This window comes from Oncorhynchus kisutch, linkage group LG14 (genome assembly GCF_002021735.2).
Source record: "Oncorhynchus kisutch isolate 150728-3 linkage group LG14, Okis_V2, whole genome shotgun sequence".
Lineage (NCBI taxonomy): Eukaryota > Metazoa > Chordata > Actinopteri > Salmoniformes > Salmonidae > Oncorhynchus > Oncorhynchus kisutch.
In genome coordinates this window covers 70,475,381-70,536,328 of record NC_034187.2, presented here as the reverse complement: position 1 = coordinate 70,536,328, position 60,948 = coordinate 70,475,381, and the positions used below count along the sequence as shown (strand labels likewise).

At 41.9% G+C, this 60,948-nt stretch overlaps 1 protein-coding gene across 1 annotated transcript; it reads left to right on the top strand.

Annotated features, from left to right (window-relative positions):
- The first annotated feature begins 4,854 nt into the window (after window positions 1–4,854).
- LOC109904403 (zinc transporter ZIP4) lies at window positions 4,855–24,250 on the top strand. Its single transcript, XM_031788859.1, has 12 exons — window positions 4,855–5,716; window positions 6,825–7,172; window positions 7,592–7,796; window positions 8,353–8,594; window positions 14,584–14,755; window positions 15,869–16,041; window positions 17,617–17,784; window positions 18,154–18,249; window positions 19,342–19,396; window positions 22,508–22,660; window positions 23,060–23,247; window positions 23,526–24,250. Exons 1-12 carry the CDS (start codon window positions 5,507–5,509, stop codon window positions 23,652–23,654), a joined length of 2,139 nt encoding a protein of 712 aa, XP_031644719.1. The 5' UTR covers window positions 4,855–5,506; the 3' UTR covers window positions 23,655–24,250.
- The last annotated feature ends 36,698 nt before the right edge of the window (window positions 24,251–60,948 follow it).

The window sequence follows — 60,948 nt, the reverse complement described above, 5'->3', positions numbered from 1 at the left end:
TTCCAGAAAATTGTACTACACATTTGAGAAGAAAAAACAGATTATTGTCATAATCAGAGGCCTAATACAAGTATTTCTGAAGGGTAGTAACATTAATTCCTCGCTTGGGTCTCACAGGGTTAAGGAAATGGATGGCTGGAATGAGGAAGTTAAAATACAAACCTACAAATGTGACTCTCCCATTGTATAAACATTGATTTATATATTCAAGATGACTCTTTAGTTAATATGTATTCAAGATTACGCTTATTCGATTTTGAAGCGTCTGCGCCAGCAATTTATTTGACTAAGCCGGTCAATATTGGGGCGGCAGGGTAGCCTTGTGGTTACAGTGTTGGACTAGTAACCGAAAGGTTGCTAGTTCAAATCCCCGAGCTGACAAGGTATAAATCTGTCGTTCTGCCCCTGAACAGGCAGTTAACCCCCCCCACCCCACCTAGGCCGTCATTGAAAATAAGAATTGGTTCTTAACTGACTTGCCTAGTTAAATAACGTTTTTTTAAATTTTTATGTTGATAACCTGTTTTATTATCTTTGAACTGAAATATAAACACATTTTTAAGGTCAAATAAAACTGATGATTAACTCAGGACCTGGGTCACACAGTATTTCCAGTATTGCACCTTTGTTGCTGCAGAATGGTACAGGATAAGTGTGAAACTGTTATGAGATGGAATAATGCCACGGTGGACCTAAACCTTGTCACACTGTGAACTCTTCAACTTAGAGTTGTGAAAATGTATTTTGCGCTCTACAGTATCTTGAAGCACCCCTGATGTTGCTGCAGTTATGGAGGCTGTGTGTTGGCCTTGTCTGTCTTCTCAGGGTCAGAGTGAAAATGCTGACTGACTCCACAGAGAGCAGTGTCAGTTTACTTTAGGTAGCAGATAGTATGACTTCTCTGTCTAAGTGGTGATGGTGACCACAAAGTGAGGACATTCTGAGTAACGTCTGCTTGATGAAATGACTGCAGTGCAGTCTAACTATCAGTTCAGAACAACCTCAGCTCTACATTACTGTAATATAGCTACTGCTGACTTAGGTTTCTGCCAACATGTCTGTAACAGTCTTGAAGGAAGACTTCTGGACAGATAATGTGAACATAACACAATCAATAGACTACAGCTGTTTATCAGATGCTGTAGGTAGAGAAAAAAAATATGTTGTCTTTGTCTATTATCTGATTATTTGGGGAAATACGGTGCCTTCAGAAATTATTCACACCCCTTGGCTTCTACCACATTTTGTTGTGTTACAGCCTGAATATAAAATTGATTAAAATATATTTTTTAAATGGTCACTAGCCAACACACAATACCCCATAATGTAAAAGTGAAATTGTGTTTTTAGACATTTTTACAAATGAAAGCCGAAATGTCTTGAGTCAATAAGTATTCAACCCCTTTTTTATGGCAAGCCTAAATAAGTTAAACACATTGTTACTCCTGAACAAGTCACTTAAGTTGCATGGACTCACTCTGTGTCCAATAATAGTGTTTAACATGATTTTTGAATGACTACTTCAGCTCTGTACCCCACACATACAATTATTTGTAAGGTCCCTCAGTCGAGCAGTGAATTTCAAACACAGATTCAACCACAAAGAACAGGGAGGTTTTCCAATGCCTCGCAAAGAAGGGCACATATTGGTAGATGGGTAAAAAAAAATCAGACTGACTATCCCCTTGGTGTATCAATCACCAGTCACTACAAAGATACAGGTGTCCTTCCTAACTCAGTTGCCAGAGAGGAAGGACACCACTCAGGGATTTCACCATGAGGCCAATGGTAACTTTAAAATAGTTACATAGTTTAGTGGCTGTAATAGGAGAAAACTGATGGATCAACAACATTGTAGTTACTCCACAATACTAATCTAATTGACAGTGAAAATAAGGAAGTCTGTACAGAATACAAATATTCCAAAGCATGCATCCTGTTTGCAACAAGACACTAAAGTAAAACTGCAAAAAATTTGGCAAAGGAATTCACTTTTTGTCCTGAATACAATGTGTTATGTTTGGGGCAAATCCAATACAACACATTACTGAGTACCACTCTCCATATTTTTAAGCATAGTAGTGGCTGCATCATGTCATGGGTATGCTTGTAATCGTTAAGGACTGGTGGGTTTTACAGGATAAAAAGAAAATGAATGGAAAAGGGTTAGGGTTAGGGTTAAAACCTGGTTCAGTCTGCTTTCCAACAGATACTGGGAGATGAATTCACCTTTGAGCAGGACAATAACCTAGAATACAAGGCAAAATCTACACTGGAGTTGCTTACCAAGAAGACAGTGAATGTTCCTAAGTGGCTGAGTTACAGTTTTGACTTGAATCTATGGCAAGACCTGAAAATGGTTATCAAGCAATGATCAACAACCAATTTGACAGAGCTTGAAGAATTTTGAGAAGAATAATGGGCAAATATTGAACAATCCAGGTATGGAAAGCTCTTAAAGATTTAGCCAGAAGGACTCTCCGATGTAATCACTGCCAAAGGTGATTCTACAAAGTATAGACTCAGATGTTGGAATATTTACAGTATGTAAATTTGATATTACGGTATTTAATTTTCAATACATTTGCTAAAATGTCTAAAAGCATGTTTTCACTTTGTTATTATGGGGTATTGTGTGTAGATGAATGAGAAATGAATTATTACATTTTGAATTCAGGCTGTAACACAACAAAATGTGCAATAAGTCAAGGGGTACTATGAATACTTTCTGAAGGCACTGTAGTCTATCAGTGATGACCTTTTGAGATTAAAGTTGTGTAGCTGTAACTCAAGATAAGGTTTATTGTCTCTGTCGACAGTGAACTTTGTCAGGTAGCATGCATTCACTGAATGGGAAGCTAAACTAATTACCTATCCCTGGCAACCTTGTTGTATGGAGAGAGTGGTCTATGAAACCAAACATCAAATATATTAAATTATTATTTTGAATGTAGGCTTATGGGGATTTGTTGTGGCAAAATATGAATCAAATATGTGTTTAATATTAACAATAATGTTAATATTGCCATAATAACATCAACATTCACCATAATAATGTTAACATTGACCATAATAATGTTAATATTGACCATAATAATGTTAACATTGACCATAAAGATGTTAATATTGACCATAAAATGTTAATATTGACCATAATAATGTTGACATTGAGCATAATAATGTTAATATTGACCATAATAACATCAATATTGACTATGATAATGTTAATATTGACCGTGATAATGTTAATATTGACCATGATAATGTTAATATTGACCATAATAACATCAATATCGACCACGATCATGTTAATATTGACCATAATAACATCAATATTGACCATGACAATGTTAATATTGACCATGATAATGTTGTTTTTCTAAGATCATTACCACATGATGACTGTTCCTTTGATAATGTAATGTCACACGTTCGTTCAAGGCTATGACACGTCACAAACCCATTATACAGATCCAGAAATCCTGCTAGGCCCTTCAGAACAAAATCTCCCACGAGGCAGCAGTTTCACGCTCACTGCTCTTCTACTCTGCACATGCCTTTCTTTCATCCAAATATGTTCAAAGTAACACAGGTGGCAAACCACTGAAGGTCTACTTTGGGTACCTCATTGGATATTCATACTCACACTTACATCCAAAGACCCTTCAAACAGTTTCATGTTTGACTTGGAGACAGGGGATCTCCTCCTCATATCCTGTTGACAATAACACAAGGATGTGTTAGACCAGTCTCACCTGGCCCAGCCTCTGTTCTGATGATGCATTGTAGGGTGGTCGCCCCTAGACACTGATCTTGGGTCAGTTTTCAATTTTCCACAATAATGGTTAGGATTGGGGGAGGGAAAGCTGATCACAGATCTGTACCAAGGGGAAACTTCCCCCCCATAGCTTGAGATGCACTTGTGACAACAGGTGTGTAGCAGGTGTTACAGTAATGGCAGTCCACTAACCATTTTGAAGGCCAGGAGATTATCTTGGTCATGGTAAGGAAAAACTATTGTCCCTAAATACTGGACCCAATCATCCAGCCACACGGTCAATACAAATGATGGATGTCCATGGAAAGTATTTTACTCCAGTCTTTCATTTACATTGCGATGGAAGGATCGTGCTCAGACAACACCTTGCCAAACATACATTTTACTCCTGCTCGTTGTACTTACACAACATTGGTCTCATTCTCATTGGTCAAGTAGATGAACACTTATATGTCCTCATTGGTAATTCACATGAACACTTTGTGAATTAGTTAACATGGTTGTGTCTGCATTGGTACATCTTATCTTCTTGGTTTGCTGTGAGAAAGTTTCTCTTAGTCATTGCCAGGAAAAACTATGGGACTCAATCATCCAGGCACACGGTCAATGCAACATTTTGAATATTGTCCATGGAAAGTGCTTTTACTCCACAAAATGGGTATACGTGAAGAATAGGGCCTCTGAATTTACTCATCAATACATTTCCTCTACTATGTGTTGGCTCTTTATTTTTTTGAACTGAAAAAGTCCTGTAAAAATGACAGTATGTGAATGATTTGTTTTGACAAAAGTTCCACCAGCCACCTTCCACGCTGTCAGTAATAAATTGTCTCGTTACATCATGTTGTCAATATTCCTAATACACAACCTGTTGTCAGTAAAGGGAAGTGTTAAAGGCCCAGGGCAGTAAAACATGAGATTTCCCTGTGTTTTATATATATTTCCACACTATGGGGTTGGAATAATACTGGGGATTGTGAAAATTATGATTATGCCCTTTTAGTTTAAGAGCTGTTTGAAAAGACCACCTGTAATTTCAGCCTGTTTTGGTAGGATGGAGTTTTGGCCTTCCATGGAGACATCACCAGGCAGTAACCTCTCTGCAAATAACAGCAGTGTTTTCCCCTCCCCACGTAGACCATTCAGACAGTCCAAGCAAAATTCTTGCTTGAGAAATTGCCTTTTGCTAAGAAGCTATTTTGGTTTATTTTTGACCATTTTAAATGTAAATATTCACAGTAAGGTACTTCATTGTACAATTATTTGATATTTAGATAACAGCTAGTGATGGTCTTCATCAAGACAGTTGTGGCCATTGAGGGTGTAAGTGTGTCACGTGGCACACATATTTTGCCTGTGTTCTTAGCAACATATTGTACTGACATTTAAAAAACTAACTTGCCATTATTTCAGTTTAGGTCAGTTTATGCTGAGTTTACAATGAAGACAGGTGATTTGGACATGTACCCCTAATTCAGGTGAACTGCAATGGTCACTTATTTATGGACTGGTAGAGAAGCACACCTCGCCTCTGGACCAATCAAAGGCAAGCTTACAGGTCGATGAAATCTCTAACTTTGTAATTATAGAGACCTGTATGATGACCTTAAAAACCGCGTGTGGAATGATCTGCGCCACTCGGGAAACAACTCATCGACTAAACTCACTTTTTTAGCACTTTATTTTTGATAATTTTTTATAGAGTATTTTATCTTTAAAGATAAAACGATGAAAACTACATATAAGTATTTCCCCGTTATTCTCCTATGTCTGAGTATTAACATATTCAGCTATGCGTGGTATTCACCTGTGGATGTATATGACAAAGTGGTGGAGCTCGTGTCGCCAGGAGAGGAATACCTGGATGAAATGTCAGTTCGCTCCTTTTTCAAACTGTTAGAGAAGCGTGTGCAGTGCCCTGGTGTATCGTGTGAAAAGGTAACTTTTTTCCTACACTCGCTACAGCTTGCGCTTTAGGAAAGGTCGAGGTCCATTCTGCACCTGTTACTGTGCTGTGCCGTGCGCTACACTACTGGAGACTACGCTGTACGTACAGTCACAGTTCTTTGTTAGACCAATAGCTAAAATATATCCGTATTTTTTTTATTTATCAGTCTCTAACAGAGTTTATTTTTATTGATACATATATCTTGAGCACTGAGCAATTATAAAGTTAAAGCTTGCTCCATAATATTAAAAATATATATATTGTTATTATTACTGTATTATAGATTAAAAACAATAATGATTCGTGTTATTATTACACAGAGAGATATTACACGACGTCAGCATTACAAATTGTTTTGTACCCGATTTTTGTAACAACATTTATCCCGACCATTATGTTCTTACTATTGCAATGACATAAAACCAACACTAAAACAGGGTAGTAGATATTATAGAACAATGTCTTAGGCTTAAATGGCGTATGGCTGGGTTACAAGTATTAGCATAGCCTTCTATATGACTATTACAATGATCATAAACCCAATATAATATTTTATATTAATGCTTTTCTTTTACATCGCCAATTCATTTGAATGTCTTGGTTGTATCAACCTTCACTGTGCAGGTTGTTTAAATTGCATCTTAATGATCAGGCATTCTATTTTCCTTACATTTCTGAAATTCTATTTCATATTTCTTTCAGTCAGTCCGACCTGCATCAAGCTCAGCCTATTCTAAAATACATTTACATCTGACTAAAAATGTGTGGAGACTTTTTCCTGTTCCTCCAGTTTTGCATTTTGCCTCCAGCACATTCACTAGTCGGTTTTGGATGTGCGGTAGATTCGGACTATTATCTACATTATGATACTGTACAAAGTCACTGTATGTCCTGACTAAAAAACCCAGAGTATAGTCTGCTCTTAAATATCAGAAAATGTCACCCAAGTCAAACCAACCCAAACTCCTTTCCTTTAGCTTGTGGTCATAATGACAAAACAATAAGACCTTACGACCTTATGTTTTCTCTTATAAATTAGACCTATATTTGTCCTTAGTACATTAATAATCTACATGTAACACTGAAGCTTGTTTCTAGTGCCTCTCTGTGCAGTCAGTAGACCAGCTGGTGGGTAACTTTACCAGCACTGGTGGTCTCCTTCACAACGAGGGCTTCTTCAGAGTAGCGGCAGGATGCCACCTCTACCTCAGCTCTCCCACCGAGGCCTGCTCTGCCGTGAAGGCAGGGAGGTGGGGGGATGAGACGGACCACCTCATCCAGGAAATCACAGGCCATGACCACCTCATCCAGGAAATCACAGGCCATGACCACCACGTACACAGGCACAGGGATGGGCATGGACACGGAGACATGGAGAGCAGTGGGATAGAGACTCTGCTCCGAAACATGGAGAAGCACTACAAGCCTGATCAGCAGTACGACCAGGTTGGAGCTGATGTGTAATAATGAAGTAATAAGGCCAGAGGGGGTGTGGTATATTGCCAATATACCACGGCTACGGGCTGTTAAAATTTTAACAATGTAGAGTGCCTGGCTACAGCCCTTAGCCGTGTTATATTGGCCATATACTGCAAACCCCCAGAGGTGCCTTATTGCTGTTATAAACAGGTTACCAACGTAATTAGAACAGTAAACCAGGAGATTGCGTCATACCTGTGGTATATTGTCTCATATGCCATGCATTTTAGCCAATCGGAATCCAGGGCTGAAACTACCCGGTTTATAATGAAGAATAGCAAAATACTGTATATACTGACCTGTTTTCTAAATAGTTAATTTGTCTCAACAAAGTATTTCTATTCAACAGTGTAAGTCTGTCCTGTCTTGTTATCATGGTCATTTAGCACTGTCTCACTGGTCAAGACATCTTAGAGGAGAGCAGCGCGTCAACTAGTGATGGTGACCCTCACAACACAGATGTGGTGTTTGGATACATAGTTTACCATGCTTTACGAGGTGACTGCATGACAGCCAGAGCACTACCTGAAGAAGAGTATTTTTTGGATTTCATACTCAACCGCTTCGGCTCTGACAACATCACTATTCATGGTACCGTACGATAACCCTTTAATGTTGTTATTACTCTCATAACAAGTGACTATTCCTATTAGTATGAATCATTTTGATCTTATTCTTTAGTTTTAGTTTTATTACACTTTTATAACACATGTAATGTCATCCTCCTGCCTGTACTTCAACCTACTCATTCATCCATGATGTGTCATACATAATTCATCATTTATTTAGCATGTTGCCCTTGAGAGGCTATGTTATTAACATTACCCTATGAAAACCACTGGTAATTAGAGTGTATATTACTTTTCCCCAGGGGCGCAACTTTCACTGGGGACGGGGGGGACATGTTCCCCCCAGTTTTATCATTAGAATGTGATACAAAACGAGGCAACAGTGTGCTTTAGGACCATGCGGACGACTCCGAGGTGCCGGGTAGGCTCTTGGAGTGTTAATCTGACTGAAGAAAAAAAAGTTATACAAAAAAAATATGTCCCCCCCACTTCTAAAGCCAAAGTTTCGCCCCTGCTGTTCCCCAATGGCCTGCTATATACATTACCACCAATCATATCATTCTGATTCATCTCTGTAGAGCTGGAAGGTATTATGAAGAGCTTGCAACTGGGTGGAATCCACGAAGAGGAACACGATCATGAACATGGAGATCAAGATGGACACAACAATGACCATGGTCATAATGATCATAGTCACCACAGTGCCGCTAGCGGGGGTCGAGGTGCTCAGAGTGGTTGGGGGGGTCGAGGTGGAAGTGCAGCCTTCAGGCAGAGTCACGAGGAGGGGTACCACCAGAGGAACATCAGCAGCTGGGACCTGGTAATTATTATACTGAACCACCCCAGCGCTTGGTGTGTCATTATTTTACTGAACCACCTCAGTGCTTGGTGGGTAATTATTATACTGAACCACCTCAGTGCTTGGTGTGTCATTATTATACTGAACCACCTCAGTGCTTGGTGTGTCATTATTTTACTGAACCACCTCAGTGCTTGGTGAGTAATTATTATACTGAACCACCCCAGCGCTTGGTGTGTCATTATTTTACTGAACCACCTCAGTGCTTGGTGAGTAATTATTATACTGAACCACCTCAGTGCTTGGTGGGTAATTATTATACTGAACCACCCCAGCGCTTGGTGTGTCATTATTATACTGAACCACCTCAGTGCTTGGTGTGTCATTATTATACTGAACCACCTCAGTGCTTGGTGTGTCATTATTATACTGAACCACCTCAGTGCTTGGTGGGTAATTATTATACTGAACCACCTCAGTGCTTGGTGTGTCATTATTATACTGAACCACCTCAGTGCTTGGTGGGTAATTATTATACTGAACCACCTCAGTGCTTGATGGGTGATTATTATACTGAACCACCTCAGTGCTTGGTGTGTCATTATTTTACTGAACCACCTCAGTGCTTGGTGGGTAATTACAATACTGAACCACCTCAGTGCTTAGTGTGTAATTCTTTATACTGAACCACCTCAGTGCTTGGTGGGTAATTATTATACTGAATCACCTCAGTGCTTGGTGTGTCATTATTATACTGAACCACCTCAGTGCTTGGTGGGTCATTATTATACTGAACCACCTCAGTGCTTGATGGGTGATTATTATACTGAACCACCTCAGTGCTTGGTGTGTCATTATTATACTGAACCACCTCAGTGCTTGGTGGGTCATTATTAGACTGAACCACCTCAGTGCTTGATGGGTGATTATTATACTGAACCACCTCAGTGCTTGGTATGTAATTATTTTACTGAACCACCTCAGTGCTTGGTGGGTAATTACAATACTGAACCACCTCAGTGCTTAGTGTGTAATTTTTATACTGAACCACCTCAGTGCTTGGTGGGTAATTATTATACTGAATCACCTCAGTGCTTGGTGGGTCATTATTATACTGAATCACCTCAGTGCTTGGTGGGTTATTAGGTCAAGGCCTTAGCTTCACTCTCTCTTCGGGGGCTTAAAGGCACAGCACACACACACACACACACACACACACACACACACACACACACACACACACACACACACACACACACACACACACACACACACACACACACACACACACACACACACACACACACACATAAACCCACCCACACTCCTTCACTCTGATTCATTATCAAACTGCTAAACCCCATGGTGTCTGCTGCTCCTCCTGTGTGTTGTAATGAGCATTAGATGTGCTTTAATTGCCTGAGCTATTGGGAGCTATTGATTCCCTCCATGGTAACATCTCTATTGGAGAAATTGAATGAAAAGGAGCACAGCTGAGGCATAATGACATGTCACTTGTAAAAGTGATCCCCACTTTATAAATGCCTAATCTCAAACTAAACCCAGAACTAAAATCTTGTGTAATTTGGTCAGATGTACCATTTATGTTTACATAGTCTTTCCACAAGAGATGAATGAATGCCCAATGACATCTTTCCTTTAGTCATTTAAGGCATTGACTAGAACGAATTGCAAAAATCACTGAAGCTGGGGTCTTATATCTCCCTCCCTAACTTTAAGCATCAGCTGTCAGAGCAGCTTACCGATGGCTGTGTACAGGTACAGTGAATCTGTAAATAGCACACCCAACTATCTCATCCCCATATTATTACTTACCCTCTTGCTCTTTTGCACCCCAGTATCACTACTTGCACATCTACCACTCCAGTGTTATTTGGCCTCTGTGGCCCATTTATTACCTACCTCCCTACTCTTCTACATTTGCACACACTGTACATAGATTTTTATATTGTGTTATTAACCGTACCTTTGTTTATGTGTAACTCTGTGTTGTTGTTTCTGTCGCACTGCTTTGCTTTATATTGGCCAGGTCGCAGTTGTAAATGAGAACTTGTTCTCAACTAGCCTACCTGGTTAAATAAAGATGAAATAGCTGAATAGCTGAAATAATAGCTGAAAATGCTGTGCTGTGCAGTGCATCAATGGAAAATGGAAATGCAAATTAATTATTCAATTAATATACTTGTCTACTCATCCAAATACTGTATCTGACTGTGTCCCAAATGACACACTATTCCCTTCATAGTGCCCAAAACAGTGCACTATAGGGTGTTACAGCCCTGTTTCCTCCATATAGATGTGTTTTATCCCTGTTTCCTCCATATACAGTTCCTTGCAAAAGTATTCATCCCCCTTGGTATTTTTCCTATTCTGTTGCATTACAACCTGTAATTAAAATGTATTTTTATTTGGATTTCAGGTAATGGACATACAAAGTGAAATGAAAAAAATCACTTGTTTAAAAGAAGAAAAAATAGAAAAAAAATAGAAAAGTGGTTTGTGCATATGTATTCACCCCCTTTGCTATGAAGCCCCTAAATAAGATCTGGTGCAACCAATTACCTTCAGAAGTCACATAATTAGTTAAATAAAGTCCACTTTTGTGCAATCTAAGTGTCACATGATCTCAGTATATATACAGTATATATACAGCTGTTCTGAAAGGCTCCAGCGTCTACAGCACCACTAAGCAAGGGGAACCATGAAAAAGAAGCAGCTCAGGTCAGGGAAAAAGTTGTGGAGAAGTACAGAGCAGGGTTGGGTTATAAAAAAATATCTGAAACTTTGAACATCCCATGGAGCACCATTAAATCCATTATTAAAAATTTGAAAGAATATGGCACCACAACAAACCTGCCAAGAGACCTAAACTCACAAACCTGCCCCCACCTAAACTCACAGACCAGGCAAGGAGGGCATTAATCAGAGAGGCAACAACGAGACCAAAGATAACCCTGAAGGAGCTGCAAAGCTACGCAGTGGAGATTTGAGTATCTGTCCATAGGACCACTTTAAGCCGTACACTCCACAGAGCTGGGCTTTACGGAAGAGTGGCCAGAAAAAAGCAATTACTTAAAGAAGGAAATAAGCAAACACATTTGGTTTTTGCCAAAAGGAATGTGGGAGACTCCCCAAACATATGGAAGAAGTTACTCTGGTAAGATGAGACAAAAATGTTGCTTTTTGGCCGTCAAGGAAAGCGCTATGTCTGGCGCAAACCCAACACCTCTCATCACCCCGAAAACAACATCCCCACAGTGAAGCATGGTGGCAGCAGCATCATGCTGTGGGAATGTTTTTCATCGTCAGGGGCTGGGAAACTGGTCAGAATTGAAGGAATGATGGATGGCGCTAAATACAGGGAAATTCTTGAGGGAGACCTGTTTCAGTCTTCCAGAGATTTGAGGTTGGGATGGAGGTTCACCTTCCAGCAGGACAATGACCCTAAGCATAGTGATAAAGCAACACTCGAGTGGTTTAAGGGGAAACATTTAAATGTCTTGGAATGGCCTAGTCAAAGCCCAGACCTCAATCCAATTGAGAATCTGTGGTATGACTTAAAGATTGCTGTACACCAGAGGAACCCATCCAACTGCTGGAGCAGTTTTTCCTTGAAGAATGGGCAAAAATCCCAGTGGCTAGATGTGCCACGCTTATATAGACATACCCCAAAAGACTTGCAACTGTAATTACTGCAAAAGGTGGATCTACAATGTATTGACTTTGAGGGGGGGAATAGTTTTGCACTCTCAAGTGTTCTGTTTTTTGTCTTATTTCTTGTTTGTTTCACAATAAAACATATTTTGCATCTTCAAAGTGGTAGGCATGTTGTGTAAATCAAATGATACAATCCCCCCCAAAATCTATTTTAATTCCAGGTTGTAAGGCAGCAAAATAGGAAAAATGCCAAGGGGGTGAATACTTTCGCAAGCCACTGTAGATGTGTTTCATCCCTGTTTCCTCCATGTATACTTGTTTCATCTTTGTTTCCTCCATGTATACTTGTTTCATCTTTGTTTCCTCCATGTATACTTGTTTCATCTTTGTTTCCTCCATGTATACTTGTTTCATCATTGTTTCCTCCATGTATACTTGTTTCATCTTTGTTTCCTCCATGTATACTTGTTTCATCTTTGTTTCTTCCATGTAGACATGTTTCAGTGCTGTTTCCTCAATGTAGACATGTTTCAGCGCTGTTTCCTCCATGTATTTGGTATTTTATTAGGATCTCCATTAGCTGTTGTGAAAGCAGCAGCTACTCTTCCTGGGGTTCACACAAAACATGAAACATGACATAATACAGAACAATAATAGACTAGAACAGCTCAAGGACAGAACTACATCCATTTAAAAATGGCAGACATAGCCTACATATCAATACATGCACATAAAATATCTAGGTTGAATAGGGGAGAGGCGTTGTGCCGTGAAGTATTGTTTCATCTGTTTTTTAAACCAGGTTTGCTGTTCACTTGAGCAAAAGCAATTATGGCTCTATATAATACTGTAAGCTTTCTTGACTTTGTTCTGAATTTGAGGACTGTGAAAAGACCCCTGGTGGCATGTCCGGTATGTAAGTGTGTGTGTCAGAGCTGTAAGTTGACTATGCAAAAATGTAGAATTTTCAACACATTAATGTTTCTTATAAAAGTAAGAAGTGATGCAGTCAGTCTCACCTCTACTTTTAGCCAAGCGAGACTGGAATGCATAGTATTTATATTAGCCCTCTTATTACAGTGAAGAGCAAGATGTGCCGCTCTGTTCTGGGCCATCTGCAGCTTAACTAGACCTTTCTTTGCGACACTTGACCACATGACTGGACAATAATCAAGATAAGACAAAACTAGAGGCCTGCAGGACTTGATTTTTGGAGTGTGGTGTCAAAAAAGCAGAGCATCTCTTTCCCCATCTTTACAACCATCGAATCTATATGTTTTGACCATGACAGTTTACAATCTAAGGGAACACCAAGTAATTTAGTCTCCTCAACCTGTTCAACAGCCACACCATTCATTATCAGATTCAGCTAGAGGTCTAGAGCTTAGGGACTGATTTGTACCAAATACAATTCTCTTAGTTTACGAGATGTTCAGGACCAGTTTAATACTGGCCACCCATTCCAAAACTGACTGCAACTCAGTGACTTCATTAGTTTCAGTGACTTCATTAGTGGTGGTTGCTGACACGTATATGGTTGAATAGTCAGCATACATGGACACACAGGCTTGGTTTAATGCCAGTGGCAGGTCATTGGTAAAATGGAAAAGAATAGCAGGCCTAGAGACCTGCCTGCTGTATACCATACCATACATGTTTTACATTAGAGAGAGGCTTCTATAAAAACTAACTCTGAGTTCTATTAGAAGAAAAGCTCTGGATCCACGATATGGCAGAGGTTGAAAAGCCATAAAACATACGTTTTTCTCAACAACAGGTTATTGGCAATAATATCAAAGGCTACACTGAAATCTAACAGTACAGCTCCCACAATCTTCTTATTATCAATTTATTTCAACCAATCATCAGTCATTTATGTCAGTGCAGTACATGTTGAGTGCCCTTCTCTATAAGCATGCTGAACATCAATTTATTTACAGAGAAATAGTATTACATTTGTTTGCAACAGTTTGCTAAGAGCTGGCAGCAAGCTGATAGTTCTGATTGGGTAGCAGAATGACTTTGGCTTCTCTCCAGGCCTGAGAGCACACACTTTCCTGTATGCTTAGATTAAAGATATGACATATAGGAGTGGCTATAGTCAGCTACCGTCCTCAGTAGCTTTCCATCTAAGTTGTCAATGCCAGAAGGTTTGTCATTATTGATCGATAACATAAAGAAATCCACCCCTCCCGCGCCAACTTTACAAAACTAAAACTTACAATGCTTTTCTTTTATTATTTGTTTTTAATGCATAAATATGAGTTAGACTGTTCGTTGTTGGCATTTCCTGCTTATGTAGATGTGTTTCAGCTCTGTTTTCTCCAAATAGACATGTTTCAGCCCAGAGGAACTGGTAAAGATCCATGGGCTGAATGGATCTAGCCTGTCCAGGTATGACGTGGCCTGGCTTAGCCCAGCCCTGGTCCAGCAGATCCTCAGTGGGGCCTGCAACAGCACCTCTCCCCCCACTGGACCATCAGACCAGCTCAGCACCATAGAGAGTGAGTGGACTGCTACAGTCCTAGCTCCATGCTTCTGCCTCTGCATTGCTTACTCTTTGGGAGTTTAGGATGGATATATGTAAACTTCTGATGTTAAAAGGGATTTATAAAATATATGTGATTGATTGACTACTACAATACACACTCTATTCAACACTCACTCCTCTCCTTTTGATACAGAAAGGCCCATTCGTCACTATTTACTTTTTAATGAAAAGGGAATGATAGTGAGACTCTGCACCGATACATTTACTATGTTCATAAATATAAACGCTCCAAAATTTAAACTATACTGAACAAAAATATAAAATCAACATGTAAAGTGTTGGTCCCATGTTCCATGAGCTGAAATAAAAGATCCCAGAAATGTTCCATATACACAAAAAGCTTATTTCTCTCCAATTTTGTTGACATGCTTGTTTACATCCCTGTTAGTGAGCATTTATCCTTTGCCAAGATAATCCATCCACCTGACAGGTCAAGAAGTATCAAGAAGCTGATTAAACAGCATGACTGCAGGAATGTCCACCTGAGCTGTTGCCAGATCATTTAATTTTAATTTCTCTACCTTAAGCCGCCTCCAACGTTGTTTTAGAGAATTTGGCAGTACGTCCAACCGGCCTCACAACCGCAGACCATGTGTAACGCCAAGCCCAGGACCTCCACATCTGCGTTCTTCACCTGTGTGTTCATCTGAGCCACCCAGACAGCTGATGAAACTGAGGAGTATTTTTGTCTGTAATAAAGCCCTTTTGTGGGGAAAAACTCATTCTGATTGGCTGGGCCTGGCTCCCCATTGGGTTAGTGGGTGGGCCTATACCTTCCCAGACCCACCCATGGCTGCGCCTCTGCCCAGTCATGTGACATCCATAGATGAGTGCCTAATGAATTGATTTAAATGGACTGATTTCCTTATATGAACTTTAACTTGAAATTGTTGCATGTTGCATATTTTTGTTCAGTATAGATGGATGTTATCATTAGGTAACATCCACAGTATGTGGAATATATTATCATCTAACAGACCTTTCATGGCTTGACTGACTTATTTGCTTAAGTCCTGTTATTACTGTATACGTTGAACCCAGTAATGTTAATTCTCTCTCTCCACAGAGTATGTGTATGCCACCATCGCCAATCTTCTGATCTGTCTGGCCGCTGTGTTTGGCGTTGTGGTGCTGCTGTGTACTTCCTGTAGTAGTGTCTTCCAGCTCATCATCCAGTTCTGTGTCAGCCTGGCCGTGGGCTCCCTCACTGGGGACGCCCTGTTGCACCTCCTGCCTATGGTGAGCACCACAGTACCATATTCACATTACCGAGCCCAGCTGATTCAAGCTGAGCTGTACTGTGCTGGCCTGGTTACACACCCATCATAGGTGCTGGAACTGTGCCTGGAATGGACAATGTGGGGAAAAAACACTGATTTAGACTTTATACTCACTTTATAGCATAACAGGTATATCATCAGGTATCATCTGGTTATTGTTCAGCAGCATTACCTTTTAGATTGTACCAGCAGCGCATCACACGCAACATCACAATCTCACCAGCTAGTCCTCTTTCTCCTCAACACTTCCTTGAAGTGTTATGATTAAAGGGCCAATGCAGCTGTTTTTATCTCAACATCAAATAATTTCTAGGTAACAATTTAGTACCTTACTGTGATTGTTTTAAATTAAAATGGTACAAAAAAATATAAAGAAATAGATTCAAACAAAGCAATTTCTCAAGCAAGAATTTTGCTAGGACTGTCTGCGAGTGGTCTGATTTGGGAGGGTGAAAACTAGCCGTTATTGCCAGAGGTTTGAAACTCTCTGTTAACTAATTTACTGCATGGTGATGTCACCATGGAAGACCAAAACTCCATCCCACCAAAACAGGCTGAAATTTCAGGGGGTCTTTTCAAACAGCTCTTACACCAAATGGCCTTTGTCATAATTTTCACAATTTCACAGTATTATTCCAACCACATATTGTGGGAAATAAATATAAAACACAGGAAATCCAGTTATTGACTGCACTGGGCCTTTCATGTCTGTGCGACCCAATGATCATCTAGATGTCTGAGGGCCTTTGATTAAACTTAACTCCACAATTTACGATGGAGTTGTGCTGAAACTAGTGTGGGCGGACTGGAGCTACGACGTCACATAAAATGTTTTTTTTTTATCAAGAAATACTGATTTCAGCACCCAAAGAATAGCTTGCATTTACACATGACATTGTTGCCACTCAACGGCATCGTAAATCGTGGAGTTGAGTTTAGTTGGCTAATTTCCCCCAGGGCAGACAGACTCTTCTAAAGGAGATCCAGAACTTCCTGTTCCTGTAGCTCAATCCTTTTAGATCCATGCCAACATCACAGGACGACGTATTAGCAGGCTGTCACACCCTATCCTCAGCTACAGTGTAAAATAATGTGATTAAGGAACTGAAACGACACCCTCTCATTGGACAAACAGAGAAATGGGCCGATGTTGCTTCGGGGAATCTTCGGTCATTACAAAGCCAATGATGAGAGTAACATAACACTGTGTCCCTATGGTGCCGAAATTGTTTCTTATCCCCCTCTTCTCTCCTTAACAACTACCTATTGAGAGGACATGATTGGTGAAAGCAATATGGTGGATAGGTACCAGTCTCCACTCTAAACATTCATCTGTCAGAACAGTGGCATGTGAAGGAGGCCATTTCAGAGTAATGGACCCACAGGTTGATTGCATCACCAGTATTTGGTTTTATCCTTCCCTGTGTATTGCCGTCATAAAGGTTACATAACACTGTCATAACACTGTCATTATAATGACATTGGGCTGACTGTGTCTGACCGTGTTGTGACCGTGTTTCCTCTTTTGATTCAGTTCCTAGGCCTCCATGTTCACAGTGAAGGAACAGACCACAGCCACTCAGAGGAGGTTCCAGACTACATCTATAAGATACTGGTGCTGATGGCTGGCATCTACTGCTTCTATCTCATGGAGACTATTTTCTCCATCATCACCACGCACCATGCTCCGCATCACCATGGGGTAAGTAGTGTCTATCCCCTGGGCTGTGTTTAGCAAAATGTTTTGCATCAAGAAACAAAAATCAGTGACGTTATTGGACCATTTCAGGTAGTACCTCCCAATTTCACTCTGTTTCTAAATGTTATCTTCTTACTGAACCCCACTGTTCTGTCCACTTACTGGTTCAGTGGATCCATGGTGAAAAAACCCCCACACGTATATTTGCAATAAACTTTTAATAAAGTGCAATGCTTCGGTCACAGAAATTAGTCAGGTCTTACTGGTTACAAAATGTGATAATTGTTAGGTAATAATAGTAGATACATGTTCTATGCTGTCTGCAATCAAAAGATATGATATTATGAGCACATTGTCTCATTGTGTTTCCAGGTGGAGTCTGAGCCCCATCACTGTGACCATGGTAAAGTCGTGGAGATGTACCTGCAGGACAAAAAGAACAAGCAGTCTGTATCACAGACAGACCTGGTAGGTTCTGTACCAGTTATTCACAGACAGACCTGGTAGGTTCTGTACCAGTTATTCACAGACAGACCTGGTAGGTTCTGTACCAGTTATTCACAGACAGACCTGGTAGGTTCTGTACCAGTTATTCACAGACAGACCTGGTAGGTTCTGTACCAGTTCCTAGGCCTCCATGTTCACACCTGGTAGGTTCTGTACCAGTTATTCACAGACACACCTGGTAGGTTCTGTACCAGTTATTCACAGAGACCTGGTAGGTTCTGTACCAGTTATTCACAGACAGACCTGGTAGGTTCTGTACCAGTTATTCACAGACATACCTGGTAGGTTCTGTACCAGTTATTCACAGACATACCTGGTAGGTTCTGTACCAGTTATTCACAGAGACCTGGTAGGTTCTGTACCAGTTATTCACAGACAGACCTGGTAGGTTCTGTACCAGTTATTCACAGACAGACCTGGTAGGTTCTGTACCAGTTATTCACAGAGACCTGGTAGGTTGTGTGACAGTTATTCACAGGCAGACATGGTAGGTAATGTACTAGTTATTCACAGACAGACCTGGTAGGTTGTGTGACAGTTATTCACAGGCAGACATGGTAGGTTATGTACTAGTTATTCACAGGCAGACATGGTAGGTTATGTACTAGTTATTCACAGACAGACCTGGTAGGTTGTGTGACAGTTATTCACAGGCAGACATGGTAGGTTATGTACTAGTTATTCACAGGCAGACATGGTAGGTTATGTACTAGTTATTCACAGACAGACCTGGTAGGTTGTGTGACAGTTATTCACAGGCAGACATGGTAGGTTATGTACTAGTTATTCACAGGCAGACATGGTAGGTTATGTACTAGTTATTCACAGGCAGACTTGGTAGGTTGTAAACCCTCTAACCTTTCTCTTGGAGAACTGAGTCAGACATAGATCCATGACTGAAAAGCCAGTTTCATAGTAAGCCTATATTTTTACCTGGCACAGCATGTAGTCTTACGTCTCTGCTACCCGTGTTTCTGAACACCTTGTCCCTCACTAACCCTTTCACTGCTTTAATTCAGGTGTTATTATTCTATAATATTCTGATCCTGCTAGGTTGATAGCAATGACACAGAGAAAGCCTTTCCAGAACAAAACCAACACTCAAGAGGTAAGAACGTCTTCTGGGTCAATTACAACCTTTTCATAAGACATTACATCTAATCAAAGTTTATTGGTCACTTGCACAGGAAAGCCTTTTTCTTTTCATATTCATGTTTGGAAATATATACGCAATAAGAATATACAATATAGACTAAGAAATGTGTTAAAGTAAGTCGTGACATGACTGAGTAGCAAAGATGATGATAATAATAATAATACAAAAATAGGTCAAGGTTTGACATTCAGGAAGTAGCTACAATGTCAAACTGTAAACTTACTGTGCGAGTCAAGTCTCAAGTCTAGTCAATGTTTACACACATTCAGTGTGACGAAGAGTAAGGTGCACAAGAGAGCTGTGTTCTTTTCTAATGAACAATTAAAAAGGGATATTTGCTAAAGGGATAAAACATTTTAGCTGCAGGTACAACCCAAATGTCCCCGTCATCGTTGTAAATTATAATATCATTTACAATGATACCTTAGAGACTGTTGCCCTACAGTACATAGTAATTGAACACTGGTCACTTGAATCATGTTTACCACTGTACTGTTTTAGCCACTCTATATGTATATACTGTATTCTAGTCAAAACTCATCCTATATAACTACTGCTGTACACATATCTTCTGTTCATATACTGTCCATACTGTCTATACACACCATTATTTATGTATATATATATATATATATATACAGTTGAAGTTGGAACTTTACATACAAATACATTTCAACTCAGTTTTTCACAATTCCTGACATTTAATCCTAGTAAAAATGTCCTGTCTTAGGTAAATTAGCATCACCACTTAATTTAAGAATGTGAAATGTCAGAATAATAGTAGAGAGAATCATTTATTTCAGCTTTTATTTATTTCATCACATTCCCAGTGGGTCAGAAGTTTACATACACTCAATTAGTATTTGGTAGCATTGCCTTTAAATTGTTAACTTTGGTCAAATGTTTCTTGATGCCTTCTGCAAGCTTCCCACAATAAGTTGGGTGAATTTTGGCCCATTCCTCCTGACAGAGCTGGTGTAACTGAGTCAGTTTTGTAGGTCTCCTTGCTCACACACGCTTTTTCAGTTCTGCCAACAAACTTTCAATAGGACTGAGGTCAGGGATTTGTGATGGCCACTCCAATACCTTGACTTTGTTGTCCTTAAGCCATTTTTCCACAACTTTGGAAGTATGCTTGGGGTCATTGCCCATTTGGAAGACCCATTTGCGACCAAGCTTTAACTTCCTGACTGATGTCTTGAGATATCCACATATTTTCCTGCCTCATGATGACATCTATTTTGTGAAGTGCACCAGTCCCTCCTGCAGCAAAGCACCCCCACAGCATGATGCTCCCACCCCCGTGCCCCACGGTGTTCTTTGGCTTGCAAGCCTCCCCTTTTTCCTCCAAACATAACGATGGTCATTATGGCCAAACAGTTCAATTTTCGTTTCATCAGACCAGAGGACATTTCTCCAAAAAGTACGATCTTTGTCTCTATGTGCAGTTGCCAACCGTAGTCTGGCTTTTTTATGGCGGTTTTGGAGCAGTGGCTTCTTCCTTGCTGAGCGGTCTTTCAGGTTATGTCGATATAGGACTGTGGATATAGATAATTTTGTACCTGTTCCCTCCAGCATCTTCACAAGGTCCGTTGCTGTTGTTCTGGGATTGATTTGCACTTTTCGCACCAAAGTACGCTCATCTCTAGGAGACAGAATGCGTCTCCTTCCTGAGCTGTATGACGACTGTGTGGCCCCATGGTGTTTATACTTGTGTACAATTGTTTGTACAGATGAACGTGGTACCTTCAGGTGTTTGGAAATGGCTCCCAAGGATGAACCAGACTTGTAGAGGTCTACAATTTTTTTAATGGGTTCTTTGCTGATTTCTTTTGATTTTCCCATGATGTCAAGTGTAGAGGCACTGAGTTTGAAGGTAGACCTTGAAATACATCCACAGGTACACCTCCAATTGAATCAAATAATGTCATTAGCCTATCAGAATCATCTAAAGCCATGACAGAGTTTTCTGGAATTTTCCAAGATGTTTAAGTCAACTTAGTATATGTAAACTTCTGACCCACTGGAAGAGCTCAGCGACTTGCAACTTGGCACTTCCAACAAGTCAGTTTGTCAGATTTCTGCCCTGCTAGAGCTGCCACTGTCAACTGTAAGTGCTGTTATTGTGAAGTGAAAACATCTAGGAACAACAATGGCTCAGCCGCAAAGTGGTAGGCCACACAAGCTCACAGAACGGCCCGCCGTGTGCTGAAGCGTGTAGCACGTAAATATCGTCTGTCCTTGGTTCCAACACTCACTACCGAGTTCCAAACAGCCTTTGGAAGCAACGTCAGCACAATAACTGTACGTCGGGAGCTTCATGAAATGGGTTTCCATGGCCGAGCAGCCCAATACAAGCCTAAGATCATCATGCCAAGTGTCGGCTGGAGCGGTGTAAAGCTCTCCACCATTGAACTCTGGATCAGTGGAAACGCATTCTCTGGAGTGATGAATCACGCTTCAATATCTGGTAGTCCGATGGACGAATCAGGGTTTGGTGGATGCCAGGAGAACGCTACCTGCCCCAATGCAATATGCCAACTGTAAAGTTTGGTGGATGAGGAATAATGGTCTGGGGCTGTTTTTCATGGTTCGGACTAGGCCCCTTGGTTCCAATGAAGGGAAATCTGTGTGGAAGAACTTGACTGCGCAGAGCCCTGACCTCAACCCCATTGAACACATTTGGGATGAACTGGAACGCTGTCTGTGAGCCAGGCTTAATCGCCCAACATCAGTGCTCGTCTTCACTAATGCTCTTGTTGCTGAATGGAAGCAAGTCCCCACAGCTATGTTCTAATATCTAGTGGAAATCCTTCCCAGAAGAGTGGAGGCTGATATAGCAGCAAAGGGGGGACCAACTCAATATTAATGCCCATGATTTTGAAATTAGATATTCGACGAGCAAGTATCCACATACAGTACTTTTGGTCATGTAGTCATACAGTATATTCTGTATTTACAAATATATATATACAATTATTAACAATAGCTGCATTTTGAATGGACTTATTTAGACAACTGAGCCTCTCTCTGAGTTTCCCTTCTGTCTCTCCCCTCCACTAGAACAGCGTCTGCTACCCTACATGGTTACCATAGGGGACGGGATACATAACTTTGCCGATGGCCTGGCTATCGGAGCGGCCTTTTCTGTTTCCTGGAAGTCAGGTCTTGCCACGTCTCTGGCTGTGTTCTGTCATGAGCTGCCTCACGAACTGGGTGAGTGGAGCACCGACTGATTCCTCTAGTTGGCCATGTTGAAAAAGGCTCTTGAGAATAAGGTCCAGCCATATATATATATACAGTATATATAATCTATTCTAATACTTTATTGTTTGAAATGAAAGATAATCTTCTGAAATCAAACAAATCGAACTCGATATATATATTTAGTTAGATTTGTTTGATTTCAGAAGATTATCTTTCATTTCAAACAAAGTATTAGAATAGATTAATAGCAACAGATGAAAGGTAGATGATTAGCAGATACACAGTTTAGCCATTTGGCTCTGTTTCTAATTCACACAATCTTTCCAATGACATCAATCTAAGACCGACATTTGATCACCAGTGTCATCCCTTTATACCCCTCCTTTCTCCGTTCTCTCCATCTCCCAGGTGACTTCGCTATCCTGCTGCACAGCGGGGTGTCAGTGAAGAAGGCCTTGATGCTGAACGTGGCCAGTGCCCTCACATCCTTCATCGGTCTCTACATCGCCCTCACCATCTCTACTGACCTGGCCACCAAGCAGTGGATCGCTGCCATCACCTCTGGTCTCTTCCTGTACGTGGGTCTGGCTGATATGGTTAGTATGCTAGTTTTACCACATTCTCAAACAGGATAGGAGGAATAGCTTCTTGGTGGTTCTTTTCAAATTAGAATCTGTCGCACGAATAGTTCAATTGCTTTGACTTGGGCCTTTAGCATCTCCTGGCCATGTGACCTGACCAGGAAGAACTCTGACCCCGAGTTTTGACACAGTTGCTCCTATTCCTTTCAGAAATGCCTAATTTCCTCTACAAATATTATATATTTTGAACAATGAGTTAAATGCATTTGATTGTCTTAATCCTCATCCCCCAGCTCCCCACCATGGTCCATGTGGACAACCGTAGGCCCTGGCTCATGTTCCTGCTGCAGAATGTAGGACTGCTGTCTGGCTGGGGCATCCTGCTCCTCCTCTCTCTATATGAGGATAGAATTGGCTTCTAGAACCTCCCATTCCTAACACTGTACAGTACAATACAATTACAAATGACACTATGTAGGCTATGCTATATTTAATCTGTTTTACTGTGTCTGTAACACGCTTGGTATTTCTATATGATACAATGTTTCCTGACGTGACTTTTCTCGATGTTATACACAGTATGAGCATACAGGCTAGTTCTGGTGCATCTTATGCATCTAACACATAAAAGTATAATCTGTTGGTGTTCTGTGTGGACGCATCCTGTCGTAGGTGCTAATGTTACTATTTGAAGGGATATCATCTGAATGTGATTAGTTCAAACTGTAATTTATACAACCTATATTTATAATGGGACTCACGTGTCCTCAGGCTACTTCCTCTCTAATTGTCACACCTTTTGTATTAACCTCATGTACAGTGTCTTCAGAAAGTATTCACACCCCTTGACTTTTTACACATTTTGTTGAGTTAACGCCTGAATTGAAAATGGATTCAAATGATATCTTGTGTCACTGGCTTATAAGAAATACCCCATCATGTCAAAGGGGAATTATGTTTTTAGAAATGTTTACAAATTAATTACAAATTAAAAGCTGAAATATCTTGAGTCAATAAGTATTCAACCCCTTTGTTATGTCAAACCTAAATAAGTTCAGGAGTAAAAATGTTCTTAACAAGTCACATAAGTTGCATGGACTCACTCTGTGTGCAATAATAGTGTTTAACATCATTTTTTAAATGACTACCTCATCTCTGTACCCCACACATACAATTAATTATCTGTAAGGTCCCTCAGTGGAGCAATGAATTTCAACCACAAAGAACAGGGATGTTTTCCAATGCCTCGCAAAGAAGGGCACATATTGATAGATGGGTAAAAATGAAAAAAGCAGACATTGAATATTTTTTGGAGCATTAATGACACTTTGGATGATGTATCAATACACCCAGTCACTACAAAGATACAGGTGTCCTTCTTAGTTGCCAGAGAGGAAGGACACCGCTCAGGGATTTCACCGTGAGGCCAATGGTAACTTTAAAACAGTTACAATGGCTGTAATAGGAGAAAACTGATGGATCAACAACATTGTAGTTACTCCACAATAGTAACCTAATTGACAGAGTTAAAATAAGGAAGCCTGTACAGAATACAAATATTCCAAAACATGCATCCTATTTGCAACAAGACACTAAAGTAAAACTGCAAAAAATGTGGCAAAGTGAGGAACTTTATGTCCTGAAGACAAAGTGTTATGTTTGGGGAAAATCCAACAAAACAAATCACGAAGTAACACTCTTCATATTTTGAAGCATGGTGGTAGCTGCATCATGTTATAGGTATGCTTGTCATCGGCAGAGGACTAGGGAGTGTTTTATGATAAAAAGAAACAGAATGGAGCTAAGCACAGGCAAAATCCTAGAAGAAAACCAGGTTCAGTCTGACAAATTCACGTTTCAGCAGGACAATAACCTTAAACACAAAGCCAGATCTACAATGGAGATGCTTACCAAAATGACATTGAAAGTTCCTGAGTGGCCTAGTTACAGTTTTGACATAAATCAGCTTGAACATCAAATCAAATATTACTGTGAAATGCTGAATACAACAGGTGTAGTAGACCTTACCGTGAAATGCTTACTTACAAGCCCTTAACCAACAATGCAGTTCAAGAAATAGAGTTAAGATAATATTTACTAAATAAACTAAAGTAAAAAAATAAAGTAACACAAGAAAATTCCATAACAATAACGAGGCTATATACAGGGGATACCGATACCGAGTCAATATGTGGGGGTACAGGTTAGTCAAGGTATTTTGCATAGTGACTATTCATAGATAATAAACAGTGAGTAGCAGCAGTGTAAGAAGAGAGGGGTCCTGGATGGTCCTGGATGGCAGGAGGCTTGGCCCCAGTGATGTACTGTGCTGTTCGCACTACCCTCTGTAGCGCCTTACAGTCAGATGCCGAGCAGTTGCCATACCAGGCGGTGATGCAACTGGTCAGGATGTTCTCGATGGTGCAGCTGTAGAACCTTTTGAGGTTCTATGCCATGCTAAATCTTTTCAGTCTCCTGAGGGGGAAAAGGTGTTGTCGTGCCCTCTTCACAACTGTCTTGTTGTGTTTGGACCGTGATAGTTTGTTGGTGGACACCAAGGAACTTGAAACTCTCGACCCGTTCCACTTCAGCCTGTTCTGACCTCCTTTTCCTATGGTCCACGATCAGCTCCTTTGTCTTGCTCACATTGAGGGAGAGTTTGTTGTCCTGGCACCACACTGCCATCTCTCTGACCACCTTTCTATAGGCTGTCTCATCGTTGTCGGTGATCAGACTGTTGTGTCGTCAGTAAACTTAATGATGGTGTTGGAGATGTATTTGTCGACGCAGTCGTGGGTGAACACGGAGTACAGGAGGGGACCGAGCACTCACCCCTGAGAGGCCCCAGTGTTGGAGATCAGTGCTGCAGATGTGTTGTTGCCTACCCTTACCACCTGGGGGCGGCCCGTCAGGAAGTCCAGGATTCAGTTGCAGAGAGAGGGGTTTAGTCCCAGGGTCCTTAGCTTAGTGATGAGCTTTGTAGGTACTATGGTGTTGAATGCTGAGCTGTAGTCAATGAACAGCATTGTCACATAGGTGATCCTTTTGTCCAGGTGGGAAAGTGCAGTGTGGAAAGCGATTGAGATTGCGTTATCTGTGGATCTGTTGGGGCGGTATACAAATTGGAGTGGGTCTAGGGTTTCCGGCATGATGGTGTTGATGTGAGCCATCACTAGCCTTTCAAACATCTATAGCAAGACTTAAAAATGGTTGTGTAGCAATGATCAACAACCAACTTGACAGAGCTGGAAGAATTTAAAAAATAATAATATAATAATAATAATGCAAATATTTTAGAATCCAGGTGTGCAAAACTCTTAGACTTACCCAGAAAGACTCACACCTGTAGTTGCTGCCAAAGGTGATTCTAACATGTATTGACTCAGGGGTGTGAATACTTGTGTACTGTACATGAGATATTTCTGTATTTCGTTTTTAATAAATGTACAAACATTTTTAAAAACATGCTTCCACTTTGTCATTAGGAGGTATTGTGTGTAGATGTGGTGAGAAAAATAAATACATGTGATCCTTTACGAATTCAGGCTGTAACACAACAACACGTGGAATAAGTCAAAAGGTATGAATACTTTCTGATGCTACTGTACGTGGCACTGTAGGTAGATGCTGTTTGAATTTGTGATCTTCTGAAGTGTGAAGTTGATGCAAGTGTACACAGTGTGTATGAATGTGAGAATGTGACAGGGTTATGGTGAGTTGAAGATAAGATTTCAATGTTAAGTTTATAGTCAATTGAGGCTTTTTTTTTTAAGACTTGATTGAGGAAAAATGATGAAGTAGCTGATAAGTGGTGTATTTGTTCAAATGGACCACTGGAGGGAGCTCTGAGACTCATAATATGATGTATTTCCTGTTGCCTTGAAATTCACCCCAGACACATGGCCACATAAGAGAAGAGATACTGTATGTCACCATAGGATGTCTTTCCACAGCAATGATAGATAAGTCGCATTACCTTCAAATTATAAGGTTCTATCTGCAAAAAGATGACTCTAAGATAATTGGCTTTAAAGTACCAACCCCCCCCCATTGGCTTGAATGGTGTGAGCAATTAAAAAATATTTTTGATTCTTTTTAACTTGACATGAATTGGTGTATTTAAAGTAGTATATTGGTAGAGAACATTTTACAGAACAGGGCTACGACAATTACTACATTTTGACAAAATGCAGATAGAACCTTAATAATTAAAAGCTTTCACAAATGTCAACCATGATTCTCAGAATATAGTCTTGTAAATAATGAGGTCCTTCATATTTTCTAAGATGAGTGAAGGTTTTTTTCAGTGAAGTTATTTTTTGCCAAAAAATATTTACGCCTTCCTTGTCAGTTCACTACAGTCACAGCTTAACAGTAACATTAATTGAACAGGTTGTTAGAATATTTATGATTTACCACCTATTATAATTTGCCTGTTTTGCAACTGCTGATGACATAGGCAAAGAAATACTGCAGAGCATTTCAAACTGTCAGGCTATTCATAAACTCCTCCCTGTCAAATATTCTCCATGTCCAACCTTATGAAAGCAGCATCATAATATGACAATGATGTGACAATTCTGTAGAAAACCAGGTTGATACAATTGTCATCTTTACAACTACAAATAGCTAGAAATAGACAAGGTACCCATTCAGAATCAAACTGGAGATACCTTATAATCCCTGCTATTGTGGTGCTAAACTGCATGGAGAACCTTCAGAATCACAGAAGCCCCGAGCTAGATTGTAAACACAGAGCTTGCGTCCCAAATAGCCCGTAGGGCTCTGCTCAAAAAATAGTGCACTATATACTATAATAGGGTGCCATTTGAGACACAGCCATGGAGCCTATCAGGAATCTGATTCGTTACTTATCGTCCTCCTGCGGGGGTGAAGCTTCTGTGTGAGCCAATAGGATGGCAGCGTAATCTTAGCTATGTTAAGAACCATTGTGGTAAGCCTGCCAGTCTTCTTTAGAAAGCATTGATTAATTTATTCATAGACACAGAGGCATGCTTAGCTCTGCAGGATAGAATGCATGTGTCATTGTTTGTTGTAGGAAAAGCGGAAAAGATCCAATAACTTTGGTTTAGGTGCCAGATACGGAGGAATATGGTAGGCATCGGACAAAAGGTATGACATGCCAGGAGGTTCCTCAGATACAAAGATAAAGAAGCTGAACTATCGTGTGAAGAATCTATTTATACATTATGCCAATTTTTTATTATTCATACTTTTCGCAGAACTTAAGGTCTTGGATGTTGTAATGTTTTGATGTCAACAGGTAAAGAGCTAATTGATGTTGCTCCACATTCTGTTGCTCGAAAACAGTTAAATGTTGTACTTTTCTTTTTTATATTTTTCATTTGCACTGTACCTTGGTGAGTTACATGGAGATTGCCTTTGCAAGAACCCTATCATTTTGTAATCATCATAAAATTGTAACATTTCATGTGTTTGACATGTGTTGACATGGAACACTAGTGTCATTCACTGTTGAAGTAGGAGAGTGACATAAATGGCTTTCTAATCTAATCCATGGCCTGTCCTCCCCTCATTCCCATTCAGCTCTAGCTGTCTGTGTGGTTAATGATATTCCCATTAGGTGCCCTGTGGGACCCTATAGTGGGTTGAGGAGGGCTGGGGAGGACTGCTCCTGCTGCTACCACATGGGGACACCCTTTGTGTCTGGATAGACGACACACACTGAGGATGTTAACACCATCTTCTGCCTAACACGCACGCACGCACACACACACACACACACACACACACACACACACACACACACACACACACACACACACACACACACACACACACACACACACATAAATCCTTCAGTGTCTCAGTTTCACTCCTTTTTCATTCTTTCTTACCAATTTACTTACAAACAAGCACATATGCTGTCATGTGCAGACACACACACACACAGATACACACACACACACACGCACACCATTACTGTGACAGCAATCACAAATGAAGCGTTAAATGAAGAAACAGATCGCCGTGTTCTCAGGGGAGTGGGGCTCCACTCCCTATTCAAAGGGAATGTGTGGCTGAGACCAAAGAGTCATTAGCTTCACAAAGACAGACAGATCGACAGACAGACAGACCCTCCTATTCGCCTCACCACTTCACTAGCCAATTAAAGGTTAGCCCTCCACAAAAGAGCATCCATCGGGGGAGAGAGACGCAGCCCCAGTAACACCGGCCTTGATAGAACACCACTGATCTATGGTTACATCCCAAATGGCACCCTATTCCCTATGAAGTGCACTATTTTTGACCAGGACCTTACGGGGCTCTGGTCAGAACTAATACACTATAAAGGGAATATAATGCCATTTGAGACGCCGCCTCTCTGTCCTCTCTGGATGGCCAAAACAACCCAGAGAAAAAGGCTTCACTCCACAGCCCCCTGCCTGGTCCAGACCCCTGCAGCTTGTTTGGTTTCTCCAGCTAAATGCTTCCTGTGTGTAGCGTTTTTTTTCAGCCTCTCGTGGATATTTGAGATTGAGAAGAGCCCTGCAGTAACTGTACTACTGCAGCTCTCAGACTGCTCCTGCCCAGTAGTTTTTTGTGTGAGTGTCAGAGGCTCTTTGTCAACATTCCGCTCTTGTTTATTTCTTTATCTTTTTAAGGCTTGAGCGGAGCACCTTGTGAGACAGGGAGCAAGAGAGAGAGAGAGAGAGCGATGGAGACGGAGCAAGATGGAACAAGATGGTGCTGACAGACATGGTCGCCCTGTTCCTAGCGCCTAACAAACTTTGCCATATATATTTTTTTGTGTTATTGCTTACATTATTTACTCAGAACATTTCTTGCAATATTAGCTAGTCCGGAAATACATTTAGGATATTAGATCAGCAGTCACTCACCAGCATTTAAAAAAATATATACTTTCCTGAATTGGTTCCTTTGTTCTTATCCCCCGAGGCATTTCCACTCATCCCAAGGGCTGCTCCAAGACGCTGCCAACGGAGAAGAGGATTATCGAGTGGACTTGTAGCATCCACCGCTTCCGAGTATCCCTGGACAATAAAGTATACGAGCTCAGGGTGAGGATTTCTTTCCAGAGAGACATCAGGGACTGTAACATACTCTGTTTCACAGAATCATGGCTCTCTCCGGATATACTGTCCCTGTCCATAAAACCAGCGGGGTTCTCCTTACATTGCACAGACAGGAAGAAATAAATCTCTGGGAAAAAGAAAGGCAGAGGTGTATGCTTCACCATGAACTGGGGGCAGCAGGTAGCCTAGTGGTTAGAGCGTTGGACTATTAACCGAAAACCGCTGCAAGATCAAACTGACAAGGTAAAAATCTGTCATTCTGCCCCTGAACAAGGCAGTTAACCCACTGTTCCTAGGCCGTCATTGAAAATAATAATTTGTTCTTAACTGACTTGCCTAGTTAAATAAAGGTAAAACAAAATAAAAAAAACTACTCATGGTGTGATTGTGGTAATGTACAAGAACTCAAGTCCTTTTGTTCTCCCGATTTGGAATACCTCACTATCAAATGCAGACCGCATTACCTCCCGAGAGAATTCTCTTTGGACATTGTCACGGCCGTGTATAGTCCCCCTCAAGCCAACACTGCGACTGCTCTGGACTTTGTGCAAACTGAAAACCGCATATGCTGAGATCACGTTTATTGTAGCTCAGGACTTTAATACCCATCTGGACAAGAGGAATACCTATGTAGGAGTGCTGTTCATCGACTACAGCTCAGCCTTCAATACCATAGTGCCCTCCAAGCTCATTAAGCTTGGGGCCCTGGGTCTGAACCCCACATTGTGCAACTGGGTCCTGGACTTCCTGACAGACTGCTCTTCAACATGGGGGCCCCACAAGGGTGTATGGCGATGTGTTGATAAAACTTTGGTAGAGTTTTCTTCAGATGTGCTTTATCAATGTCAATAAAATGACATCCACTGGGCAGCAGTGGAGAGCGTGAAAAGCGTTAAGATCCTCAGCGTGCATATCACTGATAACCTGAAATGGTACGTCCACACAGACAGTGTGGTGAAGAAGGTGCAACAGCACCTCTTCAACCTCAGGAGACTGAAGAAATTCGGCTTGGCCCCTAAGACACTCACAAACTTATACAGATGCACCGTTGAGAGCATCCTGTCGGTCTGTATCACCGCCTGGTATGGCAACTACAACGTCCGCAACTGCAGTGCTCTCCAGAGGGTGGTGCGGTCAGCCCAATACATCACAAGGGGCACACTGCCTTCCCTCCAGGACATCTACAGCACATCTACAGCACACAGGAAGGCCAAGAAGATCATTAAGGACCTCCGTCACCCGAGCCAGGGCCTGTTCACCCTGCTGCCATCTAGAAGGCGGAGACAGTACAGGTGTATCAAAGCTGGGACAGAGAGACTGAAAAAGAGCTTCTATGTCTTGGCCATCAGACTGTTAAACAGTCAGTCACCAGACTCACCACTAACCCGCGTCCACCCAATACCCTGCCCTGAACTTTAGTCACTGTTGCTAGCTGGCTACCTCCGGGTACTCAACCCTGCACCTTAGAGACTGTTGCCGTATAGTCATGGTCACTAATAATGTTTACATGCTGTTTTACCCACTTCATATGTATATACTGTATTCTAGTCAAGGCCTATCCTATATAAGTACTGCTGTACATACCTTGTCTATTCATTTACTGCCCAAATTGTCTATACACAGCATCATATACATATATATTTACACTGAGTTTATATATTTACACTGAGCAGGCAGGCGGTGGCTGGCCATTAGGAGTCAGTCTGAGTCATTTTAGCTGTTAAACGACTAGTCACACACTCAAATTAATCTCCTGGGTCAGAAAACTTCCTCCACAGCAGCTCCCCCATAATTTTACTAATCCAGCTAGGATTATTGGTACTGCCTGGGGGACGGGGGAAAGAAACTATCCTGCTCTGTGTGTGTGCGTCCATGTTGTGTATGTCTATGTGCGTGCTTGTGCCTGTGTGTGTGCGTGTGTGTGCATGTGCCCAGCTCTGAGGCCTAGTGACAGCTATGGGAAAGCAGGACAGGACAGCCCCGGGGCAAGAGTCTGGATGAGGGGGATTTACTTTCTCACAGTCTCACATTCTGAGATTACAATGTGTCAATCTGTGATTGACAGTTAGGGTTGGGAGACTTGTCTCAGGGCCTTGCTCGCCCCCTGTCCTGTCACTCTGAATTGGCCAATTAGCTCACCTCTGTCTGATGCTAAATGACCGAAAAGTTTGGTTCTTTGATGATCAAGTTCAAGTGTAAACAGAGTCTAGTAATGACAGTATTCCAGTTGTGGGGGATGTGTGAAGTAGACTTCTCTTAGATGTGATGCTTCATGCTTGCCCAGCTAAGCAAAACCCGCTCTCTCCATCCAATTTATTTCTCACTTGAACGGACTTCAAACCCCATGTCCCTGTTCCCTGTTCCACAACATTGTCTTGTATTATAAACCGAGCTGCTGGGAAGTATAAGCATATCTAAATCATCAATCTAATCCCCATACAGCCAAAACACACGGGCTCCCCATTCCTCAATGTAGCCTGTCTCCTTAGCACAAGATTTATGCCTGGTAGCGTTACGATGATACGTTTTATAGCTGGAGCAGGTATTGTGGTCCTCATCAGTTGAGTGGATGATGAATATGTGGTGGTGAGAGATAGTGCTGTGATTCTGGGTAGAGACAGTGTGTGTGTTCATGTTTGTGTGTGCGCGCACGTGTGTGCTTGTCCGTTTGTGTGTGCGTGTGTGGCGTGATGCTGGGTAGAGACTGTGTGTGTGTGTTGCTGAGGCTGATGATGCTAACACAAGAAGATGAATGCCCTGCCTGGTGAACAGTGGGCCTGAACAGCGCCAAAGCCGTTTACTCCTTAAGGCTGTGTCGTCCTCGCTCTGATCACTAACACTGGCAGCAACGCAACAGTATTCTCCATTGACTCTGTCAAGAGTCAAGGACCTTTTAGGTTTGGTAGTAAATGATGATCTGAGAAGTTGACTTGGTGGGCTTGCTTCAGTAGTTTACAGTGTTTATAATGCAGTGATTCACATAGCCTCATTGTGATACAGATGGTGGTAGTCTACCATATGTAAAGTATAGTCCCCTCTGGATCATTCTGTCACTAGCCTCCACAGAATGTACAGAGTGGATGGGAAGAGCTGTTGCACACTCAAGGTTAAATTAGCCGTTGTTGAACGTGGTCTTCAAAGTGAAGGTACGACATTTGATTAAATTTGATTTCGTCTACCTCAGTATAAGACGTTATAGTGATACCGTGTACGGCAGCTCTGGCCCTGGCACGTTGTCATGGTGACAGTGGGCGGTGGGATTCCGCTGCTGTGTTCCTTCGTTTGGTTTCCCCTGGGGCCAGCCGTGGGACCCTGGACATCTGCCCCCCCCTCATTCCTCCCCTGGTCGGCGTGGTGTTCCTAATCCCTGAGTTGAGACTAAACCACACACATGCACACAAACATACACACTGCCGTCACCCCCCAATGCTGCCCCTACCCCCCACACTGTCCTGGCTGCACACTGACCTGCTTTCCCTCAATCACTCCCTCCCTCCTTCTTTCCCTCCATCACTCCCTCCCTCCTTCTTTCCCTCCATCACTCCCTCCTTCTTTCACTCCATCACTCCCTCCCTCCTTCTTTCACTCCATCACTCCCTCCCTCCTTCTTTCCCTCCATCACTCCCTCCCTCCTTCTTTCCCTCCATCACTCCCTCCCTCCTTCTTTCACTCCATCACTCCCTCCCTCCTTCTTTCCCTCCATCACTCCCTCCCTCCTTCTTTCACTCCATCACTCCCTCCCTCCTTCTTTCCCTCCATCACTCCCTCCCTCCCTCTTTCACTCCATCACTCCCTCCCTCCTTCTTTCCATCCATCACTCTCTCTCCCTCCCTCCTTCTTTCCCTCCATCACTCCCTCCCTCCATCACTCCCTCCCTCCTTCTTTCCCTCATCACTCCCTCCCTCCTTCTTTCCCTCCATCACTCCCTCCCTCCTTCTTTCCCTCCATCACTCTCTCCCTCCTTCTTTCCCTCCATCACTCCCTCCCTCCTTCTTTCCCTCCATCACTCTCTCCCTCCTTCTTTCCCTCCATCACTCCCTCCCTCCTTCTTTCCCTCCATCACTCCCTCCCTCCATCACTCCCTCCTTCTTTCCCTACATCACTCCCTCCCTCCCTCCATCACTCCCTCCTTCCCTCCTTCCCTCCATCACTCCCTCCTTCCTTCTTTCCCTCCATCACTCCCTCCCTCCCTCCTTCTTTCCCTCCATCACTCTCTCTTCCTTTCTCCAGTCGCTCTCTGTTTTGTCAGCTTTCAGATGAACCTGTAGCCCCACTCAACAGAGATTCATCAAGTTCCTCACCACACACACACACACACATTATTGTACAACTAACCTTGTGGGGACACACAATTCAGTCCCCTCAACCCCTAAATCCTAAATCTAACCCTAACCCTAACCTGTACCCTAACCCTAACACACACACACACACACAGAGACACACACACACACACACACACACACACACACACACACTGACTCAATCACATACCAACTAAAGCCCATCTTCCATTTGAAATACATGGATGCTTAAGACTGGACAGATTAAAAGTGTGTTTTGTTGTCCTCAGATTTCAAAGTGGGTATGGTTAAGGGAAATGTCACATTGGTGGCATTAGTGGCAGATCCTTTATCCAACTGGGAGAGTTTTCAGATGATTCTGCCACCCTGGATGCATCTGCACTGGACAACCCTCCTTGTATTCACTTCTTACTCCGTTATATTTCCTCTGCTGATGTTTCCATTACCAAAATAACGTGTGACGGCTAATCCATTTAGCCGTTTAAAAAGGGTTTTTCCTCTTTCTATTTTTCAAGAGCATGGCCAAGTAGAAAAGCAGTGTCCTTGTCTCCAAGCGCTAGTTGGGCTGATTGAAGCTGGGACTCCCGCTGTGCTTTCACATGAAGTTGCTACCTCCGGAAATAAATAAAAAACACTGGTAATCTCTGAAGACCGCTCTCAACACACTTCCTAAAGATGGGTACTCGGGAGAACTTTTCTCAGATCAGATCCTCCTGTAGCCCTATCCCTCCGCCCCTCAATGCTGTTCTCCACTTGTCTTTGTTATTTGGGAGCCGGCTCAGCTGTTCAGCTGTTGGCTGCAAAGGCCTCTGTGAGTGTCTTTGAAGGAGTGAGAGGGCCGATAAGCCTAGAAAAGCTGTAAAGAGTGATTAAGATAATTAACAGCAGCTCTGTCTCACATGTCAGAACAGAAGGGAGAGGTGGTCGTGAGTTAGGATGGAGGGATGGAGGGGGGGCATGGACTGTCCTCACCAGCTGGGAGGAACATCAACCTCTCTCTCCCTTCGTCTTCCTCCATCAAACACCTTTTCACTCCTCTGTAATCATTCTCTCTCTCCCTCTAATACGTCTGTCTCTACCCTTTCTCTCTCGCTCTCTATCTCCCTCCCTCCCTCCCTCCCTCCCTCCCTCCCTCCCTCCCTCCCTCCCTCCCTCCCTCCCTCCCTCCCTCCCTCCCTCCCTCCCTCCCTCCCTCCCTCCCTCCCTCCCTCCCTCCCTCCCTCGCTCCCTCTCTGTCGCTCTCTATCTCGCTCCCTCCCTCCCTCTCTGTCGCTCTCTATCTCCCTCCCTCCCTCCCTCCCTCCCTCCCTCCCTCCCTCCCTCCCTCCCTCCCTCCCTCCCTCCCTCCCTCCCTCCCTCCCTCCCTCCCTCCCTCCCTCCCTCCCTCCCTCCCTCCCTCCCTCCCTCCCTCCCTCCCTCCCTCCCTCCCTCCCTCCCTGTCGCTCTCTCTCTGTCTCTCTCTCTTTCTCTCTGTGCCTCTCTCTCTCTTCCTAACACAGATAATGTTACTGATATGACTACTGTGAGACGTTCGCCCCCCAGCCACAGCTAAGTGACCTGTGATTTAGAGGGCCATGCCCAGTTCCCTCTCTGCATGTCACTCACCCACTAACATTGTTCTGATACCTAACCACCTCAGCTGTCCCTCACCTCCCCTTAATGGTCACATGTGGCCAGCCTTATCAGGCAGATGGGAGGTGATGGACATGGGCTGATGAGATGAGGGATGGAGGGTTTGTGGGGAGAGGGATGGAGGGTTGGAAAGGTGGAGTAGTATATGAGTGAAGGAGACCTATATACTATGTGTGTCAGAGGAAGGCCCAAAAAATGGTCAAAGACTCCAGTCACCCAGGTCATAGACTGTTCTCTCTCCTACCGAAAAGGAAGCAGAACCAGAACGTTAAGTCTAGGACCAAACGTCTCCTTAACAGCTTCTACCCCAGATTCTAAGCCATAAGACTGCAGAACAATTAATCAAATGGCCACCTTAACTATTTACATTGACCACCCCCCCCCACTTAACAAATGACTCGGTACCGGTACTCCCTGTATATAGCCATACAGCCTCATTATTGTTATGTTATTTTCTTGTGTTACCTTTTGAATTTATAGATTTCTTTCTTGTTGTTAATTGAGTAAATATTTTCTTAACTCTATTTCTTGGTTAAGGGCTTGTAAGTACACATTTCATGGTAAGGTCTACTACACCTGTTGTATTCGGCACGTGACAAATCAAAATTTGATTTGATGTGTGTTGGTAGACCCTTCGCCCTGCCAAGCTGTTTGTCCCCTGGCCTTGTATGCTAAACAGGAACCTCCCATGAGGTCCATTGTTATGTGAAGGATCACCACAATTGCATTGGATATCATCCACTAATTACACACTACAGTTCAAAAGTTTGGGGTCACTTAGAAATGTCCTTGTTTTTGTCCATTAAAATAACACCAAATTGATCAGAAAATACAGTGTAGACATTGTTAATGTTGCAAATGACTATTGTAGCTGGAAATGGCAGATTTTCTAAATAGAATATCTACATAGGCGTACAGAGGCCCATTATCAGCAACCATCACTCCTGTGTTCCAATGGCACGTTGTGTTAGCTAATCCAAGTTTATAATTTTAAAAGACTAATTGATCATTAGAAAACCCTTTTGCAATTATGTTAGCTGTTGAAAACTGTTGTTCTGATTTAAGAAGCAATAAAACGGACCTTCTTTAAACTAGTTGAGTATCTGGAGCATCAGCATTTGTGGGTTCGATTACAGGCTCAAAATGGCCAGAAACAAATAACTTTCCTCTGAAACTCGTCAGTCTATTCTTGTTCTGAGAGATGAAGGCTATTCCATGCGAGAAATTGCCAAGAAACTGAAGATCTCATACAACGCTGTGTACTACTCCCTTCACAGAACAGCGGAAACTGGCTCTAACCAGAATAGAAAGAGTAGTGGGAGGCCCTGGTGCACAACTGAGCAAGAGAACAAGTACATTAGAGTGTCTAGTTTGAGAAACAGACTCCTCACAAGTCCACAACTTCATGAAATAGTACCCTCAAAACACCAGTCTCAACATCAACAGTGAAGAGGCCACTCCGGATACTGGCCTTCTAGGCAGAGTTGCAAAGAAAAAGCCAAATCTCAGACTGGCCAATAAAAATAAAAGATGGGCAAAAGAACACCGACACTGGACAGAGGAAGATTGGAAAAAAGTGTTATGGACAGACTAATCTAAGTTTGAGTTGTTTGGATCACAAAGTAGAACATTTGTGAGATGCAGAAAAAATGAAAAGATGCTGAAGGAGTGCTTGACACCATCTGTCAAGCATGGTGGAGGCAATGTGATGGTCTGGGGGTGCTTAAGTGGTGGTAAAGTGGGAGAATTTTACAGGGTAGAATGGATCTTGAAGAAGGAAGACTATCACTTTTATTTGCAACGCCATGCCATACCCTGTGGAGAGCGCTTAATTGGAGCCAATTTCCTCCTACAACAGGACAACGACCCAAAGCACAACTCCAAACTATACAAGAACTACTTAGGAAAGAAGCAGTCAGCTGGTATTATGTCTATAATGGAGTGACCAGCACAGTCACTGGATCTCAACCCTACTGAGCTGTTGTGGGAGCAGCTTGACCGTATGGTACGTAAGAAGTGCCCTGCAAGCCAATCCAACTTGTGGGAGGTGCTTCAGGAAGCATGGGGTGAAATCTCTTCAGAATACCTCAACAAATTGACAACTACAATGACAAAGGTCTGTAAGGATGTAATTGCTGCAAATGGAGGATTCTTTGACGAAAGCAAAGTTTGAAGGACAAAATTATTATTTCAATTAAAAATCATTCTTTATAACCTTGTCAATGTCTTGACTATATGTCCTATTCATTTTGCAACTCATTTCATGTATGTTTTCATGGAAAACAAGGAAAGTGACCACAGACATTTGAACAGTAGTGTACGGTGCCTTGCAAAAGTATTCATTCCCCTTGGCGTTTTTCCTATTTTGTTGCGTCACAACCTGTAATTTAAATTGATTTTTATTTGGATTTCATGTAATGGACATACACAAAATAGTCCCAATTGGTGAAGTGAATTGAAAAAAATGACTTGTTTAAAAAAATTAAAAATTAAAATTAAAGTGGTGTGTGCATATGTATTCACCCCCTTTGCTATGATGCCCCTATATAAGATCTGGTGCAACCAATCACCTTCAGAAGTCACATAGTTAGTTACAGTGGGGCAAAAAAGTATTTAGTCAGCCACCAATTGTGCAAGTTCTCCCACTTAAAAAGATGTGAGAGGCCTGTTTCATCATAGGTACACTTCAACTATGACAGACAAAATGAGAAACAAAAATCCAGAAAATCACATTGTAGGATTTTTTAGGAATTTATTTGCAAATTATGGTGGAAAATAAGTATTTGGTCAATAACAAAAGTTTATCTCAATACTTTGTTATATAATGGCAATGACAGAGGTCAAATGTTTTCTGTAAGTCTTCACAAGGTTTTCACACACTGTTGCTGGTATTTTGGCCCATTCCTCCATGCAGATCTCCTCTAGAGCAGTGATGTTTTGGGGCTGTTGCTGGGCAACACGGACTTTCAAGTCCCTGCAAAGAATTTCTATGGGGTTGAGATCTGGAGACTGGCTAGGCCACTCCAGGACCTTGAAATGCTTCTTACGAAGCCACTCCTTCGTTGTCTGGGCGGTGTGTTTGGGATCATTGTCATGCTGAAAGACCCAGCCTCGTTTCATCTTCAATGCCCTTGCTGATGGAAGGAGGTTTTCAATCAAAATCTCACGATACATGGCCCCATTCATTCTTTCCTTTACACGGATCAGTCGTCCTGGTCCCTTTGCAGAAAAACAGCCCCAAAGCATTTTTTCTCTCAACCATCTACACGCAATACCCCATAATGTCAAAGTGATACATTTTTGTTGTTGTTGAAATGTTAGCAAATATATACTTTACATAAGCATTCGATACATGTTAGAATCACCTTTGGGAGTGATTACAGCTGTGAGTCTTTCTGGATAAGTCTCTAAGAGCTTTGCACACCTGGATAATACAATATTTGCCCATTATTATTTTCAAAATTCTTCAATCTCTGTCAAATTGTTTGTTGAGCATCATGTAGACAACCATTTACAAGTCTTGCCATATATTTTAAAGTAGAATTAAAGCAAAATTGTAACTCGGCCACTCAGGAACATTCGGTCTTCTTGATAAGGATGGTTGGTTAGTATTGTGGAGTTACGATAATGTTGTTGATCCATCCCCAGTTTTCTTCTATCACAGCCATTAAACTCTGTAACTGTTTTAAAGCTACCATTCGTCTCATGGTGAAATCCATGTGTGGTTTCCTTCCTCTCTGGCAACTGAGTTAGGAAGGACACCTGTATCTTTGTAGTGACTGGGTGTATTGATACACTATCCAAAGTGTAATTAATAACTTCACCAGGCTCAAAGGGATATTCAATGTTTGCTTCTTCTTCTTTTTTTACCCATCAGCCAATAGATGCCCTTTTTTGCGAGGCATTGGAAAGCCTCCTGGGCTTTGTGTTTGAATCTGTGTTTGAAATTCACTTCTTGACTGAGGGTCAATCTTTTCCTTTGCCTGCTTAAAGGAAATATGATTTCCTAATGTGTCAACAACAACAAAAATATTCATCCAGGTTCAAATTTCACTCCCGTTGTTCAAAGAAGGTGAGCACCACCTCTGTGTTGAATACAATGAGGTCAAAGTGACTGCTAGAGCTCTTCAGAGGCGCAGAGTAGTGTGCTGGAGAAGTAGGTGCCATTTTGTCCTACATGCTTCAGGGCTAGGTCAGAGAGCTAATTAAACCTGTTATGATAGGTAATATGCACCGCTTCACAAATATTACATAGGAGGGGAAAAAGAGAGGGGGAAGGAAAGGTGAGGGTGTTTTTCAGCCAGCTCCTTATCTGTTAAATATGTATTGGACGTTAATTGGGATTCACTGGCCGTTAATAGAGCTTTGATTAACAAGAAATCAGCCCTCATTTCTATATGTAATTAAACGCTACTTGAACCACTTAATCGCAAGTGTCCTCAAATAGTTTTCTGGTGGCGGTGGGGTAAGTCTAAAACCCATGCTCCTAAGGGACAGGGCAGTTCAGTGTGGTAAGCGGTTGAGCTTGCGTCAGATTCCACAGATGACTGGGTACATGTTCATCCACAGTAATTGTCCCTTGGTTCATCCGGAAAAGTCAATTTGGAAAACTGCTTTTGTTTTCATCCAAGGTGAACTTGGCTTCCAAGTAGGAATGTCCTTGGTTATGGAAGCTAAATTACAGAGTGAAGAATGCTGTGTATGCTTTCTTTGTAGAGACGCAGTGTGAAGCAGCTTTATGGAGATGAAGGGCCAGAGATACAACCTCTGTTGTCTGGGATAGAAGCAGTAAAATAATAGAATAATAATGTTTAATGACATATTCATTAAGGGGTAATAACATAACCATTCATGTGTAATAACATATTAAGGCGTAATAACAACCATTCATGTGTAATAACATATTAAGGCGTAATAACATAACCATTCATGTGTGATAACATATTCATTAAGGCGTAATAACATAACCATTCATGTGTAATAACATATTCATTAAGGCGTAATAACATAACCATTCATGTGTAATAACATATTCATTAAGGAGTACTAACATAACCATTCATGTGTAATAACATATTCATTAAGGAGTACTAACAACCATTCATGTGTAATAACATATTAAGGTGTAATAACAACCATTCATGTGTAATAACATATTCATTAAGGCGTAATAACATAACATTAATGTGTATTAACATATTCATTAAGGTGTAATAACATAAGTATTCATGTTTAATAACATTCATTAACGTGTAATAACATAACCAGTCATGTTTAATAACCCATCCATTAATGTTTAATAACATATTCATTAAGGTGTAATAACATAACCATTCATGTTAAATAACCTATTCATTAAGGTGTAATAACAGAACAAGTCATGTTTAATAACATATTCATTAATGTTTAATAGCATATTCATTAAGGTGTAATAACAGAACAAGTCATGTTTAATAACGTGTTCATTAATGTTTAATAGCATATTCATTAAGGTGTAATAACAACCATTCATGTTTAATAACCTATTCATTAAGGAGTACTAACAACCATTCATGTTTAATAACCTATTCATTAAGGAGTACTAACAACCATTCATGTTTAATAACCTATTCATTAAGGTGTAATAACAGAACAAGTCATGTTTAATAACCCATTCATTAATGTTTAATAACATATTCATTAAGGTGAAATAACGTAACCATTAATGTGTAATAACATAAATTATGGCATCAAAACACAATCATGAATGTGCAATAACATAGTCACTAAGGTGTAATGTTTTTAAAAATGTGTTTTATTTATTTATTTTTTACCTTTCTTTATCTAGGCAAGTCAGTTAAGAACAAATTCTTATTTACAATGACAGCCTACCTGGGCCAAACCCGGACGACGCTGGGCCAATTGTACGCCGCCCTATGGGACTCCCAATCACGGCCAGATATGATGCAGCCTGGATAACATAACAAGTCATGTTTAATAACATATTCATTGAGGTTTAAGAACAGAAACATTCATGTTTAATTAAGGTGTAATAACATAACTATTAATATGTATCTGAAGAGGTGGTCTATGTCTTTGAATGTGTTTATAGTTTGAGATATTACATGTGCCGGTAAAGTACTAGATATGCAATCAAAACCATAATCCGTAAACAGTAATAATTCTGCTCTATAAAATACTTCAGGGCCACGCTCACACATCCACTGGCTGCTTTCCTTCGTTAGAGAGGACAAGAAGAAAACATCTATAATTACCCCAGTGCCATATGGTCAGCGTGTGTGGAAATATTTACTCCTATTTTCCTTTTTTTTCCTGTTGAGAGAATGTCTTTGTTACTGGATGCCAGCATGTGCTGTCAGGCCTCGTCAGTGCACTCGTCAGTGCTTCCTTCTTCAGACCACCATCCAGCTCCTATCTTTTAATTGGCGTCTGTGCTGCGGTCATTACTGCAATTAGCGTCTGTGTGTGTGTCTGCCTCAGGTACCTACATGGAGGAGCACACACACACACACACACACACACACACACACACACACACACACACACACACACACACACACACACACACACACACACACACACACAGGCAAGCATGAAGACAACCATACACACACACACCAGCCAGCCAGCCGGCAGGACCTCCTTGGGCCCAGCAGATGCTTTTGGCCTCATTGGAGTATTCCCATTAACTTCATTATCTAACTCTTCATGTGTTATGTGTAATGGTAGAGTCTGACACTCTGGCTGGGTTGTGGTGTCTGGGAGGTTTATGTGTAATGGTAGAGTCTGACACTCTGGCTGGGTTGTGGTGTCTGGGAGGTTTATGTATAATGGTAGAGTCTGACACTCTGGCTGGGTTGTGGTGTCTGGGAGGTTTATGTGTAATGGTAGAGTCTGACACTCTGGCTGGGTTGTGGTGTCTGGGAGGTTTATGTGTAATGGTAGAGTCTGACACTCTGGCTGGGTTGTGGTGTCTGGGAGGTTTATGTGTAATGGTAGAGTCTGACACTCTGGCTGGGTTGTGGTGTCTGGGAGGTTTATGTGTAATGGTAGAGTCTGACACTCTGGCTGGGTTGTGGTGTCTGGGAGGTTTATGTGTAATGGTAGAGTCTGACACTCTGGCTGGGTTGTGGTGTCTGGGAGGTTTATGTGTAATGGTAGAGTCTGACACTCTGGCTGGGTTGTGGTGTCTGGGAGGTTTATGTGTAATGGTAGAGTCTGACACTCTGGCTGGGTTGTGGTGTCTGGGAGGTTTATGTGTAATGGTAGAGTCTGACACTCTGGCTGGGTTGTGGTGTCTGGGAGGTTTATGTGTAATGGTAGAGTCTGACACTTTTAGAAAAAAAAAGGTTCCAAAAGGGTTATTCAGCGTTATTCCTCCTGGAGGAAAGGGTTCTACATGGAACCTAATAGGGTTCTACCTGGAACCAAAAACTGTTCTTCAAAGAGTTCTCCTATTGGGACAGCTGAAGAACCCTTTTAGGTTCTAGATAGCTAATTTCTTTCTAAGAGTGTATAGTTTTACACTCACTGGGTTGTGGTGTGGGAGGTTTAAGGTCTTTCCTCAGCTCCTCCTCTACCACTTGTTATAGTCATGTGATTTATAGGGGGTGTTGTTGATGCACAGAAGTTTGATGAGGTACAGTTGTCATCCAATGCATAGATGTATAGTCCTTGTTGGTGTGTGTGTGTGTGTGCATGTGTGTGTGTGTGGTTTATCTTAAAACCAATATCTTTTCCAGAGTTTCGTTTCTCAGTTCAGTCTCAACTCTAAATTCTGCGTTTCTATTGAGGAGTGAAATTGGATATACTGGGGTCAAAGAAAGAACCCGTTTTACTGAGTTTCCTCTGTGGCTTAGAACACCAGTGTTTAACTACAGATGTATGATCTTAATTTGATCACCCTGTTGCAGGAGGATGTTCCTGCAATGCAAGAAATGTAAACCTTGTAGTATATTTGATGTTTAAAAAGGCTTCTGAAATTTGTAGTTTTGTATCAACCGCTACAAAAATGCCCATTAATTATAATCCAAATAATAATTCACATTTCCTGTTGCTACAGGATTATTTTCCTGCGGTAGCAAGACAACTGGCTCAAATTAAGATCCTACATCTGTACAGTAATTCCCATACCACACTTATATCTGTCCACATTCTTGGGTGATTTCTTTCACTTTTGTCTTCTCCTTCTTCTTTCTTGTGTGCTTTGTTGTTGTGCTGGCTGGTAGTTGCCGCAGCCTCGTCGGCAACAACAATCCCTGAAGTATTTTATTGAGTGAAGTCTCTTCCTCCACTTCCTGAATCTGTTTCAGGAGATTATTGAGTTTGCTATTTGGGTCACAGCTTGCTCTCTTCTCCTGTATGTGCTAGGATATGCTATCTTACCCTATGATATGATATAGAAAAGATAGAGAGAGGGGATTTAAATCAGGAGGAGGAAGCCAGCCAGACAGATGGTATTTACTCCCATGTTCCTTCTCTGCTTTAAGCAGAACTATCTATTACATCAGACACCATCTACCCTGAGAACCAGCGGGTTTCCCCTGACTGGAGGGAAATAATTACTTGGGTAAACAATAAGCCTAATTGAGTCGTTACTGTTATAAGAATAATGGGGAAACTAACAGGGTTCTTTAGATTAAGGAAGAGATCGGTGGCGGTATGGTATCCAAGACACATGTACACACACACACACACACACACACACACACACACACACACACACACACACACACACACACACACACACACACACACACACACACACACACACACACACACACACACACACACACACACACACACACACACACACACACTATACTGTAGCAATGTTTGTATGCGGGGCAGAAATAACAGTTAATCGGCTGGATCCTTGGAGAGACTGTGGTTCTGCATGGAGGATAGGACTAGGAGAGACAGGAGGAAGTGTTTGTCTCGGTCTCAGCAGTGCTGCATGGTTTTCAGAGGCCCCTCCACAGCTCCGTTTCCCACTTGAGGCGTGAAATGTAAGTTCATGTTACGGTTGGTGGTGATTTATTTTATTGCTCTTGAGCGTTTCATGTATTTTTGAATCCCTGCATTCTGATGGAATCGTACTGGTCCGTCAGATGGTGATAATGTGTAGCGTGTGAGAGAGAGAAATTATAGATTGAGAGAGAGACTGAACTATGTAGCAGGAGCGAGAGAGAGCGAAAGAGAGAGAGAGAGAGCGCGAGAGAGAGAGAGAGAGAGAGAGAGAGAGTGAGAGAGAGAGAGAGAGAGATCATATAAAATTCCACTATCCAACAGCCTGATGAAGGAAATACTGCATTTGTCATTCAGTATGTTAAAGTGTAAAACATAGTCAGCTGTTAAGCCTGAGCATGGAATTCCAACCCTATTTCCCAGTTGGTCTTCAGAGAGCTGGACATTTTGAAGCCCTGGACAGACACTCATCCATCAACAGCTGTCAGATACACACCACACACACACACGCACACGCACACACACGCAAACACACACACACACACACACACACACACACACACACACACACACACACACACACACACACACACACACACACACACACACACACACACACACACACACACACACACACAGACGACTATTATGTCATACTGGGGTTTTATCCTCCACAGAGAGGACAACCACACATTGGTTGAGTCCAAAATAACACCCTAATCCCTTCATAGTGCAAAACTTTTGACCAGGACCCATGGTGCACTACTCACACTATGTAGGGAATAGGGTATATGCAATGTGGTCTTCACCCTATGTTTTACTATGTATAGCCAACCACGAGACATTACCATTGGCACTTATGGCCATAATGCACTCCAAACACTATCATTACATAGATGGCATAAAGTTGGGTATACATGTACCTGATTACATTGTAAGATACTGTGAATATATTATGTAGCTATAGTATAGTGATTGAGACTCCTGACTCACATTAGTGTGTGTGTGTGTGTGTGTGTGTGTGTGTGTGTGTGTGTGTGTGTGTGTGTGTGTGTGTGTGTGTGTGTGTGTGTGTGTGTGTGTGTGTGCGTGTGTGCGCGTGTGCGTGCGTGTGTGTGTAAAAGCACATGACCTTTCCACTGTCAGTCACATGGTGTTTTTCTGCATCTTAACCTCGGAGTTGGACCGCCAAGCGAATCGATGGATTAACGCTCGACTTCATTATCAATGCAGAACAGCGGGAACCCATTTTTAAAATGTTTCTCACCCAATTTCTCACTTGGTTGATCTAATATGTAAAAAGAGAATGAATCGACCCATGACACAGGGTTATTATTTTGCTACTGCTGTTTTAAAATCCCATCAGTATTCGGACCAACAGCAAACGGTCTTGAAATGCAAATGTGGAAGAGATTAAAACCCTGAATTAATAATCATTAGCTCGTTTGACGGAGTCACGTAAAAGTTGACGGTTGCTGTGGACATTTATTTCCCTGAATTGAAAGAAGGCCTCTGATTTGCATACGGTACTGTTACTGGCCAGTGGCCAGTGTGTGTGTGTGCACGCACATGTGTATGCGCGGTGTGTGTGGGCATTATTGCACCCTGCTTTACAGATGAACACCTGGGCTATTGATGCATGCCTTCTGGGTTATTGGAAGCATAGGAGGTTGGTGGCACCTTAATTGGGGAGGACGGGCTTGTGGTAATGGCTGGAGTGGAATGGTATCACCAACATCAAACACATGGGTTCCATGTATTTGATGCCGTTCCATTCACTCAGTTCCAGCCATTATTACGAGCCGTCCTCCCCTCAGCAGTCTCCCGTGATTGGAAGACAGACAGGCACATTTACTACATCCCAAATGGCACCCTATTCCCTTCATAGTGGGCTAGGTTTGACCAGGGCCCATGGGGATTTGTTTAAACAAATCAAATCAAATTGTATTTGTCACATACACATGGTTAGCAGATGTTAATGCGAGTGTAGCGAAATGCTTGTGTACCATGTAGGAATAGGGTGCCATTTGGAACATATTCACAGACAGACACAAGGAAGGCAGCTCTTCTCTCCACCTCACTTATTTCTCTGTTTCTCTTTCTCTCTCGCTCTCTCGCTCTCTCTCTCTCTCTCTCTACTCCCCCTACAACAATCCTAAGTAATGGGTGTGTGGTCCTGTCATCAACAGCTAAAGGGTTTTGATTCCTTGTACAGTACGTGGTGCCATTGTGGACCATTGTATACACAGGTAGAATATCTGTTTTAAACAGTATATAATGAGGGTGGCAGGTAGCCTAGCGTGTTGGGCCAGTAACCAAAAGGTTGCTGGTTCGAATCCCCTAAACAAGAGTCAATGTGCTCTTGAGCAAGGCACGCAACCCTAGTTGCTCAGGATAAGAGCATCTGCTAAATGACTCAAATGTAATAATGAGTAGTTATGACTCCAGACATGACAAATGTTAAACAACAATATTTTCTGACAACACTGGATTGCAAGTTCTTGACACAGTGATGTGAGAACACACCATCTCAATTTGTCCAATGTAATTAGGGAAAATGGCTGCATCTGTTTCAAGTAGAGCTTGTAAGGTCCATGGAGCCCCAGGTGGTAACATAATTAAAAACATATTTCTTCATACTTAATTTAAGTCCGACCCTCTGAGAACAGCTGTTTCGAGAATTTGCAGTGATTGCAAAATAGGACATGTCTTTATGGTGCGTGTGTGTGTGTTGAGTGCTCTGCTGACTAACAGTGGGTCATTCAGAAATACTTCTCTATCTTGGTATGTATGTAGGCAGTTATGTACAGTTCTAAGTCCCCTATAGATGGACTATAAATCAAATAAAATCACATTTTATGCAAATAGTCCAGGTAGCCATTTGATTAGCTATTCAGGAGTCTTATTAGGGCCTGCCTTTGACGAGGTACTCAGACTAACAACAAGCTATCAAATGCAACTCTGTTAACATGCAAGAGCTTGCCCAGGGTTGGGGATAGGTCTAGGTTTAGTTGAGTGTTAGTTGAGGTTAGTTAGAGGTTAGTTAGAGTTAGCTGATCTATAAACCATCCGTAGGGGACTATCCAAATAAAATGTTACCCAGTTCTCTTGAATACCGTAATTGCACCAAAAAGATTGATTTCATTCTATGAAGAAGCGTTCCAGAACTGTCAAAAAGCCAATGGGACACTGTTGGTTGCCATCATCTGTGTGTCTAACATGGTTGTTACTAGTCTTCTCTGTGATGTGTGAAAACCAGCCACACGGTGCATATTGCTTACGTGTCAATGACTTACGTAGCATAGCCTACCTATCGTAACAAAATAACTTGAGTAGCATAGCCTACCTATCGTAACAAAATAACTTGAGTAGCATAGCCTACCTATCGTAACAAAATGACTTGAGTAGCATAGCCTACCTACAGTAACAAAATAACTTGAGTAGCATAGCCTACCTATCGTAACAAAATGACTTGAGTAGCATAGCCTACCTATCGTAACAAAATTACTTGCGTATCATAGCCTACCTATCGTAACAAAATGACTTGAGTAGCATAGCCTACCTACAGTAACAAAATAACTTGAGTAGCATAGCCTACCTACAGTAACAAAATAACTTGAGGAGCATAGCCTACCTATCGTAACAAAATGACTTGCGTAGCATAGCGTACCTATCGTAACAAAATGACTTGCGTAGCATAGTGTACCTATCGTAACAAAATGACTTACGTAGCATAGCCTACCTATCGTAACAAAATGACTTGAGTAGCATAGCCTACCTAACGTAACAAAATAACTTGAGTAGCATAGCCTACCTATCGTATCAAAATGACTTGCGTAGCATAGCCTACCTATCGTAACAAAATGACTTGCGTAGTCTACCTATCGTAACTAAATGACTCTGCTTTTGAACCACTTCAACGTTGTGCAGTGTCACAACGAAGTGTCCAATTATGATTGAAGTGGTCCATCTGTGCTCAGTTTCTAGATGATTTTTGATGTGTTACTACATAAAGTGTAGTGTAACCCTCCAATTCTTTGATGCCTATCGAGTTCACCAAAGCTGTGACAATGAGATGACTATCTTCAGCACAGATACACATGCATCTCCATCTTCAACACATGCAGGCACACACAGGTACACAGACACACACAAACGCACACTCGCTTGCGCACACTTTATATAAAAGGATTAAACATCTCTGATCACTGGCTTGAGAGATTTAATTGGATGTATTCAAATGTGTGAAGCAGAAAGAGAACAACCCATTCACTCTCTGGTCTGTAAGCCTTCCACAGGGATATTTGAAAAATGTTAACACCTGATCCTTCATAAAGTCTACATTGTGATCTCTCCGTCACGACGGAAATGAACATCTCTCTGTCACAACGGAAATGAACATCTGTCATGCTGGGAAATGTCCATACCTGAAACACTGGGTAGCCTACATTGTAGAAGAGTAATCATATCGTTTCATTCCAAAAGCATATTAATACTTTGTAAAACAATTACTTTTGAAGAGTAGATGGACTATTTAAAAAGTGCATTGGCCTATGAGTCACAACAGAAGCCACTTATTATAAAGAATTATAAGTGAGAACTTGGTGGAAGTTGTCAAATTAGACAAATTGTCTGTTTGTCACTCTTAGCTGGTCATTGGTGGTGGGCTACAACACAAGTAGAGAGAGAGAGAGAGAGAGAGAGAGAAGAAGAAGAAGAAGCGCTCGAGGTCTTCTGATTCTCCAACTCTAATCCTGTGCCAATTAGTTTCAGCCTAGGAGGGCCGGGTGTAATGGCGCAATACAGAATTATCACCTTTCTCTTTTACACTCGCTCCTCCGCCATCAAATTAAATATGAGGAGACCCATGAACAATGTATTATTAAAATCAACAATTGATCTCGTCTTTGTTCACGCCGCTTGTTCAATGAAACAAATGTGTACATCAAAAACTGTGCATGGCTTCGCGGGAGTCACCAGGTTCAAGAGGAGTTTTCTGGTCACGCTGCGCTCTGTCTCTGATCTCTTTATATGAATCTGTGTTGCTTTAAAGAATCTAGCTGAATCACAGGGAGCCCTTTGTGACGGCCACAACAAATTACAGTAATGAGTGCCACCTCGCATCCGTGCCATGCCGTAATGCAATGTTTATGATATATAAAGACTGATATGATTTCCTGTTTACTGAGATGAAGGAGAAGAGTGGGCTAAGGGGTGTTGTAGGGGAAGAGTGTTTTTTCAAGGGTCTTGGATGTCCCAAATTGTTAATTGTCTTCCTGTAATGGGAACAGGGCCTCCTCTGTCACCACATTGAGGACTAGCCTTGAACTGATACTCCAAAGTGAAATGTAACACAGAAGATGTGAAACCTATTTCATGTGTGTGTTAATTGGTTTCATAATTATCTCAGAGCTTTCCTTGTGCTCTCAGAGAGCTCTTTACTCTCTTTGTAGTGGTAGCAACAAGTTCTCACAGTCTCACTGCAGAAGTAGACGTTCATACACGTCAGCTAAACGTCAAATTGAAAACTTGCTCCAAATGTCAAATTTCAAAGTGATTTTGTTGCTCATGCGGCTCTGTATGTTTCCATTTCCCCAAATGTCAAATTTCGAGGTTAAGGTTTGGGATAGGGTTAAAACATTACGTTTAGGCTGTCATTCTGAATGGTTAAGGTTAAGGTTTGGGATAGGGTTTAAACATTCAGTTTAGGCAGTCATTCTGAATGGTTAAGGTTAAGGTTTGGGATAGGGTTAAAACATTAAGGTTAGGCTGTCATTTATAATGGTTAAGGTTAAGGTTTGGGATAGGGTTAAAACATTATGTTCAGGCTGTCATTCTGAATGGTTAAGGTTAAGGTTTGGGATAGGGTTAAAACATTCAGTTTAGGCTGTCATTCTGAATGGTTAAGGTTAAGGTTTGGGATAGGGTTTAAACATTCAGTTTAGGCAGTCATTCTGAATGGTTAAGGTTAAGGTTTGGGATAGGGTTAAAACATTAAGTTTAGGCTGTCATTCTGAATGGTTAAGGTTAAGGTTTGGGATAGGGTTTAAACATTCAGTTTAGGCAGTCATTCTGAATGGTTAAGGTTAAGGTTTGGGATAGGGTTTAAACATTCAGTTTAGGCTGTCATTTATAATGGTTAAGGTTAAGGTTTGGGATAGGGTTTAAACATTCAGTTTAGGCAGTCATTTATAATGGTTAAGGTTAAGGTTTGGGATAGGGTTAAAACATTCAGTTTAGGCAGTCATTCTGAATGGTTAAGGTTAAGGTTTGGGATAGGGTTTAAACATTCAGTTTAGGCAGTCATTCTGAATGGTTAAGGTTAAGGTTTGTGACAGGGTTAAAACATTAAGTTTAGGCTGTCATTTATAATGGTTAAGGTTAAGGTTTGGGATAGGGTTAAAACATTAAGTTTAGGCTGTCATTTATAATGGTTAAGGTTAAGGTTTGGGATAGGGTTAAAACATTCAGTTTAGGCAGTCATTCTGAATGGTTAAGGTTTGGGATAGGGTTAAAACATTAAGTTTAGGCAGTCATTCTGAATGGTTAAGGTTAAGGTTTGGGATAGGGTTAAAACATTCAGTTTAGGCTGTCATTTATAATGGTTAAGGTTAAGGTTTGGGATAGGGTTTAAACATTCAGTTTAGGCTGTCATTCTGAATGGTTAAGGTTAAGGTTTGGGATAGGGTTAAAACATTCAGTTTAGGCAGTCATTCTGAATGGTTAAGGTTAAGGTTTGGGATAGGGTTTAAACATTCAGTTTAGGCTGTAATTTATAATGGTTAAGGTTAAGGTTTGGGATAGGGTTTAAACATTCAGTTTAGGCAGTCATTCTGAATGGTTAAGGTTAAGGTTTGGGATAGGGTTTAAACATTCAGTTTAGGCAGTCATTCTGAATGGTTAAGCTTAAGGTTTGGGATAGGGTTAAAACATTAAGTTTAGGCTGTCATTCTGAATGGTTAAGGTTAAGGTTTGGGATAGGGTTTAAACATTCAGTTTAGGCTGTCATTCTGAATGGTTAAGGTTAAGGTTTGGGATAGGGTTTAAACATTCAGTTTAGGCAGTCATTCTGAATGGTTAAGGTTAAGGTTTGGGATAGGGTTTAAACATTCAGTTTAGGCTGTCATTCTGAATGGTTAAGGTTAAGGTTTGGGATAGGGTTAAAACATTCAGTTTAGGCAGTCATTCTGAATGGTTAAGGTTAAGGTTTGGGATAGGGTTAAAACATTAAGTTTAGGCAGTCATTCTGAATGGTTAAGGTTAAGGTTTGGGATAGGGTTAAAACATAAAGTTTAGGCTGTCATTTATAATGGTTAAGGTTAAGGTTTGGGATAGGGTTAAAACATTCAGTTTAGGCAGTCATTCTGAATGGTTAAGGTTAAGGTTTGGGATAGGGTTAAAACATTAAGTTTAGGCAGTCATTCTGAATGGTTAAGGTTAAGGTTTGGGATAGGGTTAAAACATTCACTTTAGTCAGTCATTCTGAATGGTTAAGGTTAAGGTTTGGGATAGGGTTAAAACATTCAGTTTAGGCAGTCATTCTGAATGGTTAAGGTTAAGGTTTGGGATAGGGTTAAAACATTAAGTTTAGGCATTCATTCTGAATGGTTAAGGTTAAGGTTTGGGATAGGGTTTAAACATTCAGTTTAGGCTGTCATTTATAATGGTTAAGGTTAAGGTTTGGGATAGGGTTAAAACATTACGTTCAGGCTGTCATTCTGAATGGTTAAGGTTAAGGTTTGGGATAGGGTTAAAACATTACGTTCAGGCTGTCATTCTGAATGGTTAAGGTATGGGTTAAGGTTTGGGATAGGGTTAAAACCCCAAATTAAAAACTAGTGTCCGTTGTAGTGTATTAGTGACACGTAGTGGTGCAATACCAGTGGGGACTATGAGGCCTGTGAGGAACGAATGGAGACTATGCTTGAGTATGCAGTTGGATGGGTTTGGAAACCAGGAATAAAGTACAGGTCAATGATTCCCGTGAATCTGAGGCAAGTCGATACATGACAACTGGCGACAAGGATATGGAAATAAAAATAAACCTTATCCACTCAAGCAGCTGGGTGAGGGCAGGAAAAATTTAATTGTAAAGGGATTTTTCATGAAAATCTTGCTTAGCCATTCAGTTAACACAGCTAACCAGCAAATAAGTGTGCTAGCCAAAAAAAGATTAGCGAAAAACTTGCTTAGCCGTTCAGTTAACATAGCTAACAAGCAAATAAGTGTGCTAGCCAATAAAAGAAGCTAAGAACAATGGCACTGAGCTAACCTTCTCTCCTGCCGTTTGATGTGCATTCCGACCCAGACAGTTTTGGTTTGCGATGGGCAAATTGGATAAATAATTTTAAACTGTTCATCACTGCTTCAGGAGTGAAAAATGCTGCATGAAAACTATCTCTTGTCACTGAGCCCCCCGGTACTGCAGCTCATTGCGTTCACCAGCTCCGCCCCTCTACATCACCAGCCTCCTCAAGCTTTTTTGGGGTTTAAAAGAAAGATGGGGGACTGCGCCCCGGCATTGATTATCGAACTCTAAATAAAGCCACCGTTAAGTTCAGCTATCCTTTACCCCCTAATCACAACCATCATCGAACAAATGCACATGGTGCAGGCGACAAATGGAAATCGTCCCTTTTCCACGACCACGGGCCATTACAAGTATCTCATGATACCTTTTGGCCTGTCTAATGCTCCTACAGTCTTCCAGGCCTTTATTAACGAAGTGTTTCAGGACATGCTGGGACGGGCGTAGTGGTTTATACAGACAACATTTTGGTCTATTCTGCTGACCGCGCCCAGCATGTCTCGTTAGTCAGGTCTGTGCTGAGAAGACTGTTGGAGCATGATCTATATGTCAAACAAGAGAAGTGTTTGTTTTTTCAGTGGTCTGTGTCCTTTTTGGGCTACCTCATATCCACGGAGAGAGTGGAGCTGGAAGAGCAAAGCGTCAGCGAAGTCAGGCCATGGCCCATCCCCAACTACGTGAAAGCAGTCCAGCAATTCCTGGTTTTCGCCAACTATTTCCGGAGGTTCATCCGGGGCTTCAGCATGGTGGTCGCGCCTCTAACATTCCCTGCTGAGAGGTCCCCAGTGGCTTCATTGCAGAGACACACGTGATTGTGGATGCTAGTCCAGTGGGGCTAGGGGCTATCTTGAGTCAGAACAGAAAATATGTTTGACACAGGCCAATGTACTACACTAGCCGTGCTCTCATAGATGTAGAGCGACGCTATTCTCAGACTGAAAGAGAGGCCCTCGCCATGGTCTGGGCGTGCGAGAAGTTTCATGTGTTTCTCTATGGCAAACACTTTGTAATGGTAACCAACCACAAGCCAATAAATACAATTTATTCTCCAAAATCCAAACCACTAGCGAGGATCGAGAGATGGGCACTGAGAACGCAGCCTTACAGATTCAAGGTTGTATCCAAGCCTGTGCCTCAGAATGCAGCCGACTCACTGTCCCGGTTGACCCTGAACCCTCCGGCATCTCCACACTACAGGGATGACCATATCTATTACGTAGCCAAACACACAGTGCCATGTGCATCCACCACTACGAGAGTTGGAAGAAATATCAGCAAAGGACCCAGTTCTAGCTACTCTACGAACAAGCATCAGACAGGCTGACTGGAGCACATGCGACACTGCATACCGACTGGTTCAAGAAGAACTGTCTATTGTTGGACAGATAATTGTACAAGGCAACCGCATTATCATGCCACGAGCCGCTCAGAAACAGACTTTGATGTTAGCTCATGAAGGGCATCAGGGGATTGTGAAAACCAAACACTACACATAAAAGTACGGTGGCCAAACATTGATAAAGAGGTTGAACTGTTCGTGAAGTCCTGTCCAGCATGTCAAGTCAATGGCCCACCACCAAATCAGCAGGTCCCCACAGTCAGAACAGAGCTACCAACTGAACCATGGCAGATCCTAGCCATTGACGTGTGTGGGCCTTTTCCAACAAGAGAACACCTCCTCGTAACAACAGACAACTACTCAAGATGGGTTGATGTGAGTATCCTAAACCGCATCACCACCACCAGTATAATCCCAATCCTGAGGGAGACGTTCGCAGTCCATGGGTATCCTATTGTGGCGGATACTGGCGCTCCTCTCACCGCAAGTGGTTCCCAAGCATACGTGGAGGAAAACAGGATTCGACACTGCCACATCACTCCATACTGTTGCCCCGATGTAGAATACCTCACAATCAAATGCCAACCATATTACCTCCCATGAAAATTCTCTTCGGTTATAGTCACAGCCATGTATATTCCCCCTCAAGTCAATACCCCGACGACCCTCTGACGTCTTGCTTCCAAACAAGCTAAACACCTTCTTCGCTTGCTTTGAGGATAATACAGTGCCACCGACACGGCCCGCTACTAAGGACTGTGGGCTCTCCTTCTCCATGGCCGACTTGAGTAAGACATTTAAGCATGTTAACCCTCACAAGGCTGCCGGCCCAGACGTCATCCCTAGCTGCGTCCTCAGTGCATGCACAGACCAGCTGGCTGGAGTGTTTAGGGACATAATAAATCTCTCCCTATCCCAGTCTGCTTTCCCCACATGCTTCAAGATGTCCACCATTGTTCCTGTACCCAAGACAGCAAAGGTAACTGAACTTAATTACTATCGTCCCGTAGCACTCACTTCTGTCATCATGAAGTGCTTTGAGAGACTAGTCAAGGATTACCTTACCTTACCTGACAACCTAGACCTTCTTCAATTTGCTTACCACTCCAATCAACAGACGATGCAATCGCCATCACACTGCACACTACCCTATCCCATCTGGACAAGAAGATTACCTATGTAAGAATGCTGTTCATTGACTATAGCTCAGCATTCAACACCCTAGTACCATCCAAGCTCATCATTAAGCTCAGGGCCCGGGGTCTGAACTTCGCCCTGTGCAACTGGGTCCTGGACTTTCTGACTGTCCGCCCCCAGGAGGTGAAGGTAGGAAACAACACGTCCACTTTGCTGATCCTCAACACTAGGGCCCCACAGGGGTGCATGCTCAGCCCCTCTTGCACTCCCTGTTCACCCATGACTGCATGGCCACACAAGCCTACAATTCAATCATCAAGTTTGTAGATGACACAACATTAGTAGGCCTGATTACCAAAAATGACGAGACAGCCCTGGGAGTGTGGTGCCAGGAAAATAACCTCTCACACAACGTCAACAAAAAAAAGCAGAGGGAGCACCCCCGTATTCACATCGACGGGACAGCAGTGTAGAAGGTGGAAAGCTTCAAGTTCCTCGGCGTACACATCACTGACAAACTGAAATGGACCACCCATACAGACAGTGTGGTGAAGAAGGCATAACAGCTCCTCTTCAACCCTCAACAAGCTGAAGAAATTTGGCTTGGCACCTAAAACCCTCCCAAACTTTTACAGATGCACAATTGAGAGCATCCTGTCGGGCTGTATCTCTGCATGGTACGGCAACTGCACCAACCGCAACCGCAGGGCTCTCCAGAGGGTGGTGCGGGCTGCCTAACGCATCACCGGGGGTAAACTACTTGTCCTCCAGGACACCCACAGCACGATGTCACATTCAGGCCAAAAAGATTATCAAGGACAGCAACCACCCAAACTACTGTCTGTTCTCCCTGCTATCACTCTTAAGGTGAGTTCAGTACAGGTGCATCAAAGTTAGGCTTGCGAGACTGAAAAACAGCTTCTATCTCAAGGCCATCAGACTGTTAAATAGCCATCACTAGCACCTTAGAGGCTGCTGCCCTATATACATAGACTTGAAATCACTGGCCACTTTAATAATGGAACACATTGCTCATCCAAATATTTATATATTCTTAATTCCTTAACTTTAGATATGTGTGTATTGTGTATATTGTTGTGAAATTGTTAGTTATTACTTGTTAGATATTACAGCACTGTTGGAGATAGAAACACAAGCATTACGCTACACCCACAATAACATCTGATAAACACGTGTACATGACCAATAACATTTGATTTTATTTAATTTACTTGCCTCAGGCCAATGGCGAAGTTGAAAGACAGAACAGGACGCTCATCAAAGCAATTCCCTGCCCAATCACAAAGAAAGGAGCTGAACCACACGATAACGCCATTCGCTTTGCTGATGCTGAAAGAAAGGAGAAGGGCCGACAGAACACCAACAGATCTGGGAGAGCAACTGAAAACACAATCCAGTAAGGTGACATGGTTCTGCTACAGCGACCAAAGCAGAACAACTACCGTCAAACCAGAGGTATGCACCATCGTGGACAGGAAGTAGAACACTGTTGTCCTGGAAAGGAATAGCAAGAAGGTGTTGTGTCTTGGCTATGTCGGATTAAGTGATATGACATGCTATTCTATAAAATCCTTTCTCTGTAATTGATATTGTCTTATTGAGCTAATCATGTAAATGTAATTAACTAGAGAGTCAGGGCACCACAAAATAATATTTATAGAGCTTTAACTTCTTGGATATAGGGGGCGCTATTTTAATGTTTGGATGAAAAACGTTCCCGTTTTAAACAAGATATTTTGTCACGAAAAAATGCTCGACTATGCATATAATTGACAGCTTTGGAAAGAAAACACTCTGACGTTTCCAAAACTGCAAAGATATTGTCTGTGAGTGCCACAGAACTGATGTTCTGAAAAAACCCAGATAAAAATCCAATCAGGAAGTGCCGCATTTTTTGAAACTGCCTCATGGCAATGACTCCTTATATGGCTGTGAAGGAGCTAGGAGTCAGCTTACGTTTTCCATGTTTTCCCCAAGGTGTCTGCAGCATTGTGATGTATTTGTAGGCATACCATTGGAAGATTGACCATAAGAGACTACATCTACCAGGTGGTCGCTTGGTGTCCTCCGTCGCAATCTCCAGCTGCAGTATTTTTCAGTTTTCTTCTGATGAGAAGGCAACTCCCACCACTGATAGATTATTGAATAGATATGTGAAAAACACCTTGAGGATCGATTCTAAACAACGTTTGCCATGTTTCTGTCGATATTATGGAGCTAATTTGGAAAAAAGTTTGGCGTTGTAAGTGACTGCATTTTCCGGTGTTTTTCTTAGCCAAACGTGATGAACAAAATGGAGCTATTTCGTCTAAACAAATAATATTTTTGGAAAAAATGAACATTTGCTATCTAACTAAGAGTCTCGTCATTGAAAACATCCGAAGTTTTTCAAAGGTAAATTATTTTATTTGAATGCTTTTCTTGTTTTTGTGAAAATGTTGCCTGCTGAATGCTAGGCTTAATGCTATGCTAGGCTATCAATACTCTTACACAAATGCTTGTGTAGCTTTGGTTGAAAAGCATATTTTGAAAATCTGAGATGACAGTGTTGTTAACAAAAGGCTAAGCTTGTGTTTGAATATATTCATTTCATTTGCGATTTTCATGAATAGGAAACGTTGCGTTATGGTAATGAGCTTGAGGCTATGATTACGCTCCCAGATACGGGATTGCTCGACGCTAGAGGTTAATCTTCCGAATAAACTCTTAAAGACCTAGTAATATTTTACATCAATAGCAGTCAATATTAATCGTCACCTTATTTCAGTCTCATCTGAAAGTTGTAAATTCTTGGTTGTCTTCACGAACCCTGGCTAACAAGTTGAATCAGCATTACAAAATTGGGTTTAATTATTTATTTACTAAATACCTAACTAATCACACAGAATTACATATACACAGAATGAATCACACCTTGATTACAAATTATATCATGAAGGAAAACGTCCCTGGCGGACGGAACACATATGACAGCTGGTTACACAAAGAAAAGGGGGGTTGGGTTTGAGTGAAAGAGCGGGAAGACTTGAGGAACAAAGGGAGAAGCGATGTCTCTATTGTAAATACAGTATCTTATGCATTCTAAATTACCGCCCATTTGGAAAAGGAAAATGCAATAAATATTTATTCTGAGCTGTGCTTCAGTAGGTTGGTGGTAGATGGAAGGCCGTGTTGCCCAACCGAGTCCTTTGTCCTTTGAAGAATGTCTCTGGCGGTAAATTGGGTACGTTGTAGTAACGTCGTTGTGTGGTAGATGGGATACTCTGTCTGTTCTTTCCTAGCCCACGTTTGCAGCTGCTGTTGCTAACTCAACGGCTAGGAGGTATCACTTCTGTAGTGAATAAGAGTTCAAAGTTCATACCATTCGAAACCAAAGCTCACGCTGAGGTTGGCTAAGTTATGTAGTTGACATGTTAGTCCTTTTAATGCAGAGGCTGCAGACCTCACGTACTTTGAACAGGAGGTTACATTTTCGTCAAGGCTTTATATAGTGGAGCGAGAAGGGTGTGTTTGAAAAGTTTTATAACCCATGTCTCTTCACAGGGGCGGGCCACTGATTGAGCAGAGCCCTAACCTTATGAAAACCCAAATCTCTCATTTGGAAGCTAAAATTACATTTAATCTCTTCACTGATAATTTTATATTCAAACATTTATATTGAACAACAATTCCATGTGAATCCGATAACTACAATGTGCAGACTTTCCACTGTAGAGTTTATGTCATCCTATCGTTGATGACAATGTCTCAGATGACAACCGAACTGACATCATATTCATTAAGTACCACCGCATATGTTCAATTGGTCGGATTACCAGAATATAGTTCATTTCCCCCCACCTTCTGATGGGCAGTGGAGTCTACCCCTAGAAAAGTTCCGGCAAGAATTCTTGTTAAATAACATTGTCAAAAAAAGAGTTCTAGCAATGTTATGGTTGGTAGTTTAAAGAGTTCCAGCAATGTAACCAGTGTTATGGTTGGTAGTTTAAAGAGTTCCAGCAATGTAACTAGTATTATGGTTGGTAGTTGAAAGAGTTCCAGCAATGTAGCCAATGTTATGGTTGGTAGTTTAAAGAGTTCCAGCAATGTAACCAGTGTTATGGTTGGTAGTTTAAAGAGCTCCAGCAATGTAGCCAGTGTTATGGTTGGTAGTTTAAAGAAACTAAAAGTAGACATTACAGTATGTTGTTGGAAAATATTTAAATACTGTATACGAGAGACTGCACCTGTTTGAACTCGTTACCTGTATAAAAGACACCTGTCAAACAGACTCCAACCTCTCCGCAATGGCCAAGACCAGAGAGCTGTGTAAGGACATCAGCGATAAAATTGTAGACCTGCACAAGGCTGGGATGGGCTACAGGACAATAGGCAAGCAGCTTGGTGAGAAGGCAACAACTGTTGGCGCAATTATTAGAAAATGGAAGAAGTTCAAGATGACGGCCAATCACCCTCGGTCTGGGGCTCCATGCAAGATCTCACCTCGTGGGGCATGAATGATCATGAGGAAGGTGAGGGATCAGCCCAGAACTACACGGCAGGACCTGGTCAATGACCTGAAGAGAGCACACTACACAGTCATGGATTAAAATCCTACAGCGCATGCAAGGTCCCCCTGCTCAAGCCAGCGCATGTCCAGGCCCGTCTGAAGTTTGCCAATGACCATCTGGATGATCCAGAGGAGGAATGGGAGAAGGTCATGTGGTCTGATGAGACAAAAATAGAGCTTTTTGGTCTAAACTCCACTCGCCGTGTTTGGAGGAAGAAGAAGGATGAGTACAACCCCAAGAACACCATCCCAACCGTGAAGCATGGAGGTGGAAACATCATTCTTTGGGGATGCTTTTCTGCAAAGGGGACAGGACGACTGCACAGTATTGAGGGGAGGATGGATGGGGCCATGTATCACGAGATCTTGGCCAACAACCTCCT

Excerpts from the sequence above, each read along its gene's own strand:
- LOC109904403 (XM_031788859.1), top strand. The coding sequence starts at position 5,507 with ATGAAAACTACATATAAGTATTTCCCCGTTATTCTCCTATGTCTGAGT. Across the intron at positions 16,042-17,616 it reads TGTTGCACCTCCTGCCTATG|TTCCTAGGCCTCCATGTTCA; the intron begins GTGAGCACCACA and ends CTTTTGATTCAG. Across the intron at positions 18,250-19,341 it reads CTGTATCACAGACAGACCTG|GTTGATAGCAATGACACAGA; the intron begins GTAGGTTCTGTA and ends TGATCCTGCTAG.